Source organism: Cricetulus griseus, chromosome X (genome assembly GCF_003668045.3).
Source record: "Cricetulus griseus strain 17A/GY chromosome X, alternate assembly CriGri-PICRH-1.0, whole genome shotgun sequence".
In the NCBI taxonomy this organism is placed as follows: Eukaryota; Metazoa; Chordata; class Mammalia; order Rodentia; family Cricetidae; genus Cricetulus; species Cricetulus griseus.
The window spans coordinates 103,120,561-103,192,649 of NC_048604.1; positions in this window are offsets into that span (position 1 = coordinate 103,120,561).

A 72,089-nucleotide genomic window follows, 5' to 3' on the forward strand; every position below is an offset into this window, starting at 1 on the left:
CCTAATAGTGCCACTCCATATGGACCAACATTCAAACACATGAGTCTAATGGGGCCATGCCTATTCAAACCACCACATCAGCTGATGAGATGGTGCTGCTCACATTCAAACTTTCCACCTCAATTAAACCCATGCAGAAAGTCTCTCAGACATTCCCAGAAGTATGCCTCCTGTTTGATTCTAGATCCTGTTCAGTTGGCAATCAGTATTAATTACTACAAAGACCCACCCAGAATCTTCAGTTCCTCAAGAAGTCTCCCCAAGTCTCACCTCCACTACTTCCAACCCCTGTTGGCATTTCTGTTGAATACTGTGCAGTATTTACTTAGTTGTTATACAATCTGTGCTATAATCTTCTAATCCTACAGTGCAAACATCCTGATTGTAGGACTCCTTGGAACTTTTATTCCTTGTTACATACCCATTATGAAAAAAATAACCTATATAATGTTAATGAACAAAAGAGTCCTGGATCATGCTATCTCCTCTGACACTCACTTAGATCTTTTACAAGAAAACTTATTGTGAACTTTGTCCTCTATTGATTTGCTTGCAGTTTGGGTCTAGAAGTATTACATAAGAAGACATGGAGAATGGCATGCGTAATCAACACATTCACTATCTAGCTAATATACTCATTATCACTAATACACAGTTTTCTTTTAGGTACAGTCACATCTATTTTCCATCCTGGGAGATCAATTTGAAGGAAATTACAGGATTCACATCATTTACTTGTAAAAATACCCATATTAATTCTAATCAATAAGGACCATTATCACTCCTTATAAATTTAGACAACCCCATAATCACCAGAAACCCCAACCCAAATCAACCACTGATCTGAATTCTGTTACTCTAGTTCTGGCTGATCTTAGCTTTTCACAAAATAGGGCTGGGGACATGGGTCCATTCATAATGTGCTTGTCTTGGAATTACAATAACATGAGTTGAATCCCAAGAACTCACATTAAAAACAAAAACAAATTAACAACAAAAACCCAAACAGGCACATTGTGCATGGTTTTCAACCAAGTGCTATAAGGGCAGATACATGCAGCTTGCCAGAGCTTGCTTGTCAGACTGTCTAGCCTACTTGGTAATTTTCAGGTAAGTGGGATACTTTGTTTTAAAATAGAAGATGAATGACTCCTAAGGATTGATGCTTCAGGTTGACCTAGACATGATAAAATACATGCATGCATTCTAGAATATACATATGCACACACACATGGGAGAGAGAGAGGGGGGAGGGAGGGAGAGGGAGAGAGAAGCAAAATTTTACATAAATAGAATCATTCCTTATATGTTTTTGTGAGCCTGGCTGCCTGGCTTCTTTGGCTCAGCATAATGTTTTCAGAATTAACTTATGTTTCAGACCAGAATTGCAAAATTGAAATCTTGAATAGTAATTTTCCAGGTTTTCCAGGAAAGCAGGGTAAGCTGGTTTGAATGAGAATGGCTCAGGTGTAGTTCATTTGAAGACTTGGTTCCCAGTCAGTGGAACTCTTTGGGAAGGACTAGGGGGTGTGGTTTTGTTGGAGGTGTGTATCTGGAGGCGAGCGTTGAGGTTTCACAACCTGACACTGATCCCACTTAGCTGTCTCTGTCTCCTATTTGAAGATCAAGATGTAAGCTCTCAGCACACTGTATTAGAGTCATGCCTGCCTGTCTGCTGCCATGTCCTCACCATGATGATCATCGTTTCTGTATATATAAATAACATAAATGTGTGTTTCACAGTTTTGGAGTCTTAGGAATTCTAAGATAAAGGTGAGGATTCCAGTTTCTGGTTTAGGCAAAGCTCTCACCTGGTAGATAGCGCAAGGCTGGTCTCTGAGATGCCTTGTCTAAGGGCTCTAATCTCATGTATAAGCATCCAGCATCTGGACCTCACCACCTTCTCAAATCTCACCTTCTAATACCACTGGTGAATAGGTTTTCAATATCTGGATTTTGGAGGGACACAAACATTCAGAACATGGAAGCTTGATACCTTTGCAAATACTGGAGTTGGGTCAACAGGCAAAACGATAGGGAACCCCAAGGAGGAAGCGACTAATGGGGTCATGTTTGAATTCCCTTCTTTAGAATACTTCACTATGCCTTTCAGATTGAGGAAAGCTAATTGGATTTCCTGAAACTACAGCAGCCTGAAGAGCTTAAGGGTGTCTGTGCAATTACACAGGGGAAATCATTCAGAACTCATAGCTGGAAGCCTGAAATGGAGACGCCCCATGCAATAGCATTGGTATTGGGTCGTTTCTTTGAAAGAAAAGAATCTTTGCTCTCTCCTGTGTTCATCAAAACCCAAAATGGGTAACTTGATTAAGCAGGGTTAAAAGTAGGGGACAAAAGATTCGGGGGGTGGATAGCAAGTGCTAAAATGACTCTTCCTCTTAGAGTTTTAAGTAGCCCACATAACTCTGTCAGAGGTGTAAACACTGACCCAGCTGCTGGAAGTAAACAACTTCTGTGAGGTGGGGCTCTGCCTATTACACAGTTGACTGGTTCCTAGAACAAGGCACATAGGTCCTGGGTAGGCAGCTAATGGAAGACTAAAAGGCAGGGGACTCCCTGGGTCTTAACACAATGTAAAGGGAATGTGCACACTGCAAAATTCAAACTCCCTTTCCACCTCCGTGAGGCTCCTGTCAGCAAAGTAGCCCTGCTTCATCTCCTTTGGCAGAGAATACAGAGAGCTTTTGGCTGACTTTAATAAGCTTGTCACATTTGGATGACCCCACCATCTATTCTCATTTACTTTCTTTCCACTTTAATTTTGAAGTATATGTGTGTTTTGCCTGAATGTATGTACATGAACCACACATGTGCCTTGTGCTGGAGGTGGTCAGAACAGGGTCCCTACCCTGTCAGTGCTAGGAACTGAACCTAGGTCCTCGGCAAGAATATCCAAACCTCTTAACCGTTAAGCCAAGCCTGAAGCCCCTATTGCCCTCATGTCACTCTGCCTGTTAGCCATGCTCCTGTTCTCCAGAACAGAGACTACATCTGTTATTCACCCATCTGCCAGTCCACATGAATCATCTGTCTAGAACTCAGCACAACAGCCCTATGCTAACATGAAGCTTACTTTAGAGGTTCTCAATTGGAGACAATTTTGCCCCACCCAGGTACTACATGTGCTAGTACTCTACCACTGAGCTATAGCCAGGAGACACAGCAGAACAATACAATGATACACAGCCCTATAGCAATGGTAATGAAGATATGACAAATAAAATAAAAATAAATCTGTCTCTCTCTGTCTCTCTCTGTGTGTCTCTGTCTCTGTCTCTGTCTCTCTCTCTATCTCTCTCTATCTCTCTCTCTCTGAAGAAATCCCTAAACCCACCTAGCCCTTGATTATTTTTTAGATAATCTTGCTGTGTAGCTCAGGTTCAAGCCAGCCTTCAATCCTGTCCCCCAAATGCTGCTATTGTAAACAATTGTCACACCACCTGGCTTCTTTGTGTTTTCTCCAACTGTGAAAAGTCCCATGCCACCATCTCAAAACTCTATGAGAAAAAGGAATTCCACTTTCATTCAGCAGATTTTCATGCATAGATCCCTACTTCTTTCTGCTCATCCTGTCTTCCCTCTAACATATGTGAAAGTAAAGGAGCTACTGGCTGCCAAACCTCAAGGCCTTGAATGAACTAAGAAGGTAAGAATAGTAAGACTCTGCTCAACAATACTATTCCCTCCAGGTGTGGTGGAGCACACCTTTAATCCCAGCACTCAGGAGGCAGAGGCAGGTAGATCTCTGTGAGTTCGAGGCCAGCCTGGTCTACAAAGTGACACCTTGTCTCCAAAATAAATAAATAAATAAATAAATACATGCATTAAATTAAAAATTTAAGAATCTAGAAAGAAATACTGCTCCACCACTCAAGGAAGACTGTGAGATGATTGCCACAGTGCTCAATTTCATCACGAGCAACGGTAACTGCACTGGAGCAGATGTACTATACCTGGGCTAAAGAGAGGGTTCAGAGGTTAAGAGTAATTGCTGCTTTTGCAAAGGACCCAGGTTTGGTTCCCAACACCCATGATAACCATCCATAAGTCCAGTGGGATCCAAGTCCTTCTTCTGAACTCCTTGGGTTCCAGGCATACATACGGTTTATAACAAACATGCAGGCAGAACACAAATAAGCATAAAATAAAATAAATACATCTTTTAATTACAAAGAAAAAGGTTACACCATTTCACTTGGTAAAGACCTCAGATAACTACCCATGTTCCTCCTTTTCACTCTGAACATGGAGAGGATCTAGTTAGATAAACTTTAAAGTGGGATTTGGAAAGGAAAGACAAGAAGCTAGAAAAGAAGGGGGAGGGTCTAGAGGGAAATGAATTATCATTTATGACTAGCTAAGCAACCCTGAACAACTTTTGATTTTTTTCATTATCAAAGATTCATTTTATTTGTATTTATCTGGATGTCTATATGAATGCATGTGCATGTATACATATGTGCAAGTGTGTGTAGGTGCCTTCCAAACCTGAAGATGATATCTGAGACCCTGAAACTGGAGTTACAGGCACTTGGGAGTTACCTGATGTGGGCGATAGCAACAGAAATCATGTCTTTGGCAAGAGCAGCAAGCACCCCTAACTGCTGGGCCATCTGTTCAGCCCTTTGACCCAACTGTCTGACCTCCTGTGTACACACTTTCTACTTAAACTTAGACATTTGTACAAATTAACTAAGTGATCAACTCTCTACCCATCAATCCTCTGAAAAATCACAAGAAAAAAACAGAATGTAGAACTCATTTACTGACAGCCTCATTCATTCATTCCACTTGTTCACAAAATAATTGGGTACTACTATGTCCCAGGAACTGGTCGTGCAGAGGACAAGACCAGGATTCTAACTTCACAAAAGCTTTAACATCAGTAACTAATGTTGATCAAATATGTACTGAATGCTAGCATCAGGCTATGTAATCCCTTTGCATATATTATCCCATTTATTCCTCCAAGCAGTCCTATAAGGAGATAAAATTCCTTCCATTTTCCAGATGAGAACCCTAGGGCTTAGCAAGCCCTAGGCACTTACCCAAAGAAAGTGATAACCACAGGTTTAATCCATAGAGAGGAACAGCAGTACCTGAGCTGGCATTACTGCACACTCAGTGGAAGGTGCCAACTGTTCATGTCTACTGTGCTGGCTGAATGTGCTGATTGGACCAAAACAAACATAAACACTGCTTTATTTCATTCTGATGCAGAAGACTTTCTTGCTGGGCCCGCTATCCCCACAGCTTCTGGGTCTGGGAAGAGGAATGTCCTTGCCTTATACTTGGTCCTTGCTCCTCATTTCTTGCCCTGTCATCCCTGGACAGGAAACAACAAGGAGGAAATTGCCTTTCCAGCCCACACACAGCTGTCAGAAGGAAACCCTGGTGGGTGCTAAGCTCTCCCAAAAGAGGGGGTCTGGGAGGAGCCTCCCCTGCTCCTTCCTTTGGCTCCAGCATTTTTCAATAAGCTGTATGCATGTGGCACCTGTTATGAGCAGTTCAAGGGTTGGCACTGGCTCCCTACCACAGCACACACAGGGTTCTCTGGCCCAGGTGGAGACCTGAAGCAGAGGGAAGATTTTTGTCAAAGGGGAAGAGAGTAAAATGTTGGACTGAATTCTCTGAGCAATGGCCTTTGGAGACACCCCAAGAGGCAGCTGCCCAACTGGCAAGGCCTGTGTCAGGCAGCTGTGCACCCAGGAACAGGGAGCAGCACGCATACGGCAGAGTGGGGCTGTGCCATCTGTCACACACCCGTGCCAACCTCTTCACTTCAGGCAAGTTGGGAGTGGGAGGTTTCAGGAGGGAAGTGACAGCTCACCAATGCAGCCACATGCCACAGCTTCTTGCTAACAGTCTCTTCCTCTAAATGTTTAGAGTCTTTGACCAATGACAGTTGCCAATGGCTACCATATAGTAACTATAAGCATGGTTTGGAATTAGAAAACTCTAGGTCTCTCTGTACAAACATAGGCAACCCCGATAAATTATTTGACCTTTGTCGGAAAATCCATTTCCTATTTTGGAAACTGGAAAACATGATGACTCATGCATGGAATGTCAGCGTTCATGAGGCCAAAGCAGGAGGACTGTTGTACATTCAAGGTCAGACTTGAATACTGAGTGAGTTCTCAGCAAATCTGATGTGCAGCATAAGACCTACGATCTGCCTGGAAGTGGTAGCACACCCCTTTAACCCCACCACTTGGGAAGCAGAGGCAGGCAGATCTCTGTCCATTTGAGGCTAGTTTGGTCGACAGAGCTAGTTCCAGCACAGCCAGAGCTACACAAAAAAACCCTGTCTCAAGAGAGAGAGAGAGAGAGAGAGAGAGAGAGAGAGAGAGAGAGAGAGAGAGAGAGAGAGCTATTCTCCAAAAGGAAAAAGGGAAGGAAAAAAAAGACTAAGGAAACTCAGGGCAGGGCAGAGGATGTGGCTCAGTTAGCAATTGCTTACCCAGCATGCAGAAGGCTGGAGTTTTGAACTCCATCACTGCATGCAGTGGGCATGGTAGTACACACTACAATCCCAGCACTTGGGAGATGAGGCAGGAGGATCAGTAGATCAATGTCATCCATGGCTGTATGACAAGTATCAGGTGACCTAAGCTATCTCAAACAACAAAAAATATATAAAGAAAGAAAGAAGAAAGCCAAAAGTTTTTTTTTTTAATCAGGAGTACTCACATTTATTATGAAAGGTAAATTCAATAGCATTTGAAATGCTATTGTAATAAACAAATAAGGATTAATAAACAAATAAAATGTAATAAACAATAAGGAAAGTAAGGCCTTTTCCTTGCTAACTCAAGCCTCTGCATGCAGCATGACTTTTTTTGGTTGGCAGTAAGTTTTCTCCCATAGTTTTGGGAGTAAAAACAGCAAAGGGGCTTCTATGATACGTTAATGTGTATTCCGAGTCCCTGGAGATGTCAAGGAGGGCAGATTCTGATTCAGGAGTTCTTATAAATGAGATCCCAGTGGTGTGGATCTTGCTGGTCTGGGGACTGTGCAGATGGATGGGTTAGGAAACCAGCTGCTGAATACTGAGCAAGCCATTTCACTTCTCTAAGTTTCTGCTTTCTCTGAAGCAAGTTTTCAACTCATGTAAATCATTTTACATTCTCTTCATGCTGCCATGTTGTGATAGATTATCTGACAGAGAAAATGGTTGCTGATCCTTCCACTCCAGTGTCCTTGTGCAATGTGAAGCCGTAGCTCCTCCAGCCTAGAGAGGGGACAGCCCTCTGAGTTGTCCTATGGCTTGTTTGGATCAGGAAGCTGTGGCAGACATCCAGCTGTATGGCTTCCAGGCCTCGTACTTAGGAAGCCTGGCAGCTTTATGCAATTTTTTCCCTTCTTGGGATTCAGCTACCCTAGCCTACTTAAAGGAATAAAAAGACTGACCCAGTCAGGCTACAGCTCTGTCAGACACTGATGCTAACGAGCCAGACTTACAAGCATAGCCATCTTAGACACTGCAACCCAGGTACCACCTAGTTTTATGTAGCCACATACAAGAATTCAGCTAGGATCCCCTGGAGTAGATGAATCATCCTCCTGGGTCCAATCCACAGAATTATAAAAAGCAATAAATCACTGCTTTAAGTAATGGTGTTTGGTGATTTAAGTAATGGTGATTTTTATCATAATAATTGATAGTAGGTATACACACTAATAAAAGATAATTGTTGGGAGATAGGATAATGGGGGAGTTCTGTGTATATGTTTGTCTTATTGGTTGATAAATAAAGCACTGTTGGCCAATAGGGAAACAAGATAGGTAGGACTAAGAGTTGAGGAGGATTCTGGGAAATGTAATAAAGAGGGGAGTAGCCATGTGATCCCAAGAAGATAGGACACTAAGGCTGGTGTCCTTGGTAAGATAAGTCTTTATAAAATATATAGATTAGTAGTTATGGTTGATAATTAAGACTGAGCTAGCAAATAAGACATCCTAGTCATTGACCAGCAGCATTGTAACTAATATTAATCTCTGTGTGTTATTTGGGGGCCCTAACATGGCAGCAGAACTCAGGCAGCTGGCACAAAGAGTTATCATTACAGGGGAGTAGATATGATAAAATTATATAAGTATATGAAAATGTCATAATGAAACCTATTATTTTATATAATACATGGTATCTGAGTAGGGTAGTTTCTATTGCTGTGAAGAGACACCATGACCACAGCAACTCTTATAAAGAAAAACACTCAATTGGGGTTGGCTTACAGTTCCAGAGGTTTAGTGTAGCAGACTTTCTTTTGGGCCACCAACCAGCTCCCAAATCATGATACAGAGACTTATTGTTGGTTATGAATGCTCAGCCTTATCTTATACTTGTCCCACTAGCTCTTATAACTTATTTAAACCTGTTTCTCTTTATCTACATGTTGTCTTAGATCTTTTACATTTCTTTCATTCTGTATGTCCTATTTTCACTGTTTCTTCCATGTCTGTCTGGCTGGCAGCTGCCTGGCTGGCTGGCCCTGGGTGTCTCCCACTCTTTGTCCCTTGTTCTCTCCCCTCTCATTCTCTCATTCTCCTATTTATTTTCCCTGCCTGCCAACTCTGCCTATCCCTCTACTGCCTAGCTATATTGACTGTTCAGCTTTTTATTATACCAATCAGGTGCCTTAGGCAGGCAAGTTAAAATAGCAATACATCTTTACAGAACTTAACAAATAGCATAAACAAATATAATACATCTTTGCCTAGTTAAACAAAATACAACATAAGCAAATGCAACAGACCTTTACATAGTTAAAGTAATATTCTGCAACATAAACAAATATAGTACATCTTTACATAGTTAAAGTAATATTCCATAACATTTCCCCCATTTTGTCTAAATAAAGAGGAAGATGTTAATTTTAACATAGTAAGACTATATAAAATAAGGACAGTTATCAAGTAAGAATTACATTTACAATATCCCTTTGCAGTTGGCAAATTCAAAGAAATCATGCTATTATCTATCCAATCTTAATGAGTCCAAAGCTCTATACCTAATTTACCTCCTACCATAACTAAGGAAAACTGTAACTGTTACTATCTAGTCTTCAACTCCATCACAGACCCCAGAAGTATAGATTACCTGAGTAAATAGGAAGTGCAGAGCAAGCAACTTCCCAAACTACAGAAATGCCAGAGATATCTGGCTGCCTGACAGCCACCCTAGGTCTCTTTGCAATGTTGGAGCATCCATTGTAGGCCTAAAGGCCTAGAAGATCTGTAAGACTTCTATGAAGCAGGAATTTTGAAGGACTTCCTACCTTGTTTGATCAAAGTTCAGCAGTCTTTTTCCTTTGTGTCTTGCATGTCCAGTTTGTACAGCAAACCATCAGCAGTCAAGGCAAGGACAGTTTCTTGCCCAAATGGCTAGATTTGCCATAATGAAAGCAAACTCCATATGGAGGTTCTTTAATGTTCATCATCCTTTTATGAAGTAGATTGGTGCTGCCAGGAGTCTCAATGGTGCTGCATGTCTCAATGTCATGAAGAGCCTTAAGTTATTAAACATATTAAATGCCATATTCTGTAGGTCTTTGAAGTGTTTGAAGACCATCTGTCTATCTAAAATATATCTCTGCATGATCTTGAAAATATACCTAACAAAACTACAAGTTTGGCTGTTATAGATGACTAACTACTAACCTGTATTTCTTAATTAACCTGAATCGTTTAAAATAATGAACTTCAAGGACTAGATCTTTACCATACATTTTTTAAATAAACTGCATGTGTACAATACCTGAAACAAGAGTAGGAACATATTTACAGTACATTGTGAGAAAAATAACCTTAATGTAAAATATTTGAGATAAATAGTTGCCTTTTAGTTTAAAGTAGATTCAGTAACCTGCTTTTTTAGTATATTATTTAGTTCATTATCATCATGAAAGCATGGTGGCATGTAGGCAGTCATGGTGCTGGAGAGGGAGGTAAGAGACCTATATCTGGATCCACAGGCAGCAGGAAGAGACTGTGAGCCACTAGACCTGCCTCAAGCTTCTGAGACCTCAAAGTCCAGCCCTACTGGCCATCTTTTCCAGCAAGGCCACACCTACTCCAACAAGACCACACCTTCTAATAGCACCACTCCCTATGAGGCTATGGGGCCAATTTTACTCAAACTACCATACATGCTAATAAAAAATATAAAGAATAATAGAAAATATTAAAGTCAGAATACTTAGAGGATTTATTTAAAAATGTATCTATGGGAACTAGAAAGATGGGACAGTAGATAATAGAGGACCCTCGAATGATTACCTAAGCCCACATGGCAGCTCACAACTATCTGTAACTCTAGTGTCAGAGGGGCCAATGCCTTCTTCCAGGCTCTGCAGGCATTGAACCTGTGTGTTTTTTACAGTAATACCCATAAAACAAAATAAATACTTTTTAAAAAAATAAATGTATCACTGAGTGGTGGTGGCACACACTTTAATTCCAGCACTCAGGAGGCACAGGCAGGTGGATCTCTACTTGTTTAAAGAGAACCTGGTTGACAGAGAGTTCCAGTACAGTCAGAGCTACACAGATAAACCCTGTCTCAAAAAATGTATCTATCCTCTGGAGAGCTGTCTTTCTCATCTATAGATCTTTATTGAATAACTCTCATTAATATTTACTTCAATTTGATAAATATTTACTTAAGGCTAGTGGGAATGTGAAAACAATTGAGGCTTAATTCCAAGAAACTTGTAGTATATTTTAGAATGTTAGCTTGATCAAAAGAAAGTTTTCAGACAATACAAATCCAGTCATTCATGCTAGTGCACTAAACATATATTTGAGCCTCAAAATATTTTGGCATAAACAACAAAATTTTCTGAATACTTAAAAGGAAGACAGGTATGCCCATGTTACCAGAGACTATTTCAGTGAATTATATACAACTTAAATATATATTTGTGTCGTGCTAAAAAGAAGCATACATTCACTGAGTAATGGTGTTCATATTTTCTATGCAATAACAAAACAACCCTATTGACAAATACATTCTAAAAAGTCTCATGGTGCTTTACAGAGAGACCTTTAAAGTCATTGTTTACCATGGTACATGTTAATTTCACCAAATCAATAACTGAGGGAATGGAAATGTACTCTGAAATACATGCAACAGAAAAAAATAGAATTTCAGAAGTAATACAGGCAACATATTGGCAGTATAAAAGCAAAAGAAGACAGAGTGGGATTTGAAGATATAAAAATACACTTGTCATAGAATTGGGAAATAAATACAAAGGATTTGATATAGGCAGTGGTCATCGTTAGCTCTCTTGCATACATCTCAGCTTTAATGTGCTTCATTTGGAAAATATTCTCTATTATTGATTGTTCTTAGTGTTATGAAACATCAGAATTAACCATTTTCAATGATATCTCAATAAAATGTCTCAATAGTTAAGAATGAGATATAAAATATTGACAAAATTAGACTCGTTTTATTGCATTCTTTAGAAGCATGCTGTAAAAAGGAAACTGTGTACTAACAAATCATGTTTGAATTATAGTTTCTCAAAGGGTCTCCTGGGTAGAGAAAGTCAGAAGAATAGGACTTTCTAGCCTCTTTTCATTTCTTGTAGTTAAATCTTCCTCCAAACAGTCCTTCATTAATTCATTTAACAATGAAGCTACAACAACTTCCATTTGGAGTAAAATAATAGTCATGGGGGAAAAGAGACAATAAACAAATATATTCATAAGAACACTGGTGGGTTGAAAGTCTTTGAGAGCAATTGAGCCTTCCTGGGCTCCTGGTGAATTTAATCCACATGCCTGAGGAACAACAATCACCAAAGCTATGACAAGCCAGTGCTTTTCAGATGTGTTGCCTCCTGATGAAAAGCAAGGACCACAGACAAGGACTAAGCAAATGAAAATAGATTTTATTAAAGAAAGGGTGAGAAGGACTCCCACAGAGGAAACTTTTCAGGAAGCCTTTAAAGAATTTACAACTGAAACTAGATAGAGAGTGAGGTCATCTTTATTGAGATTATTTATTCTTGAAGTATATTCCATGACAAACCAATGAAGGGCCTAAACACAGTATGCAAACCCACCTCAGCCAAGCATGGGAGGTGATCATGATTTGCTTGTTCCATTGTGGGAGTGGACACTCATTGTAGTCATTCTGGAAGGTCCTGTCTATTAATTTGCTTTGCTCATTTGAAAGCTATTGCTCTAGTAATTACTATTTTTGTTCTCTAGCTAAGTGACTAGCTTATAATTTACCAAGGACCCTTGCCCTTACTTCTTCTAGGCATGAACTCCTGTCTCAACTAGATGATTAGGAGACTGAAGAGATACAGCTGTCACAAAAATAAATACACTAGGTATTTAGGAAATGTGATCAAGAAAGGTCCCTCCCAGAAAGAGACATTGCAGCAGATACTGAGTGAGGGAACATTCCAGGAAAAGATAACAGTTCACATAAAGTCTTATCCTTGGAAGCAGGGTTGGTATGAGATGTAATTACCAGATAAAAGCTAAATAATCCAATAAAGGAGAAAAAGGATGTATCATAAAATACAGCTAAATAAAATCAGGTTGTAGCTCAGTTGGCAGAATGCTTGCCTATAACACAGGAAGCCCTGAGTTCAATCCCCCCCCCAAAAAAAACACATAAGCCAGGAATGGAGGCTCATGACTGTAATCCCAGCACCTGAAGGGTGAAGACAAAACCAGAAGTTCAAAGTTATCTATAGATTGATTCATAGTGAGTTTGAGGCCAGTCTGGACACTCTCAGGCTCTGTCCCCAAAAATTTAATTTAATTTAATTTAATTTAAAATTGTGATAACCTGGATATAGATTTTCTGTATATGAATGTATATGCATATTCCTTGCACTGTGGCTTTGAATTCCAAAGTGGGGAAGAGAAGATGGTCTTCTACAGCAAATATATTTAAAACACAGAATTTCTAATCCATTAATTTCAGTCCCAAGGGAAGATTGTGTTTAGTCCCATCAGCAATTATCTCCAACACAAGATGCCACTCTTCATCTGGGAATGGTCTAGGACAGGACAAAGCCTGGTCACTGCCAAAGGAGTGACTTAAGGTGTTATCAATTTGCCTTGGGAAAGGTTTGTTGACACAGGTTTGCCTAGCTGAAGTACCACATTTGTTTGGGCTTTGAAACAAGAGAAAAAGTTCTGTCTATATGGACCTCAATCTACTCTCCAAATTCTGTTAAATTTCCCAGTTATCTCTCACAGAAATCTATTCCTTTTTTTAGAAGATTTTATGTGTGTGTGTGTGTGTGTGTGTGTGTGTGTGTGTGTGTGTGTGTGTGTGTGTGTGTGTGTGTGTGTGTGAGAGAGAGAGAGAGAGAGAGAGAGGGAGGAGAGAGGGGGGAGAGAGGGAGGAGAGAGAGAGAGAGAGGGAGGGAGGGAGGGAGGAGAGAGAGAGAGAGAGAGAGAGAGAGAGAGAGAGAGAGAGAGAGAGAGAGGTGCGCCCTCTAAGACCAGAAGAGGGGATTGAATCCCTCATGACTGGACTTACAGGCAGTTGTAAGGCAAGCAAAAACTGGGTGCTGAGAATCAAACATTAGTGCTCTGTTGTCAGAACACAGTCCAAGAATGGAGTGTGGAGGGAATTCTGGGCACTTGTGAGAACAAGAGTCTTGTGACCTCAGTTTCTTCAAAAACACAGAATTGTTCTTAGAATATGCTTCTATGCCCCTCCGAGGTTTAGTAAATAGGAATGGGTTTACTTTTACTTTAGACTATTCATTACAACTGGTTATTGTTATTTGTTTATATTCCTCTATGGAAAATATGATTTGGCATAGAGTATCCTTATGATTGTATACAGTTTTAACTTATGAGAACTTTACTCAGGTAGTTTTCTTAACCCTCATGGTATAAATCATTTGACGCTCTGAATAAAGTTGGCTATTGCATGAGACTTTAGTCTGCCTCATTTTGGGTCTCCATTCTCTCAGGTTCCAACCACCTTAACAGCAGTAATTATTCTACAAGTATTGCAAGTGCTCTTAACCACTGATCCATCTCTCCAGCCCCTGAAATATATTAAAACACAAGAAACTACTTCAATCACTGTGAGGAGCCGCACTCACATTCGCCATTACAAGATGGCGCTGACATCCGCTGCCGGATCAAGTAAACAACTTTGGTTCGCATGTGCCCAGTGTTTTTCCACTGCCTAGCCCCGCCTATCCCATGGCGTCATATAGAGTGACGAGTCATGCACCTATCGCAGCTGTACACGCATTGCTCAGAGTTTATGAGCCTTTATTAGGGGACGGGATTCTTGGCTCGGGGTCTCCGCTCTGGTAAGCTTATGCTCTCCTCTCAAGACGCATTAAAGCTTTACTGCAGAAGGATCCGAATGTCCTGTGTTGTTCTTGCCTGCAAGACAGTTGCGCGGGACAAATCACTACTATGGTGGTTTGAATATGAATGGCCCCCAAAGGCTCATACATTTGAATACTTAGTCACCAGGGACTGACACTATTTGAAAGGATCAGAAGGACTAGCAAGTGTGGACTTTTTGGAGTAGGTGTGGGTTTTTTTGTTTGTTTGTTTGTTTGTTTGTTTGTTTTTTGGAGGAAGCTTGCCACTGGGGGTGAGCTTTGAGGTTTTAAAAGCCCATGCCAGGTCCAGATTCTCTCTGTGTTTGAGGATCAGGATGCAGCTCTCAACTACTTCTCCAGCACCATGCCTGCCATGCCTGCTGCCATGCTCCCTACCATGATGATGGACTAAGCCTTTGAAACTGTAAGCAGATCCCAAATTAAACGATATCTTTAATAAGGGTTGATATGGTCATGGTGTCTCTTCACAGCAATAGAATGGTGACTGAGACAACTACCTTAAACTTCTTCTGAAAACTGGATTCTATATCACAGATAACTAATGAGTATCAGTGGTAAGTGGAGTTTGAAATATCAATCATCAATGGTACATCTTCTTAGCTTGTGTGGGAAAAGGTGAGAAAATAACAAATACTATTACTCTGGGGTTTTCATAGACCTACAGAATTAAGGCATAATCTAACATGGCCACCTCTCAAAGCTGCCTCACTTTTGAAAAGATTTTCCCATGAAATAATAACAGCTTCTGAAAATATAGATGGGATAATAGATAGCATTAATGAGCCTTAATAAGATTTTCCTTTATTTGGGTACACACTCAGCTCAAACCCTGGAAATAATAGCTTTTATGTGCATTTAATTTAATAAGGTCTATATGCACAGTTAATTTAATATGGTCTGCTGAATAGAAGCAATCTATTAGGCAATGCTTCTAAGCCTATTTTTATGGGGTCAGGGAAGAGGGATAACGTGATTCTTTGAGAAACTGAAGTGATGAGCTCTTTCCTCCAGAAAAAAAAATCCTTAAGTAGATAAGAATTTGTATTAAGGGAGCTGTAAAGATGACTCAAGGTTAGGAGCACTGACTGCTCTTATAGAGGACCCAGGGTTCTATACTTGGCACCCACAGGGCAGCTCACAACCATCTGTGAGTCCACTGCCAAGGGTTCCAATGCCTTCTTCTGGACTCTATGGGCATGCAGGCAAAAGACCTACACTCATAAAAAGTAAAGGAGAATTATTTTTTAAGAATTTCTATTGAGTTTTGTCTTAGTTAGGGTGTTACGATAAATCTTTCTGCCAAAAGCCGCTGAGCCCCACCGCCACGTGTAAGCTTTATGGCAGCCGCCTGCCCAAGTTAGGCCCAAATGAATACACAGAGAGACTTGTATTAGTTACAATGCTGCTTGGCCAATGACTAGGATTCTCATCTGTTAGCTCAGTATCAATCATCATACATCTATATATTTTATAAGACTTATCTTATCGGACGCCTTATTGGCGTCCCTCCTAGCTGGTGGATCACATCTTGCCGCTGGAGCAGGAGCCGAGGGGAAAGAGAGCAACACTTCCTTTTTCCTCTTCTTAAATATGAGTCTCCTTGCTATGTCACTTCCTGTCTGGAACATCACTTCTCTACTACATTTCCCAGAATCCTCTTTGACTCCTAGTCCAGCCTAACCTACTGTCTCATTGGCCAAGCAAGTACTTTATTTATAAACATACACAGAAGTATTTCCCCCATCATTAGGGTTTTATTGTTGTGAAGAGACCCCATGACCAAGGCAACTCTTATAAAGGGAAGCATTTAATTGGGGCTGGCTTGCAGGTTCGCAGGTTTAGTTCATAATCACCATGGCAGGACATGGTGACACTTAGGCAGACATGGTACTGGAGAAGGAGCTGAGAGTTCTACATCTGTATCCACAGGCATCTATAAAAGAGAAAGACTCGAGGCTTGGAATGGACTTTTGAAACCTCAAAGCCCACCCCCAATGACATACTTCCTCCCCAACGATATACCTCCTAATCCTCTAAAATAGTGACACTCCCTGATGATGAAGTATTCAAACTTATGAGCTTTGGGGTGCTGTTCTTATTCAAACCACCACAAGTATCAAGGAATTTATGGATCCCTTCAATCTACTGTTGAGCTCCCTGCCTTAGAGTATGCAAAGAATCTGACAATAGGAACAGCTCTGTTTTTTAATATACAATCACTGCATGTTAATACAAGGCTTTTTCTGAAAATATTTAAAATACATATTGTAGTAGAGGTGGGAGATACCGCTCAATGGTTAAGGGAACTTACTGTTCTTACAAAGGACCAGAGTTAGTTTCCCAACATCCACACTACAGCGGCTTACTGCCTGAAACTCCAGATCCAGGAGATCTGATGCCCTCTCCTGGACTCCCAGGACATGAGGCATATATGTGGTACATGTACATACATACATGCAAGCAAAACACACAGATAAAATGAAGGTATTTTAAAAGTATATTGTGGCCAAAACCAAAAGTAAAAATCCGCCATTTTCTCTAGTGAGAACTTCAATACTGTTAGAGTTATTTACATTGTTGTGCCACTGATCTCAATAACACTTTTATCATACAAAACTGAAATGTTACATTGAAATGAAAATTATAATGTGTAATTTCCCACCTTCCCTCCCACAGTCCCTGGCAACCACCATTATTTCTGTTTCTATTAAACTGACTACAATAAATACCTCATGTTCGTAGAATTATATAACAGCTGGTTTCATGTGATTGGTTTCTTTCACTTGTCATAATGCCCACAAGGTTGATCCATTGTGAGTATATAACTCATCATGTTTTCCCATCTACCTGTTGATGGGCACTTGGGTTACTTTCACCCTTGTCTACTTTGAATAATGCTGCTAAGTATATTCATGTATAAGTATCTTTTGAGATTCCCTTATCCAGGATCTCTCTTTCCGTTTCTTAGCAATTCTGAGTTATTTCCATTGTCAAAAGAGCTTCACAAATAAATGAAATTGGTGTCTTACTGCCAAAGCATCCATACATAAGACACCCTTGATCTTCATTCTATGCTTAACTTCTTAACTTCTCAATTATGCAGGTTTCACTTTCTCCTTGTCATTACAGCATTTTTTGAATTTTTACAAGTATGAATTAATTTTATAATAAAAAGAAATAAAAGTTCTTTTAATGTCTATTATAATGAAACCTCAAAGAGTATCTCAACTATATCTTAAAATCACCAATTCAAAGGCAATTTATATTATGAATATTGGTGAATGAATATTTTCTGGTGAAGAACTTATAGAGATTTATCTGAAGAATAGAATCCCTATGCAGTGTGCAGCTGAGAATAAGGACACAAAAATTCCTCTTCCCCTTTCACACCAGACTCTAATATAATTCTAACCAAAGAAACTGCGTGTAATGAATAAGCCTTCAAGACAGCAGAGATGGCTATAACCTCCATTGTCTCATGGAAAGGGACTAATGTTCTTAATCTCTTACTGTCCCTAATTCGTAACTTAAAACTCTACTATAACACACATGAACGTGTGTGCGTGCGCACGCGCGTGTGCACGTGTGCGTGCGCGCGCACACACACATACACACACACACACACACACACACACACACACAATGTCAATGAAATATATAGACCTTAACTCAAAGGAAATAAGAAATAGTTAATTCTGGAGCCAAATATGAGTGAGCACGGCTGAGACCCTATGGATTCCAATTTCCCCAAATATCATGCCCCATGATGGAAGAGTTACATGAGACTTAGTTACAGAACAAAGTGTTTGCCAAATACATGGGTGACAGCCACAGGTATTTGACTCACAGCAAAGCAGAGATAGCCCTGCTATAGGTTTTAGGTAATCTCTGATGGCAGCCTTGGCTTTTGGGTGGATGAAAGGTGGTGGTCTATTAAGAATGCACTGTAAGTTTTGATAGTCAGCAAAATGTCATAATAGATACAGGTGTGGCCAGTGGGTGGCCTTTAAAAGGATAAAGTTAGATAACACAATTTAGTTCTGGTTTGCAACATTCTAACCCTCCATAATGTTGAAGTTCAGTCACTTGGCCTTGTAGAATCTTTATCACGGGTGCACCCACCTCTCTCTCCCTCCTTTGGGAACATCAGATATACAAGTGAATACATACACACATATACACAGTACTTTTGATACTATCTAAGGCTTTGAACATTAAATATTTAAATAATATGTGTAATTCTTTACACTTACTATTAGTATAACCCATGGTAATATTAAAGGTGAAATTAATGGACATGATATGTATATCAATATGACATTGTACAGAATAAACAATTATTCAGCATAGAATAATCTTTGTGAGGGAAAGGAAATGGTTAGCATTTCATTCCCTGTCATGGGTAGTTGGCCTACTAGATACTTCCTGAATCCTACCCTGTACCAGCATTTCTCAATCTTACTTTATCTGAATTCCATTACAGAGAAGATGAGGCCTTAAGATGTATAAAACACACTAAATTTAAATTTTCTTATTATCAGAACTGGAATGTATTTTTATTTTTTTATTGTGTGTGTATGAATGTTACATATATATGAGTACACATGTGTGGAGGCAAAGATCAACTTTTGGGAGTCAATTCTCTTGTAGGGTTTCTCTTGTTTCTGATAACCATGTACTCCAGGCTATATGATCCTATGGCTTCCAGGTGAACCTCGTACATCTGCTTCCCCTCTCCCTGGAAGAATGTTATGGTTATTCAAGCATATGCTTTCAACCACAGCACTCCAGAAATAGAGACAGGTGACACTGAGACCAACTTGGTCTACATACCAAGTTCCAGGCCAGCTGTGGGTACATAGTGAGATCCTAGCTCAAACAAACAAACAAGAATAAAAAAGAAAGCTGGGAAAACAGATATATGCCATTACAGCTAGCATTTATTTATTTATTTATTTATATATTTATTTATTTATTTAAACCTGACAACTTGAGTTGTCAAGACAAGTGCTTTTACCCACAGGCCATTTTGCTGATCTTATTTGCTTGCTTGCTTGCTTGCTTGCTCATTCATAAACTTGCTTGCTCACAATGATGAGGACTAAATATGGGGCCTTGAGCCTGCTATGCAAGTGCTCTACCACTGAGCTACACTTCTAATTCAAAAGGCAGAAATGTTATGATCTGTGTTTTGGGTTACCTCAAAATGGTGACAACAATAGTTATTTATTGATGGTTTTGAGTGCTTAGCCCTAAACAAGACATTTATGCTACTCATTCACAAAAGAAGAAATTGGAAAGAATGTGAGAGCCAAAACAAAATGCTATCTTCTGGCCATGACCGGGCCAGTGTAATTATGCACTCACAGCAGCTAGGGTTCTCTGCAGTAGGCATGCATAAGATTGGGGAAGGAGTTCCATGGGCTCCTATCCCTTCCTACTGAACTACTAAGTACTGGTTGATTTCTAGGAGAAGGGAGAGTCATTGCCTTCAGTTGTGTAAACACTGATAAGCTCACCAGGCTCCATTGGATACTTCCAAACTCATGGTCACACAAATGGGCCTGGTTGAATTCAGTAGGTCACAAAACAGAACAAAGGAATGTGAATTTGGGAAAGGGATTTATAGGGACAAGAGAAGATTGACAGGGGTTTTAGGGAAATAAGAGAGAGTTGGGGGATAAGAGTAATTAGGATATATTATATACCTGTATGAATCAAAGAACAAATTTAATTAATAAAAATTCATACTTCAGTCACATTATCTCTAACTACATAGCTGTTCAAAATTTTTTCATTGAAAAAAACTCTTCAAAACATCATAGGTCCATCTATATTGTTCAAAGTCAAGCTCAAGACTTTATCATATGTCATTGGAAGCTGTTGTGGATTGACATCTTCCAAAACTGTTTCAGAACATTCTCCTCTGGAAAGTGTCCTTGTCCAGTGCTTTATCTACAACACGGCATGTGCATGCATACAGGAAGATGGTGTTTTCTAAAAAGCATAAAATTTCTGATAGTTTCCTTTTGGTTATTCCCAAGTACCACGGACATTCATAAAGTATTCAGAATTGACATTTTCTTGTAGATTCTGCAAATGATTTTTAGACTAGGGACCAGGTCTACCATATATTTTCCATTTGTACTAGAATTAAGGGAATGTGTAAATGGAGTTCTTAATTGGTCTAGATAATAAAAACCCAGAGTCAGATAAGGAAAATGCTGACAGATAAGAGACAAAGAATAAGCAACTACTACACCCTACCTTTTTGCATCTCGGCATACAAGATGAGCAAGCTCCTGTTTCTCCCTGCTTATATCCTGTTTCCGCCCAGCTAGCTCACTTCCTGTCTGTCTTTACAGACCTCCCCCAGACCTCTATAGTAAGCTATTGGCAATCTCCATTCTCTGACCTTCGGCAGGCTTTGTTTGTACAAGCAAGAAATCACCACGGGAATGGTCTGCTTATCAGATACATTTGTTAATTTCAAGACAGTCTCTGTTCAAAAAATAAAGATGCTAATTACCAGGATGTCATTTTATTAAAAGGGGGAAGGCCTGGAGAAATATCTCAGAGATTAAGAATGCTTACTATTCTTTCAGAGAAACTGGGTAAGGTTCTCAGCACCCTCAGCTCACAACCACCTATAACTCCAGTTCCAGGGGATCCAGGGCCAACTTTTGGCCTCCACAGCACCTGTGTGCACATGGTACACATAAAATCATGCAGACACACATAAACACACATACAAATAAATAAACAAATCAATTTTTAAGAAAAGAGGTGGATAGATAAGTACCCTTGACATTATTGCATCAACTTGATCCATCTCTCCTCTCACAGAAGAATCACCTCTGTTGGAAAATCACTTTTTGGAGATGGGATAGAGATTAACTTATTTAATCAACTTGTAAGGCTTAGATTTCTATCCCTGATCCAGAGTCTCCTAATCTGTATTTTCAGCACAGACTGCCACTCTTCCCAGTTGCCATCCACCAGGTGCTATTAACATGGATGTTTCAGTGACCAATCACACTCTACATTTCCCAAAGCCAAACTTCTCACTTAGTCCTGAAAATATTGGTGCTGAATCCTTGTCTTTGCTTACTATTAGTTTCCCATGTTAAGAGAATAGTGATCTTTTTATGAAAAATAATAGATAAATGAAAAGAGACTAGCAGAATCTTCCATTCATGTCACAAGTCGCTAAACAGTTGTGTAGCATTTGCTAGATATGGTGGCTTGAATAAGAATAACTCAAAGACTCATATATTTGAATGCTTAGTCATCAGGGAGTGGCACTACTTCAGAAGGAATAGGAGGTGTTACCTTGTTGGAGGAGATGTGTCACTTGGGGTTAGGGTCTCAAAAGCCCAAGCCAGGCCCAGTCTCTCTCTCTCTCTCTCTCTCTCTCTCTCTCTCTCTCTCTCTCTCTCTCTCTCTCTCTCTCTCTCTCTCTCCCTGCTGCTTGGGGATCCAGATATAGGTAAAACTCTCAGCTACTTCACCATGTCTGCCTGCTTGCCACCACGTTCCCCACCATGATGATAATGAACTAAACCCCTGAAACTGTGAGCCCAAATTAAATGTATTCCTTTATAAGAATTGTGTGGTCATGTTGTCTCTTTCTAGCAATAGAAACCCTAACTAAGGCACCAGAAAAGACAACATCTCATTATCTCTTCTCTTCATCATCCTCTCTCTTTGATGAAATGGCTGTCTCTGGTGCCTCATCTCCACCCACCTCTCAAACTGCTTGAAATCAGTTAACACACAATAAAATGTTCCTAGATCACCGTCATCTGGAAATCGATCCAAAATTCTACTTTGCACTATTGTAACTTATTTTTGTAGGCGGTTGGGTGTTTTTGTTTGTTTGCTTGCTTGCTTGTTTTCAGATAAATTTATTTGGAGTATATGGGAGAAAAAGAAAGGGAAAGAAATAGAGATAGAAACAGAGTCAGAGATGGAAGGAGAAGAGGGCAGGCAGGTTCTTGCCATGGTGAACTGTGGAGGCCCAAGGACAACTTCTTGGGAGTCAGCTGTCTCCATCCACCTTGTTTCAGAGACAGCATCTCTCTTCTTGTTTCTGTCACTGTGCTGAGGACGAACTTCCAGCAGATTATCCTGCCTCCACTTTCCATCTTGCTAAGATTACATATAGAGTCACCACATCCCACCTTTCATGTGAGCTCCATACTTGGGTACCATGCTGTAAATGTGTTTCTATACCTACTTAACCATCTCACTGCAAAGTTTTTTGCTTATTTTGATTTTGCTTTGTTGCTTTTTGTAGTGGGATCTAATATACTGTATACTGCTATTGAAATCTGTTATATAGCTGAGTCTGGCATTGGATTCTTGATCCTCCTGCCTCCAGTTTCTATGATCTTGAATAATCTAGAGTTTCCAATTTCTGTGCCACCCTTTTCTGCTTCTGTGCCTTTCTCAGGGGATGAGTTACTGAAATATGTTCCTGTTCCCTGGAGAAGACGTTTTTTAAAGGTTTGTTTATTTACTTAGTCACATACTCATGTATTTATTTGGGGTAACCCGAAGAAATGACTCAGCAGTTAAAGGCAATTACAGAAGGCATTTAATCCCAGCACCTGGGAGGCAGAGGCAGGAGGGTTTCTAAGAGTCTACATAGGTTATACCAGGCGATCAAGAGCTACACTGTGATAACCTGTCTCAAAAATGGACACAGGTATGTTACCAATACCTGCATACTGACTCACACCTATCCTAACTCCAGTTCCAGGGTTTCTAATGCCCTCCTCTTCTGGGCATTACATGTACTTCATGCACATACATACTTAAAAATAAATAAACAAAGCTTTTTAAAAATAGGTTTATTTTATATGTATGAGTCATTCACCTGCATGTAGGTGTACCACGTGCATGCATATCACCTATGGATGCCAAAAGAGGGTGTCTGATCCCCTGGAACTAGAATTGTAGGTGGGTGTGAGCTACCATGTGGTTCCTGGGACCGAATCATTGTTGCTTTGCAAGAGCAGCAAGTGCTCTTAACAGCTGAGCCATGTCTTCAGGCACTTGAGAAACTTTCTTTACTGTAGCTTCCTCCTTCACCTCCTCATCCTTTAACTTCTAAGATATGTGTTGCCTCCACAATGAACTCTTTCCTTGGTACCCTAGAAAACATTGCAGTGCATCTCCCTCAAATGAGAAACTGATGAATGAATGAAGAAAGTACTTAAGTGACTTCATTTCTTTTCCCAAACAGTCTTTGAAAACAGAAACAATTAAGTCAATTTTGATGAGAGTTGCCACAGCATTCTTGGCAGGGTTTTGTGATGGTTAATATTGTTAACTTGACATGATCTAGAATCACCCAAGAGACAAGTTTCCAGGTATGTCTGTGAGAAATTACCTAGATTGGATTCACTGAGCTGGAGTCACCCCTAACTGTGTTGCACCATTTCATGGGATGAGATCACCAACCAAGTAAAAGGGAGGAGAGCTGAGCACCAGCATCCATCTCTTCCCACTTCCTGACTGTGGTTACAATGTGACCAGTCACCTCAATATTCTGCTGCTATGACTTCCACCATGATGGAGACTGGGAACTGAAACAAACCTTTCTTTCCTTCATTTGCTTTAGTCCTGCATTTTGTCACTGCCATATGAAAATTAACTACTGTTACGTTTTATATTTACTCCAGTAGATTTCCAGAAGTGAAACCATGTGGATGTTTTTGTCTGTTTTTGTTTTGATTTGGTTTGGTTTTTGAGACAGCACATCACTATGTATCCCTGGCTGACCTAGAACTTACTATGTAGACCAGGCTAGACTCTGACCTTAAAAAGTTCTACCCGCTTCTGTATCCTTGGTGCTGGGATTAAAGGTGTGAGTGAGGCAGCACATACCAGCTAGGGATCACATTGATCTTACAGAAAATGTATGTTTAACATTATGAGAAATTGCCAAACAGCTTCAAAAGTGACTATACTATTGATACAAATTATCCTGGCACTCTATGAGAGTTTCTATGTTTCTACATCCCTGTCAGCACTTGACAGTGCCTATGTTTTTATTTTTGCCATTCCAATAGGTCTGTCACTGTGTCTTTTTATTTGTACCCCACTGCTTTTGTACAATGGTAGAGTCTCACTGAATATGTACTGAACTGAAATAAACTCATCTCATTTTTACTTCTGTCTTGTTCCGTTTTTATTTTTTATTTGTGGTGGCAGTACTGGGGATAGAAATTAGGTTTTCGCACATGCTAGGCAGATACTCTACCACTGTATGCGTCCCTGGCAACTACTTCTGCATCAGAATCCACTAGTAGTGGGCTCAGTTTTTCCTATTCTTTCAGTAAGGTTTGCACGTAAGAAAAAAAATACAATGAAACCACAAAGCACACAAGTGTGAGATTCCATCTTATGCTCTCATTTTAAAGGCATCACCCACCCTATTAGAATTGGAATATAGCAATACAACCTCTAAGTTTCATAAGAACAAACTGAACGAACTTGAAGGCTGTCAACAAAATTGTTTATGAAATCCTCTACTCTTACTGTTACTGGAATTACCAAGACACATGTAATCACAACATTGAGTGAGCTAGGCATTGTGTCAGGAGCTGTGCCTATAGCTCACACGTTCCTCCAAACTCACTATGCAAAGGCAAGCCTGACATTTAACGATGCTGGCACTCTTGCCCAAAGTCATATGGCAAATTCGGGAAGGCAGCAGGGTACACACCAAAGTCAGGGTGATCCCGGAACCTTGTTCCTAACCATTCCATGCAGCTGATTGACTAGGCAAAGGGGATAGCTGCTGCTTCAATCAAGAGCAAGTCTCAAATTGTTTTCATTCTCGGGAGGTACAAAGTTACAGGAAAGGAAGCCTCGTCTTTGGTGGGTGTTGGAGAGACTTCTTCAGATGACGGATGAGGGTGGGGACATTTGGTCTAGGAAACCTGAACTGCCTGATGGGCAGCCTGGCTAAGAATTTCAGATCTTATTCTCAAGAAGCCAGCAGCACAAGTGAGACTCAAATGAACAAGCTGGCATCCTTGAGAAAATCCTCCCTTGGAGCCTGAGCTGAAGTTATGCTACCGATAACTTCCCATGTTGCTTCATAACAATAGAGTAGCATTTTGCATGTAAAAGACAAAGCAAAGCACTGTGCTGCATACCTGTGATGTTGGCATGTAGGAGGTAGAGCTAGGAAGATCAGCTGATCAAGGTCATCCTTCCCTACTATATAAAGTTCAAGGCTAGTCTGGACTGCATGAGACACCCTCCCAGGCAAAAAAAAAAAAAAAAAAAAAAAAAAAAACCCTCAACCAATCAAACAACAATAACAAATATTAAAATAAAATTAATAATATACTAACATATCATCTAATGACTACAGAGCGATTAAACACATCCAGGGATAACAAAGAATGTCAACTTAAAAGACAAATACAATTCTAGTAAAACATAATGAAATAAGATATTTCACTAGACACATGCAGTAAACTGTGGCCAACAAAGAACTGCAATGGAATTCAGTGGTTTGGCCTTCATCGTTTTATTTCAAATAGTTCTATGGCTTTTGTTAACTACTTTCCTCCAAACCTATTAAAACTATGCTTCGGTGAGCTTAGAGCCCAATCTATTTTTTGAATATTATTGTCTGGGCAAGATAAGAAGTATATGTGCCAGGCTCCTGTGTCTTAGGTGATCACTTTCCAGAGCCCACATATCCAATTATTTCACCCTTCAACTGTGAAATTAGGAAGGGAACGAATACAGTAGAAAGGAAATTAGCCAATGAAATTATATCACAAGAAAATAGTCATTTTGGGGGATCACCCAAATAAGTTCCAAAATGTCAGATTCACATATTCTGGTCTCATAGAAAGACAACATCTGTTTCTAAATTTTATGTACACTGAACTGCATCACAGAAAAGGATTTTACTTCCTCTCATTTCAAAATGATTCTAAATGAATAATGCCACCATATAATTATTGTTGTGGGAAATTATGGCAACTCTGAAGGACATTTGGCTCAAACTGGCAAGTCTGAAAAGTCAAGGGAAATGACTTTGATGAACCTGAAGAGCTTCTCTTAGGTTGGGGAAGTCCCTGCACACTTAGACCTGTGCATGATGTTCTTATTACAATGTTTAAATACTCAACAGTCATAGAACACATTGAAGCAATCTCATTTAAACAAATTCATAAATGGCTTACAAGACACAGGGCCAGTGATTAATGAGAAAACATTAAGGAGCTGAGTGATTGGAAATCTTCCAGTCAGCATTCCCAAGTGGATACATTACTGATGAGTCTCTCACACTTGGAAGTTAGACAACTCTAAGGGAAAAAATACGTTTATAAAAATCAGAAGCAGCTCAGTCATCATCTGAACTTTCTATATAACTGTATATTTTTTTCTTCCAAAGGAGAAAAACTTATTTAACAAGCCCACGGAACAGAAAGAAGTAATTTAAATACACACCAGTTCACATAGCCAGCATCTTACTACTTGTTCAAGTATCAAAACTTTTCAATCTGACAGGTACATTTGTTCTTTAGAAGACACCTTTTTTAAAGCAAAATAAAGAGAGTGAGCCAATTTCCCCAGTAAAAAGTGTCATCAAAAGTTTACTGTGAATCATAGCCTATTATTATAGCATATATAAGAACAAGCAGCTAAATTTCTCTTCTCCCAGAAGTGCTTCTAGATATTTATGCTGAAGGAAATAAAATAGTCAAAACAGTTTGGGGGGCTTGTGATTTTGTTTTGCTTGCTATTTCTAGCGACATTTCCAAAATTTCTCTCAACCTGAGCCAAACTCTGAAGTACCCCAGCCCGGTTCTATCTAAGGCATCATTCTCACATAATTTAGAGACATAGCTTTCAACCCTCGAGCATATAAACTCATCCTACTGAAAAACATCTCAGGAAACAGAGCCGGGACTCCTGATAGTCCCACCTGAAGACTATTAACTCACCGGCACCCATGTTCTCCATTATCCTCTGCTGCCTTGCTGAACACCCAGGGAATGGAGAAGGTCGACCAATTTTCTCCTTCAAGGTCCTCCTCCATAGTAGGAAGCCAGAAAGCCCACTTTTCCTGAGAATGGAAAGAAAGAGTCCTCTTCTTTATTCTTTCATAAGAAGAATGTCTGTCTCATAAGAAGCAACTGCTATCCCAGAGAGGGGGTGGCAATCAATACTAGCTGGCCAATCACTTTTCATCACTTGGCTACTTGGAAACCAGATATGCATAAACAATCACATGTTCCAGGAGGGTTGAGGATACAAAAGAGGAACAGCTCTGCCTTTTGTAAATTATTAACAGGATTTTTTTTCCTCTGATCGTGATCAAAGATGCTTTCAGAAAAAAGTCATCAGAGTTAGCATGGACAAGCTCAAGAAGGGGGCTTTCTGATGGCTGCTCTGCCACTGACCTCTCTGAATCAGGACGACCCCATGCAGTTGAAATCCAAGCGATATAACACTCAGAGTGAAATAGCAGCTTCGGGAGGGCTGAAGAGGCCAATCAGCGATTTCAGCATGTGCCTCAGATGAAAATGAATACTTTCTCTTTCCCATGGGAGAATTCACTATGGGGTATTTGGCACTCCAAGATGGAACGAAGCCACCTGCACACATTTCTCACATCCTTCCTCGATTTTTAAGTGATGCTGCACATCTCCTCTGGCATTCTTGAGCTTCATCCGAATCTGAGATTTAACACATCTACCTTGGAGCAATTTGAAAGATGCCAATTTGAATGCTAGACCCTACTCAGTAATTCCATGGGAAAATGCTGATCCATCAAGTATTTAGAAGTACCAGCTTCCCACAAGAGGAAACATTTCAATTATACTCTGTTGGGTGATAGGCAATGGTTCTTTTTCTCTGAACCCAGACCTCTTACCCTTGGCAGTATTAGTAGTATAGGCTGGATACTGTGTGTGTGTGTGTGTGTGTGTGTGTGTGTGTGTGTGTGTGTGTGTGTGTGTGTGTGTGGTGAGAGGCTGACCTATGCAGTTGCTGTCCAGCAGTATCCCTGCCCACTCTTTAATACATAACAGTAGCATCTCCCTGACTGTGACACCAAAAATGCTGTAGGTATTGTCAAATCACTCCCCTGGCCCCTGAGCAAAAGGATCAACTCCAAATGAAGCTGCTGGCCCAGTCTGCTTTCTTTGGTTCAGTTTGTTCTAAGGAAGAAGAATGTCACTGTGAGAGCCTTATATCTGAGATAGGTTTGTGTCAAAGGCAGATGGTAGGCAAGTAGTCAAAGCTTGGGGTGAAACGCACGACTCATCTGTCCAAGTGCAGGTGGCTAATTAGACTTGTCAAAATAGAGACACATTTAACATGATGGGGAAAAATTCCATTCTCCAATGACATTTGCCAAACCCCTTACTATCCTAGTGTGCAGAACAGATCTGGAATGCGTTCACATCTCCTTAGTTCTATAGTCATTATTTTACCTTAGTGGCAGTCATTTCACTGCAAAGCTGGCTTGTTCCAGAGAATTCGTCCTAGCTGATCTTTGACAGCAAAGCAAATGACGGCACAGATAATGAGGAAATAAATCGTCTGCCTAGTTATGTAACCCTTAAGCAACCCCAGTTGGGATGTTTCCTTGAGCTCCTTAGATTCCTGCACATAGGGTTCAGGAGAAAAAAATCTTTTCAATTAAATATACTATCAGCAGTCTGTCTACACTGTGGAAATGAAGTGGATGGTGTCACAAGCAAAAGTACATTTCAGTGAGCACACACACTGTTGACACCTCATTAAAAAGAATGGCATGTCTCAGGGAGAACCAGTGTGGGCGGCGGGGGGGGGGGGCTTGCTTAAGGGTGGGGGTGATCAAATTCAAGGCAAGTTACTTGGGTGGACAGCTGTGTCAGCACTGCTTTCTGTTCACTTCAGAAGCCATTGTGGAGCTCAGTCATGACTTTACAACTCTAAATGTTTGTAGGTTTTCTTCCCCTCACCCACCTAGACGGCCATTTTCCTTCTGCCTAAATGAGAGTCCACTTCCTATGATGCCTTCTGTTTCCTCCCAAAGAACAAGTCATCTTTTTTCAGTACCCCTGAAGGACTTCCCACCTCAGTAAAAGCCACTGTCACACTCTGCCTCCCATCACAATTCTCTGTATTCACTATTTCTGAGAGAATACAAGCCAATGAGAATAACAAGTTTTAGCTATTGGGTTTTGTTTTGTTTGAGTTTGTTTTTGTTTTGTTTGAAGAGCATGGGTTGTTGGGGTTTTTTGTTGTTTTGTTTGTTATGGTTTTTCTGGTGTGGTTTTTGTTTTGTTTTGTTTTTCAAGACAGGATTTCTCTGTGAACAGCCCTGACTCTCCTGGCACTCTCTTTGTAGTCCAGACTGGTGTCAAACTCATAGAAATCTGCCTCCAGAGGTTTGGGATTAATGGCATGTACCACCCCCCCACAAGGGTTGTTGCTCTTTTTATCAGTATACAAGATATTAGGTTTCATTATGGCATTCTTCAAAATATTTACACTTGTTGATTCTCCTCTGTCTCTTCTCCCCCAACACCTGCTACTCCTTGTAACACCAGTAGCCTCCTTTTTACTTCCATGTCACAAGTGTCCTTTTCCCTCTCCCTTCACAGCCTATTCACAATTTCACACCAACTTATACATACACATAAACATTAAAAGTTAAGATCCAGATATGAGAGAGAATGAGCAATTTGGTTGCTCTGAGTCTGGGTCACTTTGCTTTCTATACTTTCTAACTATGTCCTGCAAATTACATAATTGCATTTTTCTTTATTGCTGAGTAAAATTCTATCTGGTATCTGTACCATATTTCTTTATGCCATCAGTTCTCAACCTGTGAGTCATGACCCCTTTGGAGGTAGAATGACCCTTTCAGAGGGGTCATCTAAGACCATCAGAAAACACAGCTATTAACATCATTGTTCATAAAAGCAGGAAAATTACAGTTATGAAGTAGCAATGAAAACAATTTTGTGGTTGGAGGTCATGACAATATGAGGAACTGTATAAGCATTAGGAAGCTTGAGAACCACTGATTTATACAGTCATCTGTTCATGGTTGCATTTACAAACACTAGTTGCATTTACTTACTATTTTTGTTTTTCTTACACTTTTTGGTGTTGTGATTTTGTTTAGTTATTTTATTTTTTAATTTGGGTGTTGTGAGTGATCTCATACATGTACATGGAGGCCACAGTTCAATCTTGGTGTCTTTTCTAACCACTCTCCACCTTATGTCTTTCAGAAAGAGTCTGTCACTGAGCCTAAGACTCATTGATTTGGCTAGACTGGCTGGCCAGAAAATCCCCAGGATCGTCCTGTGTGTATCTCCATAGTGCTAGGAGTATAGGCACATAACATCATACCCAGTGTTTTCCACACTTCTAGGGGTCCTAACTCAGAACCTCGTGCCTACACAGCAAGCACTTTACCAACTGAGCCATCTCTCCAGCACCCTCCTTGCTGTTATTGTCAACATTGCAGCAATAAGCACAGACACGCAACTATCTCCATGGTAGGATATACGGTCTTTGAAGTATGTGCCCAGGGAGGGTACCACTTTGTCTACTTCATTCATGCGTATAACCCAGAACATTGAACTTCTCCATTGCAAGCTTTCAACTATGAAATCCAAAAATAAGTAAATTGCTTTCTCTCTTGTTCAAGTATAGGGTCTTCAAAGACAAAGAAAAGAAACAACAAAACCTTTCACATCAGGCAGGGGAGATATCTCAGTCCATGAAGACCTGAGCTTGAGCCCTAGAACCCATGGAAAATCTGGGTGCAGTGGCATCCTTATAATCCTGGTACTGGGGAGATCCAGCACTTCTGGCTTATGCAGTGCTGGCTTCAGGAATGCTGGGCAATGACTACTAACTGAGCTGCATCCCCAGCCCCACTTATGGTTATTTTTTACTGAACTTGAACACACACACACACACACACACACACACACACACACACACACACACACACACGTACTGTTACCCTTCCCTAACAGAGAAAGCAATGAAGTGCATTTTCAGAGTTAAAACAGGAGCGATAGTTTACAGGCTCATCAGCTGTATGGCTAATGGTCATAAAACTGGAAAACATCCATCTCCAGCTCAAAGGCCAATTATGGTGACTTATGTCCCACAGGTTAATTTACCATGCCACTTGGGTTTTAGTCTCATTATTATAGGCAGTGTCTAACTCAAAAACACCAGACTTTGGAGCAGTGTTTCTCAGCCTTCCTAATGCTGAGGCCCTTTAAAATAGTTCTTCATGCTATAGTGACCCCTCAACAATAAAATTATTTTCTTTGCTACTTCATAACTGTATAATACTATTATGAATAGTAATGTAAATATTTTTGGAGATAGAGGTTTGCCAAAGGGGTTACAGCCCACAGGTTAAGAACTGCTGTTTTGGGGCATCCTTGCAATTTGTTCTTGTCCATAGCATACATGAATGCTCTGCTCTTTATCATACAACTTCTGTTATTTTTGTGGGTGGAATTGCTCTCCATAGATTTTTGTTCACAAAACATCATTTTTCCCATTGAGCTGTGCTCATGTTAACTGAATTATAAAAGTCCTTTATATAATCAAGATACAATTCTTTTGTTAAGTACATGTTTTGCAAATATTATCTTCCAATTGCTTTTTCATTTGTATAAGTGTCTTTTGAAGCGCCACTATAAAAATTTTGATCAAATCTGATTTCTCCTGGTTTTCTTCTTCAATAATTCCTTAGTAGCAAAAGAAATAAAAGCCCCAAACCGTAAGATTTTCTCTTATGTTTGCTTCTTTCCTTCTTTCTCCTCTTCCTTCCCCCTCCCTGAACTTGTATTTGGTGTGTGGGAGTGGGAGTGGTAGAGAAATAGATAGGAACTCCTTATGCAGACCTAGTTGGCATAAACTTGTTGTATAGAACAAACAGTCCTCAAACCTGCAGCCATCTTCCTCTGCCTCCCTAGTGTTGGGTTTAGAGGTATATGTCACTGTACCTAGTCTCTTCTACATTTTCTTTCAGAAATGTTATAGCTATATAAGACCCATGATTCAGTCTCTGTTTCTTTCTGGGTTTGCTTTTTTTGTGTGCATGGTGTACATGCACTGACAGAGATCCATTTCCTTCAATATGCCTATCCAGGTTTTTTCAGCCTCATTATTGAAGAGATTGTTCTTTACACACTGAATTTCCCTGGCCATCTTGGTGTCCAAAATTAATTAATCATATATATGTGAGTTTATGTTGAAATTTTATTTTATTCTGCTAACCTTATATGCCTACCTAGCCACCAGTCATAGTGTTACTAGGGAAACTCAGATCATTTCTTTGGATTCTTGATATTGTTAATAAAAGAATTTAAGATTGGACACATTTTGTTAAAATTTCAAAGAAAAAAAAAAAACACTGGATAGGCAACCTGCCAGGAGGAGAGAAATTAAAAAGAAGAGGCGGGAAAAGGTTGATGGGAGGTGTTGGGTTTTTTTGTTTGTTTTTGCTTTTATTTTGTTGTTGTTCTCTTGAGATAGAGCTTCTCAACGTAGTACTGGCTGTCCTAGAACTCACTATATTGAACAGGCTTGAACCCACAAAGATCTGCCTGCCTTTGCCTCCTGAGTGCCGGGATGAAAGGCATGTGCCACCATGCCCAACATGGCATTTTAAGTTAGGCATAGAGATTTGACAAGCAGCCACATAGCAAAAGAGAGGTGACTTCAGAGAAAGAGTGAAAGGGGCTAAAGAGAAAGCATACTTAAACTCTTGACAGCAACCAAAAGAAACAGAAGAAAAAGAAGAAAATGAATACCTTTCTGAAACTCAGAAGACCAAGCCTACCTAATAGAGCCACCTCATGGTAGTTGCATGGCACTTAAACACAGAGAAGGGATACTAGGAAGGAAAAGTACATTATTTCATTAAGGAGGTCATTACTCCCATCTCTTTAGCATGACATTAGGTCAATTTGCTTTTCTGAGGAGTAGTTGTATAGCCAGGTAAGTAACTGGTCTAACTGATGAACTTTTACATTTTAGGTAGCAACAGCTTTTCCTTAATAGGATTCAATAGCACCCAGATGGAGGCTACTGTAACAATGCAATACTCTGGTGATTATAGTCTAAAAATCAGTTGTGTTCTCTTAAAGTTGGTTTTGACTATTACACATTCTTTATTTTCCATAAAAAGTGTACAATTAGCTCATTAATTTCTGTAAAAGAGCCTGATGGATTATAACTGGGATTGTGCTGAGTCTATAACCAACTAAGGGTAATTGGCATCTAAACAATAATCTTTTGATTCATGGGTATAGGATATCTGCTGGTGTATGTAGGTCTTTAGTTCCCTTCAATAATATTTTGTAGGGTTCTGTGTAGAAATGTAGTACATTATTTTTTAAATTGATCCCTAAGTATTTTGTATTGTTTTGTTTTGGTTTTTGGTCAGGGTCTCACTGTGTAGCCTTGACTGTCTTGGAACTTGCTCTTAGACCAGGCTGGCCTTGAACTCACAGAGATCCTCCTGCTTCTGCCTTCCAAGTGATGGGATTAAAAGCATGTACCACCACTGCTGGCAGCATTTCATATTTCATGATAATACTGTTAGATGTAACTCTTTTAATGTGATTTCTGGCTGTTCATCACTATAGTAACCGTGTGTCTGTAATTTTGAGAAACTCACTTGTCTTTGACACGAGTCATCCTGTCAAGTCCAAATGAAATCTACATTGCTTTTTTTCATTCCAGCCCATTTTCTTTCTTGCCTTGATACAAGAATTAGAACTGAGGCAAGAGAGTAGAAAATGAGACCCATAAGCCTTACAAAAGGGCTATAAAATTAGCATATGAAAAAGAAACCACTGGCAAAGAGAAAAATAGGAAAGTCCCACCCTGGGCCATGTAACACAGAGAGACCACATTCCAAAATAATTTTATTCTTAACAATCAGCTTCCTCCTTCGAAATGTAGCCTTTTCTAATAAGCTGCCCCTGCTTCTGCTGCCATTCATATGCCTGTCCAGTTCTTTCTTTGGGAACACAAGATTCTTGGTGGGTGGCCACTGAAACCCAATATTTGCCAGTATCAAGAACCCTCCAGGATTGACATCTGAAGCAAGCTTGTTTCTAATTTGAACTAATAAAATAAAATAATAATAAAAAAAAGAACCCTCCAACCATGGCTGAGTACAAGTGTCAAAAGCTTAAATCCTTCATTTTAGGGGAGAATCATTCTTAAATAATCCAAAGGGTTGAGAACTAAATTTAAAAGAAAAGGTTCTAAGTGTGCAGTTTTGAGGCTGCTGTTAAGTGTATACCTACATGCAGAATACTGTTGCTGGGAATTTTAATAATTGGTATTTTGAGGAATCATCAAACTGCTCACAATTGTGGCTGCACACTTCTCCACAGCCTCACCAAGCCATAATGTTTTACTTTTTGTGCACTTCTGTGTTTTATTCAATTTGATAATCATACTTACTGAAGAACTGTAATGAAATATATATGTATAAGATTTGGACTGCATAACAAGACCCTGATACATTGTCATCCTTTTCAAGTAGTTAACAGACAGCATTAACCCATCTAAATGTGTGAACTCTACTGTCGTCTGATGAATAAGTAATCTTACCTTGAAACTACCCTTTAGGGAGCAGTATACTTGAAGTTTTGGAGATATTTTTCTCTAGTAACAATAAAATCTTGCATTAGCAAAAGTTGGGGATTGTGAACACTGTGGTTGTATCTCCATACTGTCATTTGCATTTCAATGTCCCTTTGTTTTTACTTTAAAGAAGTAAGGAAAATACCACCTAACTTGTTGAGAATAAAAACCAATCTTTTCAACTCTGAAGTTACAGTTAGAATTAATGAACATAATAGGATGAGATGTTATCCCTTTTACCCTTCTGGAAGAGAGAAAAGGACATGACATTAAAAATAGAAAATTGATTACAGTCTTCTGAAATTGAACAGGAAATTTTTCTACTGAACTCTTTCTATCTAAATGCTTCAGAATTTTTTTGTTCAAGGTGCAGATAACTTGGCTATTAAATAAATTAGCCGTGAACATACAAGTGGCATTCAAAAACCTGTCCAGCTCAAAAAGATTTAAGTTGTATTGCACCGGAAATGAAAAATGAAGAAATTATTAGAAAAGCTCATTGCTTAAAATTCATATACCAAATCATGCTTTCCATACATCTATAATTAGATGCAAGTTGTTTCTCAGAAAGGCCCCATGAGTTTTTAAGGGGCATGATTTTCCATAAAACCCACATGACATGATTTTGTGTCTCCATCGATCTTCCCTTCCTGTGGTTCACTTGGTGTTTACTGGAAACCAAAAACACATCAGGCACCATACTAGACATTAGAGCTAGGGAAGTGAATGATACCTGTTCGAGGTTTATAACTGCAGCATCTCCCTCATCACGTGTTCCCTAGAGTTGCATAGAGTTTGGGCACACCTGACGTTTGCCTCACAGACTGATCTCTTTGAATTGATGTGGATGGACATTGAGGTCAAAATGAGCATGGAGAAGAAACCAGAGTGGCAACTCTTGCCCACCAAAGTGAACGTGTAACAGAGCATGCACAGAAGTCCCCACTGTGCACATGTCCAAATCTTCTGGAGACTGGCTCCATTGAGCCTTTGGCCTTTCTCCATATCCACCTCCATAAATGGCTTTCTCCCTTAATAAAATTTCTATTTGCATACCTCTGTCCAAACCTTGTTCAGAGATACAGTAACCTGGAAATATCAGTGGGTACCCACTGAGCCCCAGTATCTACATATAACATAGACACTTCCTTATCTTCTAACCCATATCTTGAACTTGCTAGGAAGCATTGAATGACCTCAAACTCCTTATACTCCTGCCTCTATTCCTTGCAAATGCTGGGATTCCAGGTATTCACTACCATACCTGGTTATATAAGGTATAGGGCATTATGCATAGTAGGTTTAAGTATTCTATGGGCTAAGCTACATTCCTGCCTCTATTTGTTTCTTTGGGGTTTGTATGTTTAAAGTCTAGGGATGTTTTACCTTCATGTATGTATGTGCACCATGTACATGCCTGGTCGGAAGTCAGAGGAAGGTGAGTGATCCACTGAGGCTGGAGTTATTATTGGTGGTGAGCTACCATGTGGGTTCTGGAACCCTGATCCTCTGGAAAAGACTCTTAACCACTGGGCCATTTCTCTAGTACGTACCCTTTGGTTCTTGGTGCAGCTCTATTCTGGGACTTTGTGGTTTAGAAATGATTCACTTTGCCCACTGCACCGTCTAAGCCAGTCCCAGTTCATCCTCCATTCTCCCCATTGTGAAATTCAACCACACCGAAGTGCCTACTCTTTCTTCTCAAAAAGAGTTGGGATTACAAAATGACAAATGCAAAATGCTTATTATATTTGGTTTTGTTTTGATATTACCTGTTTTATTGTGAGACAGGCCCTAACTATATAACCCAGGCTTGACTCAACCTCTCAGTCCTCCTACCTGGGCCTCTAGTATTATAAAAATATGAGGGTGCCACCACATCCTTCCCATTACATTTTAAATTTCAAGTAATGAAATTTTAGTATATCTCACACAATTTGGGGGATGGGGCATGTTGAGAAGTTACTTAGAAACTAGTAGCTTGACTATCATTGCTGTATACCTCCTTCATAATTAACATCGGGCCTCCACCTCCTATATCCCTGTTAACACACACACACACTCCTTGTAAGGAGGGGGGGAAATGTCGAAACTAGCACTCCTTACAATTTTAAATACCAAGTAAAAAGGCATAAAGGACTACAATTGCCCATCCTTAGAATTTAAAACACTAGGGATGGGGATGCAGCTCAGTTAGTATAGTACCTGCCAAGCATGACGGAAGCCTGTGTTTGAATGTAATTGCCCCCCCCCCATAATCCCATAGGGAATGACACTATTAGGAGGTGTTGTTTTTTTTTTTTTTTTTCGAGTGGGTATGACCTTGTTGAAGGAACTGTATCACTCTGGGAGCAGGCTTTGAGGTTTCCTATGCTCAGGATACTGCTCAGTGTCTCAGTCAATTTCCTGTTGCATGAAAGATGTAGGACTCTCAGCTACATTTCCGGCACCACATCTACCTGCATGCTGCCATCCCCCTTGTCGTGATGATGATGGACTGGACATCTGAACTTTAAGCTGCCACTTCAATTACATGTTTTCCTTTATAAGAGTTGCTGTGGTCATGGTGTCTCTTTAGAGCAATAAAAACCCTAGCTAAGACACCCTGGGATCCTAGCACTTGAAAAGCATGTTATTTTTGGCAAGCTTCATGCCAACTTGACACACATGACATTTTGGCTGTAGCAGGTTGGGGTGGTGTGGGATGGGCATGTGTGTGTGGGTCTACCTGCAAGACATGGCTACAGATCACAACAAAGAAAGGTGCCTGTATCAGGATTTTGTTGAGGCTTATTAAGGGAAGACTATTTCTGCCTCCTAATACATAGATATTTTTATAGAATTATTTTCATTTTTCTTTTTTTAATTCTACTGTTTATCTTGTCTGTGTGTGCACCCAGTGTGTGTGTGTGTGTGTGTGTGTGTGTGTGTGTGTGTGTGTGTGTAAATGTATGTGTACATGTGTGTGACTGCAGATACAAGAGTGCCACAGTATATACGTAGATGTCAGTGGACAACTGTCTCAGTTACTGTTCTATTCTTTTCCCCTTTTTAATGTATTCTGTGTGTTTTTCTATCATGTATCTTGATCCCATTCATTCTATGTCCCTTTGCATCTACCCTCCATCCCTGAACCACACCCCATAAAACAAAATTCAAGAAAAAAATTGAAGAAAATAAAATGAGAAAAAAATTAAAAGGAAGGAATTAAAAATCTCATATGGAAGATGCAGTGTGACCGAACAAGTCACTTGTATACCACCCTGTCCATTCATCTCTACTTCCAAGTGTTCATTGCAAAGAGTCATTGGTCTGGTTTGAGGCTCCTGGTCTCCAGTACAGTTCAGTATTGGGCCCCCACTAGGACTCCTCCTGGACGTCCCACTGCCACCCTAAGTTTTGGAGATCCTGCAGCTTTGGGTCTGCAGTGCTGGTTTCTTCACATGCTCCAGCAGATTGTAGATGGGGTGGATGTTAGGGCAGGCCAAGTCACAACCCTGGGTCTCAGCCTGGGTAGCTGTAGAGTTTGTCTACCAGATAAGGATGGGGACAGCTCTCCCATGGTCACAATTTCAGGACCGGCCCACCTATATCTATGCTAACAATGTTAGATCTATTGTGCTGCCCTGGTAAGATACAGGACCTGCTCTCCCAAATGTTGTAGCTGGTATGGCTCTCCCACTCTTATGACCACAGGGCCATCTCCCACCTGCCTAAGGCATTGATGGGTGAGAGGTGGTAAGGGGTCACTTCTCCCCTGCCTCTGTCACTACATGACTTTTGTCTCATCCTTTAAGAGGTAATTCAAATGGGATCTGAAGAGATGGCTAAGGGATTGTTCTTCCAGAGAACCAGGATTCAATTGTCAGTACCAACCTAGTGGCTCACAACTGTCTGCAATTCCAATTCTGGGGATATGATGCTGTCTTCTGGCCATTATGAATGCTGTATGCATATGGTACACAGACACATATTCAGACAAAACACACACACACACACACACACACACACACACACACACACACATGGAGTTAATCCAAATCGGCCTTTAGTCACCTAAACAGGAAGAAAACAACCATTAGAACAGCTATTTCTTCTAATGATTTTAAGAAAAAACATAAAGCTTATTTTTAAATGTAGGTTGGGACAATAGCCCTTCTGGACATTGTCCTTTTTCACCCCTTGAGAATATTTTATTCCACAACAGTCCCTTTGCCTCTGCCCACCCCAAGAGTGTGCCCTATACAATGGTCCTTCTGGTAATTGTTAATTCTTATCCTCATGAAAGTGTTTTCTTCTGCAGTGGTTCCAGTGCCCACTCTTACCCACTTTGCTCTAGAATAAACTCCATGTGACACCTATGTATCTGTGTGTCTCATCTGAGATCACAGATAGGGCGCAGCTGTGGTTACCTGGCATAGAAATTTAGGGGAAATCAAAGCAAGACCCAGTACCAGAACATACACTAAACAAGGAAGAGCTTAGCTAGAGTCCTTTATTGTTATTGTTAAATCTGGCAGCCCTCCTAAGGACATACAAAACATGTTCCTAAAATCTGGCCACTGGGAGTTAATGTAAACCCTAGTAAATCTGAAGTAATTTGCTTGGGCCTGGTCTTCAATTGCACTTCCTGGGTATAAGCCTGAGATAGAGATGTGAGTGCAAATGGGTGATTTAGAAGCTGACATGAGGGGAGGAAGGAAAGGGAGCCAACAGACTGCAGAAACAAACAAGTTATTGGTGTGGGTGGGTGAGAAGCAGCTAAAGAAGTGTCTCCCAAAGGACAGCACATTGTGTATCGTTCATCCACTCATGTTGTGGTATTATTTAAGGGTTGCTCTCAGGGATTTGGACTCCCCTGCATTTCCAGCCAAGCATGTCTTGGAAACAGATGAAGGCTCCTGGCCCAGGCATGCACATTTGCAGTAAAGCCAGAAGAGATGGCAAGTGCCAGGGGGACAGAAGTAGACACTGCCATGCCAGCATCTGTAACCATGAAATCTCTAGAGCATGGGCCTTGCCTAAACTGATATCATCTGGGAGTCACATAAAAGTCCAAAACATGGAAAGGGAGAGATGAATTAAACTTCAAAGATATGGGGCTGGAGAGTTGCTTCAGCATTAAGAGCACTGGCTGCTCACCCCGAGGACCCTGGTTTGATTCTCCTCACTCCCATCATGCTCACAACTGTCTGAAACCCCCAGGACCAGGGGATCCAATGCTTTCTTCTGGCCTTCGGGGGCACCAGGCAAGCAAGTGGTGCACAGACCTATATGCAGACAAAACACCTACATAATAATTAAAATAAATAAATCTTAACAAAAAGACTTCAAAGATAATGTGATCCAATTGTCTCTTTTCATATATCAGGCCCATCTTATGGGTCAAGAGAATTTCTAGTCCAGACAAAGAGTCACCTGTAGCAAATCTAAGATTCTATTTTTTGCAACTGTCATGTCACAAGGGAACAGTGATGATTACTTTTAGTTGACCAATTATTGGACATGGCATCAACTACTGAGCGGGTCTATAGAGGTGTGTCCTAGAAGAATTAATTGAGGCATAAAGAGCAGGTTGTATCTTCTGGCAGTAAGCCAGATATAAGAAAGTCCAGGGGAAAGGCCATTGCTTTTTGCCTGCCTTTCTTCTCTCTTTGCTGGTGAGTATATCACCTCATTACTGCTACAGTGGCCATTCGTGGCTAACAACAGAACCCAGCTTTTTTGGGCTTCCAATATGGACAGAATACTTGCAACTCTCCAGGAATGTTCAGGCCTTCATCACTAGATTGGTACTGCTGAGGTAGTCAACCTTGTGGACTGAGCAGCTACCATGTTCACAGTCCCTCCAGGATACAGAAGGCCACTATTGGACTCCACAGTCAGAATCCCGTAAGTCACCCTAATAAATTCCCTCCGTGACATGTTTTTAATCTACCAATTCTGTTTCTCTAGACAACCCTGACTTGAACACACATGGTTTGCAAAGAATGTTCACATTTCATATGCTCATCTTTCTACCATATCATATGTAAAGCAAAGTACCTGTGAATTTGATTGTGAGTGAGGTATTGAACTAACAATGGGTTAAAGTGGCACTGAATTTATACACAAGAACCTCTTTGAGCCGGGCGGTGATGGCACACGCCTTTAATCCCAGCACTCAGGAGGCAGAGGCAGGTGTATCTCTGTGAGTTCGAGACCGGCCAGGTCTACAAGAACTAGTTCCAGGTCAGCCTCCAAAGCCACAGAGAAACCCTTTCTCGAAAAACAAAAAAAAAAAAAAGAACCTCTTTGATTGGGCAGAAAACCCAGTCTCCTGCTTGCATCTGAGATGGTCAAAGCAGTTTATGTACTAGAAACCCAGCCTCTAGCATTCAGAGGCTATTTGTCACAAGGTCATGTCAGCCTCATTCCCAGTCACTCTGTTCTCTGCCTCCTACTTGTGGATCAAGATGTGATCTCTCAGTAATTTCTGCAGCCATGCCTTTGCTTCACCATCATAGACTCTAACCCATTGAAACCATAAACCCAATTAAATGCATTCATTTTTCAGTTGCCTTGGTCATGGTATTTTGACACAGCAATAGAAAAGTAACTAAGATAACAGGGTACCTGACTTACAACTTAGTATTTAACCCCACATAAAATTTTAATGTATTTTTCCTCTTTTCATGCAGTTCCTGAACAACCTTTGACTACATGACTTGATGCAAATAATTCTGTGACCTGTGATACAAGGTCGGTCAATAGTAATATGGAAGAAAATGACAAGTAGAGAAAAAATAGCCAATACAAATTTTGTAAACCGAACAAAATGTTTGCAGATCTAATCATCTTTGAAAGGTATCCATGAGGATTTTAGTCACTTTAACATTTCTAACAGAAAATCAAAATAAGAAAACCAATCAACACTATTATTGATTGTTATTTAGTAGAGGTTTTCTACCACAAGCTAGTATTTCTCTGGATATTAACTACTATTTTTCTTATCTGGCCCACAAACAACCTCCCAGCAAATCAACAAAATTCATTTGGGATTTTACGGACATATTAACATTACTTTTCACTCAATATCCCTGCCCACACATAATGCATCGTAAGTTGTAAGAGAAGCCACTTATTAGATCCTCAGAGCTGCTTTACAATTAGCACGGCCCCTGAGGAACACAGGCAAAAGATGCTAAGCAATATAACAAGCCGATCACTCCCAAGCACTTAAATACCAAACCACAGAAATACACTCAATCTGGAGTGCCGTGTGTCTTTGAGATCTATGCCGTAAAATCTTTAGGGCCACTTTAATGAGAACATAATTTCTCCAAGTCGTGTTTTCTGAAAAGTGAAAATAACCTTATGCCAGTATCATCTTGAATTTGATTATGGACAGTGTCTCAGACTCTAGGGCACTGGTTCTCAACCTTCATAATGCTGCAACCCTTTAATACAATTCCTCAGGTTGTATGGTGACCCCCAACCATAAAATTATTTTCATCGCTACTTCATAACTGTGATTCTGCTACTGTTAGAAATCATAATATAAATACCTGATATGCAGGATATCTGGTATGTGACACCACCACCACCCCACCCCTGCACAGGTTAAGAACCACTCCTCTAGGGAGTCCAAATGAGATCTCTGGAAAGGATAGAAGGTACCACCATTAACTCCACTTAATTCATTTTACTAACGTTAAAATCAATGCCCAAAAAAAGTGGAGTAACTTTCTCTAGCACTGTAGCTAAGGCACTTTTCCTGTCAGGGCCAGAGTGGAAACATCTTGGGCTCTGTGGGTATTTATTCTCCAGTTCACCTATTCAGGCCTGCTGTTGTGCTGGGAAAGGTAATGTTCAGACAAATGAGCATGAGTGTGTTCCAAAAAGCTTCAGTAACCTGGACGGAAAACACTGCTAAGGCAACCCACTATCCTAGAAACACTACAAAGAAGTATAAAGCCTACTTAAAACGTGAGTTTGACTCAATAGTCTTTCTGCCCTTTATCCACTGTCAGTCCTTAAGTGTGTCTTCTGCCAAAATGGTCTGTCTAGCCATCGTCCACTCTCATCCTGTGAGTGTTTTCCTTCCCAGTGGTCCCTTTATCCATTCTCTTACTCATCTCTTGAGGGTATCTCAATTTTCTCTGTAATAACCTCTATTTTCTTCACCATGCACTGTGTGTTTCATGTGAATTTATTCTATGAGAATCGCAAGAACTAAGGAGCTAAATTGGGGATCAGAAAAAATTGAAAGAGATTAGGCCAGTCATGATGGTGCACACTTTTAATTAAGAGGCCAAGGCAGGCAGATCTCTGTAAATTTGAGACCAGCCTGAGTTACATATTGATACCCTGTCTCAAAAAAGATAAGTTTAGAATATGTGATGAAGGAGATAAATGGCAATCAATTCTGTGACAAGAATAAATAAACAAAAGAAAATAATGGAAGCCAGGAATGGTGCATAATACCTCAAGTCTCAGCAAGTGTAGGGTGGAAATCAGCTATGTAGCAAGTTTGAGGCCTGAGCTACATAAGAGCATGTCTCAAACCCAGATACTATTGACAGGGGCATTGCCTATTCTATATTATGAGAACACATTCACCCTTCATTCTGTAGGAAAGGCTCTAAAGGCACAGTGCTTCTATCCACACGTTACCAAATGATGGCCTCTGTAGCCTCGGTATTTGGGGACCTTCCTTCTGCTATACAGAGAGAGGGTTAATGTTAAGCAGAAAACCACCAACACAACAAATCTCTGGACAAGACTGACCACCTGACCAGAGAGGAGAGACTAAACATCCAAATGATTGACTGCCTTTGTTTCCCTTTCCCATATATCAGCAGGCTGAAGATAACAGACAGGTCTTTAGAATGCTAATCCATTGTTTTCTCAGACTGCTGACTCTCTATATAAAACAGCTTAAGCATTCAATTCCTGGTGTTGCCTGCATCACAGGCAGCATGGACTGCTTAACATGATGGCTTTACATAGCAATTCTAACCTGTGGGTTGCAAACCTTTGGGGGTCAAATGGCCCTTTCACAGGGGTCACCTAAGACCGTCAGAAAACACAGATATTTACATCATGATTCATAGCAGTAGCAAAATTGCAGTTATGAAGTAATAACAAAAATAATTTTATGGTTGGGGTCATCACAATATGAAGAACTGTATTAAAGGTCCACATCATCAGGAAGGTTGAGAACCACTGGCCTTACCGATCTGGCTACATCCCATGCAGCCTTTCTACTCTCTAACCTGCTGCATGGAACCGACTGCTATGCTCCTGCAGTCACAAAGGGTCACACCCATTCCCCTTCCCCTGCCACCCAACACCCAGACGCAAGTGTAGTAGGAGTGATTTGTGAAGACACCTGCAACTTAGTAGCATAAGATCTCCCCTTTCCCCAAGGTTCCACCTTGAAAGAGGAAACCTTGCTTTTTCTGGTGGGGGCACAGACTGAGCTTTGTTGTTTCAGAACCCCACCATAATGTATGCTGTGTTCATAACAACCTCTGATAGGTCCAGTGAGATGGTTCAGGGTTAAGGGCATGTATCATTAAACCTGAGTTTGATCACCAGAACCAATATGGTTGAAGGAAGAGAAACAACTCCCAGGAGCATAAACACACACTAAATAAATGTAAAAGGGAAAATGTAAAAACAAAAGAAGAAGAAGAAGAAGAAGAAGAAGAAGAAGAAGAAGAAGAAGAAGAAGAAGAAGAAGAAGAAGAAGAAGAATTCCCCTAGTAAAAGCTTAAAGACAATTCATTATAAGTACCTCACTTTGGACCACCTCTTATCCTTTCCCAATTTATTTACCCAAAAAAACAACAAAGAGAATAATGTGTTGGAATAAATATTTCGGAGCTATAGACAGAAGGAGTTAGGTAGAAAAAGAGTAATCAGGGAAGCATGCTCTAAAGGAGTGTATTTTGGGGACAGTCATGATTGGCTGTTAGCACCTGGACAGAAGAGTGGGAACGGGGGCTCCAGGCTACCTGTGGGTAGGTAAGTGCAAGAATACATCAAGTGGAAGGGGAGTCATTGAAGTATCAGGGAAAACACATTTTCATAAGGCAAAAGGACAATCTTATATCTCAGGTTCAGGAGTTTGGTAAGGCAAATGGGTGGACATATATCATGAGGTCACAAGTTCAGCTTAGGTTGAAAAATGTGGTTTGTGTGATACATTTGACTTAAGAAACAGAAATTTATTCTTGTAAGGTATAGAGATTCAATAAGAGTGTATGACAATGTGGCCCCTTAACAACAATGGGGCACCTGTTTTGGTTTCACAATAGCCTTATCTCTGTAACATAATGCCGTTAGAGATTGAGAGAAAAACGACAAATCAAGAAAACTACCAATCTCAACAGCTCAGAATAGGGAGATGGGTAGAAGGAAGAAAGAAAGCCAGGCCTTTTGCAATGGAGGTGGCAAATGGAGCTGTCATAGAAGATGGGTTGGGTAGAGTGTCTCCAAAGCAGGTGATATGTTCTCCAGACCCTGCCCAAGATGACCCACTGAAGGGAAAGATGAAAATGCAGTTTGTCTAACAAAGAAAGGAAAGAGACAACAAAGAAAGAAATTCAGTGTTCCTAGTGAGGCCATAGAAAGGCTGCCACCGGCATGCTTTGGTAGGATATCTAAAGATCATGAAACAGGTGTGTTATGGGAAGTATGTGGAGGGAATACTGCAAAAGTTTGGTTCTGTCATAGGTATGTGTCTTGGTTAATGAGTGTTGAGATTGTATTTTCTAGGTTTAACTAAATGATCACTCATACAAAAGTCATATGATTTAAAAAGCTCTGTGAAGGCTGTGGAGAAAGCTCAGTCAAGTATAATGACCTGAGTCTGGGTTTTCAGAACCCACAGAAAAGATAGGCATACCTCAAAATATATATAGGAAAGCAACAGGTCCCTCTGGCCTCCATCCTCCAGGTAATACAAACCATGTGAGCATATGCTGCAAGTACACACACACACACACACACACACACACACACACACACACACACACACACACACCAGCTCTGTACAAAGAAATCAAAGACTGAAAGTAATGCTAATTAATGCCAAGTACAAAGAAAACAGCATGTTTCTATTTCTCCTCCTAGCATCAACAACTACAGGTACCGAGGAAAAGGCAAAAAGAAAAGAAAAACCTACTTTACAATTTCCAAAGGGTTGTTTTGGTAGTGGTATTGGTGGTTTTATTTCGAGTCAGGGCCTTGCTATACAGCTTTGACTAGCCTGGAACTCACTATGCAAAACAGGATGGCCTCAAACTTATAAAGATCTTCTTGTCTCTGCTTCCTGCATGCTAACCTTACAGATGTGTGCCACCACACCTAGCTCTTTCCAGTGCTCTTAACATTTCACAATATGATTCAATATACAGAGATAAAGGTCTGGAACTGAAATAAGAGCTTCTCGAAGTAGTATTCATTAGGAATATACTAAAGCATTTGAACTTTTACTTTATTTATAAATATTAATTATTAATACTATCATCCACTAAAAGATCACTGTGGTTTGCAGTTGGAAAAACACGAAGGAGAAACCAGACACATACATACATACACAAAAAAATTAAGATGGTAAAATGGTTTAATATCCATTACTGCCAACCACTAATTTAACCACAAAAATGTATTTCTCACTTAGAACTTGGCTAATGGTAGTATGAAGTCACTACAATTTGAAATAAATTTTAAAAACTAAACATCCAAACTATGGAAATAAACCACTACAGTACTTCTCAGTAATATTTAAAAAGTAATAATGTAACATCCATTTCTTCCCTTTACACAATTTCACAAAGCTTGAAACTTGTTGGCTTATTTCAAAAGCTTTTTCCTAACCCCTGTGCTCCCCAAAGCAAACTTTTCTCAGATATTGTAATGTATTAAAATATATATAGTTTATAAAGCTTTATAATTGCAGATACACAAGGGAATCCTGTTTGTATCATTTTGTTCTTGTTTTTTTCTATCTTTGTTTATTTGCAAGGCTAGCAATAGAAGAATCCAGGGCTTTATGCATGCTTGGCAAAACTTGACAACTGACCTATCCCCATAACTCACTATGCCCCTTTTCTTACTGAGCTGATATGTAAACAAGTATCTGGAAGGTCACTACTACTGCTCATAAAGCATACCCTGGATTCCTAGTGCTTACAGATTTCTAGGACTCTACATAAAGGAATTCTGCTGCTTCTCCAAGTTTTTTATACTCGCATTGAAATGCACTGTTCTCGGTGTTTTCTCACCTGAAGTCTACTAAATAAAAGACATAGGAGTCCATTGATTTGGACTGAGCTACAATAAGGGGCCTCAAGAGACCAACTTCAAATGCAGTCACTCACAGGAAAGTTCCACATCCCTAAACTAAAACCTGGGAAGATCTGACATTTCAAGAAGTGATGAGAAAGAAAATAGCCAAACCACATTACGCCAGCAAGAGGTTAATTAGTTTTTAAACAACTGATTGGTACTGGAGATGTGGTTCAGTTGGTGCTTGTATAGCATGAAGGAAGTCCTGGGTTCTATAATAAAGCCACAAAAAAAGGTTGTGGTGATACACACCTGTAAGTCTAGTACTTGGGAGATGGAGACAGGCACAGATTTAAGGTTGGGTGCAGGGGTGAAGCCCCATTGGGTAAGAACACTTACTATACAAGCTTGATGATATGAATTCAATACCTGGAAGTCATATAAAAAGCCAGATGTGATTAATCACATCTGTAATCCCAGTTCTTGTATGGTGAGATGGGAGGCAGAGATAGAAGAATCTGCCAGAAACTTGTGGATGAGCTAGTGAAAAACCAGCCTACCTCCCATCTTAGGCTTAAAAGTCAGCTAGCTTATAATAAAGACAAACTGGGTTCATTCTTGTTTATGATTTAACCTCTGTTTCTCAAAGATTAGGCTGTGACTCACCTGTAACCTTAACTGGAAATGGTCCTTTACTGCCTGTCCACAAATGGCAATCATGTCTTTCAAAAAGTTGTTCATAAACATCTTGAAACCCTACCTTTGGTCCAAAAGGTTATATGACCACCTATGACTGACTGTTTTGTTATGATTAGGACTACTTTGTTATGCCCATGTCTTTGTTTCAGGAGGTCATTAGGAATAACTTGTGCTTATTTCCTGCTCCTATAACTCCACCAAATCCCCCATTTGGAAATCCCCTACTCCTGAGCTATAAAAGCCTTGTCTTCCTCACATCCAATGCTGACCTCTGGAACCATGCCTTAGAGGGAGGCAGCCTGTGTACAGGAATATAAAAAGACTGATTTAATTAATTGCTTGCTTTAATTAATTTGGCCATGAAGATTTGTGTCAGTGGTGCTTTTCCTCTCTTCTTTGGGATAAATGTTAGCCTACTGTCAGGTCCAAAGGAACCTCTATTTTTCCAAATGCCAAAAAACAGAGGGGACAAATGACTATCTATTGTGCCTATTAGCAAAACAAAGCATATGCTGGTCTCCATCCCTTAGTATCACACGTACGTACCTGTTACATGTTCCAAAGTCCTTCAAGCTTTTCTTGCCTCATCCTCTACACTGAACTTCCCCAGTTCACAGGCTTCCCTTTGCCCCAGCTACTCATTTTCACTGCTATTTTGGCTGCTCTCTCTCTCTCTCTCTCTCTCTCTCTCTCTCTCTCTCTCTCTCTCTCTCCCCATGACCCTCTATCTCTCTACTCTGTTCCTGCTTCTTTCCTAGCTATGCACAGTCTACTTCTTCTCTCTCTGCTCTGGACTCTTCCAGGTGCTTCCAGCAATTCTCTCCCTCATATCTGCAATAAAAACCTTCCCCTTAACCATAACATGGAGTGGTCACATCAACAGTTGGAATATGTTGAGCAGCAGAAGGAACAAGAGAGACTTCCCCCCCAACAAGGTGGAAAGCAAAAAAAAAAAAAAAAAAAAAAAAAAAAAAAGGAAAAAGACTGGTCTATGTCACACACACTGGTATACTTAAACAAAGCCATAGGATTTTTTTATGAAAAAAATGGATACATGTTGGGTTGGAGCCTATTGAGACAAATCTACTTTCTCCAGGTAAAAAGAATGGAATCTGGTGGTGGTGGCACAGGCCTTTTTACACAGAACCCAGGAGGCAGAGGCAGGTGGATCTCTGTGAATTCAAAGTTAGCCTGGTCTGCAGCAGGACAGCCTCCAAAGCTACAGAAAAAAAAAAACCCTTGTCACCAAAAACAAAAACAAAAACAAAAACAAAAACAAAAAAAAATGGAATACTGGTTCTACTTTTATTCTTGGGTGGAGACCTGACATTTTAAACTACCCAAAATATTACATATCATTGTCTTTGCATTTTGAGTTAATCAAGCTAACTCAGAGACCCCCTAGTTAGGGAGCTCACTGGAGCTTTCTTCTGTAAGACCCACTTGGTCAAAGGGACTGGAGACCATTTACTGGCTACAAAACCCACTTGAACAACCAAAGGCTCCGAGAGCCTTTCACTGGCCCTGTGGTTGCTTAACCATGGGATTGGAACAGTTGGGGATGCCCCATCACTCCCCAGGTGCATATGGTCATTCCCAACAGAATACAATAAGCAACTGGGTATTGACTTCTGCTTTTTGCCTTTGTCCCTCCTCCATTCCAAATTGTTTCCCTTTGTCCCTCCTCAACTCCAAATTGTTTCCCTTTGTCCCTCCATCATTCCAAATTTTCAGAGATACTTGATCCATTGAAGATTCAAAGAGCTTTCCGCTGGCTGAGACTGGCCAAGAATTCCTGGAATTCTCCACTGGCCCATAGCCCAAATCTGAGGGAACCTTTCACGGGTCCTGTGATCATAGGTCTGGGATTCACTGAAACTCCATAATTGAAATGGCTACTGCTGACCCAAATTCAAAACTTTTGACTTTTTAATATCTAGACTGATTTAAATAACTCCTTAAAACATAATCGAAGCATAGTCCAAAGCCTCCCCCCACCCACAAAACTCTCAGCAAACTTAAACCTTTCTCAAGGCTCTGGCTTGTAACCATGCCTAGACCCAGAATGTCTACCTGTTTCTGCTGGGCCTCCAAACTTGTATCTGTTCCTACATAACATAACATAGAACTCTTTCACTCTATACTTTTGTCCTACCTGTGCTTCTTGCCTCTTGGGCCTGAAAAAATCCTGCTTGTATCTTTTATTGCTAAGAAGTAAGTGCATTTCAGGTTGTCTGCTCCCACCTGCAAACACACACACACACACACACACACACACACACACACACACACACACACACACACACACATTGGTTATTGGTATCTTGATCTTAGAGATTCAAATGTCTTTTGGCTACCAATCATATTGAAAAATAAGTTGCATGCTGTTCTGCTCTACTGAGAAGGTTGGCTCTGGAGTTAAAATTTGGCCCATCTGCTCCAGACCCAAGTATGTTTGTTTTAAAGTTTCCACTAAAGTCTCTGTCCTGAATCAGACTGGCCACATGACCATGTGACAGGGAACAAAACAGGAAAAGATAGTTTGAGGTTTAGAATAACTGAAAATTAAACTGTTTCCCATAGAGGTTACACATAGCATGGTGTTTAACTCTCTAAATCCCCCATGTTTTTTTCTAAGTTTTGTTTTTTTATTTTCAAAGCTTTTGTAAGATTTGTAAGTTCATTGAGTGTGATGTAATAGAATTCTAATGTCTGTAACAAGAAGTTAGCTTAAAACTTCTAACAGAAAGGGTTGACAGTTAAAAATAATCTATACATAGGCAATCTTAATTTTCTATATAGCATGCTTGCATGCAACTTGAATTCAAGTCTTGTTTAGGAAAAGGGTATGCCTGATAGGTTCATCTTGGAGTACCTTGTGGCTTGCCACCATCTTGACTGGTGTCCTAGGCACACCTTGGAGTAAATAACAACCATGTGACTTGCCACCATCTTGATTGGTGACCTCAACAGGATGGAAGCATGCCACATGACTTTACTATGATCTTAGTCAAGGTGATCACATGGTATCTCTACTTCTCATTGTATTCCCTGTTTGAAACTAAAAGGAAGATCAGGCTTCCAAGACCGTTTGTTTTAAAACTGGGTCATACACAAACCTGTCATATTTTTCCTATCTTAGTTTAGCTTTAGCAATTTGAATGAACCAAGTCATATAAAAAAATGTCATTTTGTAAAACACCAAAAAAGGCTAAAATATGCAGTCTCTCCATGCACTATATTTATGGTTTAAAGTTTTTTTTAATGCTAAAGTATGTTGAGCCAAAGAATCAAAATTTGTAAGGCTCAAACTAAACAGGGATAAAACTATAAAATCCTAATCTCATCAAATAGTTTACTAATTGCAAACTGTTAAAGATAATTACAATATACAAGTTAATGGTCAGTCGTGCTAAGTACAAATGTAATTTATTTACAGAGAAAAGCTTGGAGGGAAAGACCAATTCTTATCACCCATCATAGAGTCTTCTCTTATTTCCCAACATATGATATTTCATTAATGTTGCCAAAGTTAAGCCTGAAACAAGTAAGTCAAAATAAATTTAAAGTAAACTTAAAGTTTGTTTGATGTAAAATAATATTCAAAATCACGTAAATAAAGATCTGCTATAAAAGATTGAATGCTTCAGTGAATAGGTTAAATTTACAATATGTTTGCATGGCAGGAAATCCCCAGGCTCAAATAGTTCCCTTGGATGCAGAACAAATTCCGCTTGGTGGAGTACCATCCCACCAGAGTAAGTTGGATTAAGTCTCATTACAGGACAAGTACACATGGGAAATAAAACCCACCAGAAGTCTTCTGCTACTGCCTCTGTCTGTGTGGGCCTGACCAGCTTCAGGCATGTAGACCAAACCTGAAAAAAAAATCCTTACATACAGAAAAGATTAATCACTCCTTATGTCTCTCATAATGGGGAGATGGATTCTCTTGCCCAATGAAGGAGCTCAGAGACTACAACCACATCCCACATGTCTCAAATAACAGAGAGACAAATAGCTATTACTCTGCTCTTGGTGTTTTCCAAACTAATTTATGAGGAGGCTGTGAACAGAAGAACCTTGTACATAAGCTTACTATCAAACATGCTACTTCAATTGGTCATGCCCTTTATCTTGACATTCAGTTTTTACTCTTAGCAAAAGCTAATTTCAGGGTGTATACCTTAACCATCCATGTTTCCTCATTAAAGGAGGATGCTAGATACTCTGACATCAAATTCACAGCTTTGGAAAATTATTCAGAATATGTAAGTGGTATCTTTGACAGTTGGTTTTGTATCTGTAGAGTCAACAAATGATTCTGTTAAGGAATACCCCAAGACCTAAATTCTTCATTGGGAGATAACTTAGATAAAAGGGACTCTCTTCAACCCCAGCTTGCCTGTGGTGGTTTAAGAATATAATCTAGTCTCTACCAAGATATAGTGGCAAGGGCTATGCCTGTGCTCTCACCTTGAAGCCTACAAGGAGCACAAAGGCTTTGAGAGTGATACTTGTGTGTGTTGTCTAAGAAATTCCCAAAGCCATTAGTTTTTGAAATTTGGTTATCTCGTTTTACAAATTATTCCTCTAAATAACCAATCTATTTTTTTAAATAAAATGATATCAAGTAACATGCTTACTACTATTGGTATATAGTGACCTAGAAATTTGTCCATTGGCAGAAGGAGTAAAGAGTTGGCTTTAGCTCTCTTTGTCAATTCAGTCTATGTTACATGTCAGTTTTTTATTACAGATTTGACATGACCAACTGCTTTCATCCTTCAGCTGTTGGTTAAGTGTATGGAATTCAAATGTAGAAGCTTTTAAAATATTTTATTAGAAGGGTTAATTAAAAAAACCTTCTGGTTGTTTGGTGTCAACCTTGTAAAATGAATCTTTTCCTCTTGACAAAGCAGCCAGTGTCTCTGGGAATATATTTCTTTGTAATTGAAAATCATTTATTTTTCAGAAATATAAATCAGAGTTAAATATTCTCTTAGAATATAGGTATAACAATTTGACACTAAGAAACATATGTATTGTCATGTCTTCAAATACTAGAAATGGTCATTTAAGGTACCAATTTTAAAATTTTTGCCTTATCAAATTGTTTCTAACCAAAAGATATATTTTACTTGAGATATTCTGTTTTTTCATTGGATATATAGCTGGCATTAATATTTGAAACAAATATACAAAGTTCATCATATGTAGAAGCAAGGAATATCACTTAGACACTTTCTGTTCAGATTCATTCCTTAATGTTTACTTTAACTGACTGACTTCTTTTACAGAGCTTCTAGCTGCACGTTCCTTATGCAGAAATCTGATGTAAACAAACGGCTAATTATAGTCACCTTATCCTTTTTCAGAGCTCTGGTGCATGCTCCAGCCAGTTGAACAATGGCATTTAACCGTATGTTATACTGACTGATGCTAATCTTGATGTAACAGTTTTCCTTGTACATCATCTTTTAATGTTCCCAATCAAGTTGTAGATATTACCTCTGACTTATGTTCTGGCTCTTTGCCAGTTGTTAAGTTTTATCATGGCCGCTTGACTGGAACCTCTTCTGAGGCACTCTAACTGCTGCTCACCTCATGGCCTTTTGCTCAGCCATGAAGTTACACTAAAGATTGGTGCCTGAAATTCCAAAAGGCAATTCAGGTGACCTCTGAAAGTGGGAAGGTCATGGGCCATCCAATTCCTCCTACTTCTTGCCACTCTAGATATTGTTTGGGGGACTCAGAAGTAGAACAGCTGGACTGAAACTTTTCCTGTCATCAATTAACATCTCTGTCTCATGAGCTCAGATCAGTATAACTTCCTCCAGGACCAGCTCAACTTCAGTACTCTAAAGTTTGAAAGGACTAGCTCTGACTGCTACTAAGGGTGGAATTCATGCCCTACTCAAACAGTGCTGCTTCCATGCCAACAAATCCTAGCTGGTTTGAAATGGGGCCTAAAGATGCAAATACCAGACAAAAATTCCTTCTGGTTTCCTCCCACTCTGGCTCCTCCCTTTTATCATCATCACACTTGTGATTTTATTCTGTCTTTTAAATGTTTTACTTACAGAACTTCACCCTGTACCCAAACAAAATGATGCACGCAAGCTCTCCCAATAGCTCTCACTCTACAACAGCTTCCTTTGTTCCCAAGATATCTGCAAAAGGGCCTTTAGATATAGTGGAGAAAATGGCTAAAAGTGACCTCTTCCCTTTCACCCTGAACCAGCTACAATTCTTCACATTAGTCCCCTATTTTCCTCTCTTCCCTTCCTTTGATGTTCTATAGCACTCTGCTACTTTTGCTAGCTCATTTTGGTGCAACAATTTTGGCAATAGCACCAGTCACTATCACCCCCAAATAAACTCTCTACCTCTTCTTTTCACTGCCCTACTCCATTTCTCCTGCCTCTGCTCCTCTCTATTCCTCAACATTCCCAGAAAAGTCTCTGTTTTACTCTGCAACCAAATCATCTGATTATAACCCACTAATAATTATTTTCCAAGCCTCTTCAGTAATACAGAATGGCAATGGCCTAATTCATCAGAGCCCATCAATTTAAGACTCTCTGCCTGCTACATGACTTGGGAACCCACCCCCTTTCAGTGGACCCATAACTAGCTCCTCTGACAAAGACCCTCCTCAGCAGAAAACTGCTCTAACTCCCGCGCGGTGCATTTGTTTATATCCTCTCAGAGTTAGGAACGCAAGTTTCTGACTGAAAGACTACACTTCCCAGCTTCCCCTGTGTACTCATTTCTGCCCCTGTCTTAAGCCATAGCTCATTTATTTCTGTAGGCATTCTCGAGATCCACACACATGGGTAAGAAAGATGGCCCCTCACAGTGAATAAGCATGCTCCACCTAAAGCCAGACCAATCATCTCTTTCTTTCTGCCTTCAGTCTCTATAGCTGCCCTTAAATAATCTAACAGAAACAAAGCAAGTAGTATGGTTTTTCTTGTTTCTGCTTCCCTCAGCCTTTTTGGCCATCAAAACCTACAGTCCTCTCAGCTCAAAGAGTTCCTGGTTATTCTGCTGAATGGAGGGTGTTCAGTTCATAAACCGTTAAAAATGTAATATTTAAATCTCAATGTCTTGGCATTTTACTTATTTTTTAAAAAGATTTGTTTTTATGTGCTGGAGAGTTGGCTCAGCAGTTGAGTGTAATTACTGCTCTAGCAGAAGACCCAGGTTGGGGTCCTAGCTCTCAGCTTGTGACTCCCTGTAACTCTAGGTTCATGGGACTCGATGCCTTCTTCTGACCTCTGAGGGCTCCTGCCTGGACATGCTCCATATACATACACTCACACTCACACACACACACACTAAAATTAAATAAACAAATATATATTTTGAAATGATTTATTTTTATTTTTAATTATATGTATGTGTGTTTCGTATATGTGTGCTGCACATTCTTACGGAGGTCAAATGAGTAGGATCACTAGGGTATGGGGTTATTGGTGGCTGGGAGCCACTAAATGTGGGTGCCAGAAACTGAACTCAGGCCCTATTTATTTTTTGAGACAATGTTTCAGGTAGTCCACCCAGCTTTTCCTTAAGCTCATTATATAGCTGAGGACGTCCTTGAGCTTCTAATCCTCCCAACTCCACCTTCATTACAGGCATGTACCACCACATCTAGTTTATATAATGCCTGGAATTAAAGGGACCAACTCCCCATTTCAGCAGCCATAACAGCCGAACACGTGCTTGCCCTGACCTTGCCTTGATCACTAGGAGGTCAGATGCCTGCCTCGTGGCAAGGAACCAATCAGAAGTTAGCTGGTGGTGCTATGCTTTATGGCTCTGGGTGTGCTTTCCAGACAAGCGCACAGCAATGACATGCAGAGCATAGCAACCACCCTGGGATTGCCTATGGGTCATAACAACCAGTTGACCAATCAACACAGGGCAAAACCTCCAAGCCTGGAGGCACACCAATCCTGAGCCTGTGCATACCCCTAGACACTCCCCTTACGCTGCCCTATAAGATCTCTATGCAGATGCTTCGAGCTGTCTTTCCTAGTCATCTGCCATGGTGGATGGATGGAAGGCCTGAGCTAACATGGGGTTAGCTCGTTAAACAACTATAATAAAGCCTCATGCTGTTTGCATCAAGCATTCAACTCCACCTGGTGATTGGGGTGACCAAGGTCCTGGGCTGAGATTCTGGAGGCCTGAGCTTCCAGGGGTCTTACAGAATCAACACCAGGGTTTTGTGTATGATAGGCAAGCACCAACTGATCTAGACATTCACTATACATGCTTTAACTCATCAGTTCACACATGTGTTCGGGAATAAGAAAGTAATGTAAATTTACTTACACTTGTGAGACAACTCCCATCAATTTTTAAGTCAAAGTGGCTCTGCTACCTTGGCCATTATCTGTTTCATAGTCAGTAGGTCAACTTGCAAAATGAATAATAGCACTCACCTGTATTTCCAAAAATGCTGATGAAATAGAAGGTCAGAGTTTCGAATTTTGTATTTGATTTCACTCTGTAACTTATATCCAGGTCATTAGATTATTGCTTTTTTTCCTCTTCATTTCTTTCCCATATGCCTATAAAACAAACAATACTTAGTTTTCATGATCTCTGAACAAAATGTTACATATTTTGAAATAACATTATCATTTATTTACTAATTGCAGATTTATTCCACAAGAATAACATGGATGTTCTTCTGATATTTCTTTTTTTTTTTTGCATTTTTACATGAGTTTTATTTCTCTTCTGATATTTCTATCTCTACTACCCACCATTTAAATAATGACTAACTTTATGAAACTCCTGCTGAAAAGGAGTTATATGAGCTTTTCTTCCACATTTACTAGAGAAAAGCCTATTTTTGTTGCAGAGGAAAACACATTTTACCATAATCAGAAGTCAAAAATTGCCAACAAATCGAAGAGTTAAAAGGTCAATGGAGTGTGTCCATTACACTTCGATTTTAGAATGCATCTTTGCTCTTAGTAGAAAAGCAACTGAGTGGAAGTCATCCTGCAAAAACAGAACCCCAGTTCTCTAAAACATTTCCAGAACACCTGGCAGGCTAGTTTTGCACATAAGGACCTGACTACCCATTCATTTGCTAAATGCTTTCAGCCTCTCAGGAGGGAGCAAAGAATTCCCTCCACCCTTCCATTCATTGCATTCATTCTCCATTTTCTCTCCTGGGCTCTGGTGCCCCTCAGTTGTCTTCTTCTGACTTTGTCCTTCCCTGTGTCTAAGCACACTCCTTTAACATTGGCAACACAATGCCTCTCCGTGTCCTCCAACTGCAACAAGGTTCTAATATGCTTGCATCCTAATTCCTTTGCTCCTGCTGACATATAGTATCTTTTTTTTTTTTTGCACTTATTTCCATAGACGATGTTTTCATAGATCTATGCAATGAATGTCACTTGCCAAGACCACAGCCTTTTTGGAAATCCATCTTCCCCTTCCTCGGCCTGGCAGCCTATTGTCTCCTGTTCACAGCTGCAGCAAAGTCATAGCTCAAGGCTTTGACATTGCCCTGATATCCAAGGCAACCAATTGCAAGGCCCTACAAACAGATTGACCTCAACAGAAGCCACAAAAGCTTAGTAAAAGGCTAATTAAGGTGTGTGTTTCAGCAAACATCTTTATTCATGGTGAACTGAGTCAAAGACAGGGCTGGCTGTCAAGAGTTGTCACACAAATTAGGGTGAGTTCTTTCATAATTAGTTCACATAAAAAGGAGTATTGTAAGCTAAATTGTAAGTCCTTGCCATAATTCCTGATAAAATATAGTCAAAGGGTACTGAGAGGGGACAAAAATGAAGACAAGAATCCTCTTAGGAAAAAAATAATCACAGGGCAAAGTGTAAACCAGTGGTTCGGTTCTCAGCCTTCCTAATGTTGCAACAGTTTAATACAGTTCCTCATGTTATGGTGACTCCCTAAACCATAAAATTATTTTCATTGTTAATTCCTAACTGTAATTTTGCTACTATTATGAATTATAATGTAAATATCTGTGTTTTCTGATGGTCTTAGGTGACCCACCCCTGCTACCCCACCCCCTCAGTGAAAAGGTTTAGAACCACCACCAGGGTTAGAAAGAACTACCAATATAAATACTTGAATCAGCAGGGAGGAGAGAGATGGGAGTGGGGAGCTTTTGAGCTAGGGTCAGCAGTGGAGGTTTGGTAGGGATGGAGAGACCTTCGGAATAAAAACAATGAGAACGCTAAGTGTTGAGGAAACATGCTTATGCTTAGAAAAGATAGAAAAGAGAAATGGAAAAGTTATGCTACTGAATTAGAACTAAACTCAGAAAAGCAAGCCACTGCTGTGTTCAGGATCTTTTTTACATATTCCCAGCTGGCCTGGTACTCAGTATGTAGCCTAAGTTGATCTTGAACTCAACAGCAGTCCCCTTGTCTCGACCTCCTGAACACTGCTGGAATCCATTCTCTCAGCTGCCATCTAGAATTAAGCTAAGCAGTTCTAATCTAAGCAGTTCTGAGCTAAGCACACACTGCTGTGTTGGTAGAGTGCCTGCTTAGCAATCATAAAGCCCGGGGTTTTATTCCCCAGCAACACATGAACTGGGTAATCCTAATATGCATGTGATGGAATCAGGGGGCTCAGAATTTCAAGATCACCCTTGGCTACATAGCCAGCATTGTCTACAGAAGACCCTGTGTAAAAAAAATTTTTTTAAAAAGGAAAAAAGCAGCAGTTAGTTGTGGTAGTTTGAATGAAAATGGCCCACAGGCTCATAGGGAATGGCATTATTTTGAAAGATGTTGAAGTAGGTGTGGACTTGTTGGAGGAATTGTGTCACTGTGAAGGCAGGCTTTGAGGTCTCATATGCTCAAGCCAGGCCTAGTGCTACAGTCGCCTTCTGCTGCCTGTGGATCAAGATATAAGAACTCTCAACTCCTTCTCCAGCACCATGTCTGCCTGTATGGCACCATCTTTCTCACCATGATAATAATGGACTAAACCTCTGAAACTGCATGCAAGCCCCAATTGAATGCTTTCTATCCCCAATTAAATGATTTCCTTTATAAGGGTTGCTGTGGTCATGGTGTCTCTCTACAACAATAGAATATTGACTAAGACACCAGTTCTTCCAAAACCAGAAGTGCTAAGCTAAAAACAGAAATTATTTCAAGTTAACTTCTGAATTAACAGTGCTGAAATTACCTGTTTTCTGTAGTCTTATACAATATATCTTTTGCAGACTGATTCTTGTAAGTCATAAACTAAAATGGCTTCCTGTTGGGTAGTAGCCTCGGGTCATGAGGAACTAGGTCAAGCTGTACAGGGAAATAGCCCTTAGCCATAAAGAATGGCTTAGCCCTAACCCGACTGACCTGCTCCACTTGCAGAAACAATATGCCTGGGTGTTAAAAACAACCTGCCATGTTCCAGTCTAATCACAAAAATAATTGTAACTTCCTGGTAGCTAACTGTGTATGTTCCCCAGTTTCTAAATGTGCTTAACCTTTATCCAGAGAAGAGGTTGGAGCTCTGCTGTTCAGATAAACAGTCTCAGCCTATTGAGGTTGTCTGTTTGTTTCTCTGCCTTACACTTCCCACAGCTAGCACCCAGCACCCAGAGTAACCTAAAGGGTTTTATAGCCCTCTAAAACCTCTACCAGCACTGCTCACCCCTTCAGCTCTTCTCCAGCATCGATGTGATCCAAATGAAAGCAGTGTGTCTAGCTTTCCCATAGGCCCATGCCTAAAACACTGTATGCAGCACCTTTATAACCAGGGTAATTGTACAGCACTTCCCTACACTGTGCCTCCAGCCAAATTGCTACCTGTAGTATTTAGTGATGATTACTGTTAGTATTCAGGCATCTCTACTGGCCTATCCTAGGGGTTTTGACAGGATATGCCCTCAGCTGCAGCCACTAAGAGCACCACCTGTGCCTATTCACTATGTTCCCTTTTAAAAGGGCCCTGCCCACCTCCTCCCCTCTCCTCCTCTCCCCCTCTCCCCCTCTCCCTCCCACCTCCTTTCCTTGTCCCCTTCTCCCTCTCCCCTTCTCTCTCTCCCTCCCCTACTGCTTCTGTCCCCAGAGGCTGGTCTTCCCTCTCCCCTCCCCTCTTTCCCCATTCCCTTTCTCCTAATAAAAAGCCCTTCCACATGAGCTCTGTTGAATGGCATCTTTCTCTCTCTAGCCACTTTTTAAAATTAACAACTACCAACTTGAGTCACCTAAGAAACAAACCTCTGGGTATGTCTATGAGGGAGTTTCTAGACTGAATTAAATGAGGTACAAGATCTGCCCTAAATGCTGGTGATACTATTCCACAGGCGGAGGCACTGAACTGGATTTTTAAAAAGAGAAAGTGAGCTGAGCACCATCATTCATTCCAATCTGCTTCCTGACTGCAAAAGCAATGTGGCCAGCTGCAGGACCCCACTACCAGGACTCCTGCTGCCAAGATCAACTGTGCCTTCAAACTGTAAGCCAAAATCAAGCCTTCCTCTCTTAAGGTGCTGATTCTCAGAAATTTGCTCTCACCATGAGAAAAGAAAGAAATGCACTCATTAAAACTGCTTGCTGAGTCCCGGTCCACTAAGACACAAAAGTCATAATGAGAGTACATGTAAAAGGAACAAGGATGGAGGAGGCAAAGCTAAGTGAGCTGAAAGCCAAGCCCCACTTTCCCTTGTGTGGCAGCATCCTAGATTAACTTACTGTTTAAGGGATGTACTAAAAAGCTCTGGAATCAAGGTAAACCAGTAAGAGAGTCTGTCTCCTGGTAAGCAGCACCTTGGCATCATCACTACACTGAGTCATTGGTGGCTGAGGTTTAGGGGTATCCCTTGTATTTCTACCTGGCTCCTTATTGGTAATTTCCCACATTATCTGGTTGTCAGGAGTTGGATATTGTAAACCTAGCCTCCATTTGGGACAGCCTACGGGTCCCAGGGTCCCACCGAGACTGCAGCCTAGGCCGGAAAAGCACCCTCTCTCCACAGGTGCTCCCGGCTCACAGCCGACCTGCTGCACCACACAAGCTTGTTCTGGCCGCTGTTGAGCTGCTCAGAACCGACGGCCCAGCTGGGAGACATCCACAGACCTCTCCTTGGTTACTGTCGCAGTTTCTAGCTGCAGGCACCAGACTGGCTCCGACTGCGGCCTACCCACACCGGGAGGCCTCCTGCCTCCAGAAGGTAGCAGCTAGTGCTCTGGGACAATTGCTGTTTACCTTAGAAAGTCTGTTTGGAGCATTTCTGGAGCTAAAATACCGATGATGTGTAGTGAAGCAGGAGTTATTAGTACAATGTGATTGATTGTGGGCTTCGTAGGTCAGTTCAATCTTAAAATACAGACTGGATTTATATATTAAGTTTATGTGTATTAGTGTTTGCCTGCATGTTTGCATGTGTACAATGTGCATGTACCTCTCCAGGAAGCCAGAAGAGGGTGTCAGATCCTCTATAAGTAAATTTAAAAGATGGTTGCAAGCTGCCACATGGATGCTGGGAACAAAACCCAGATCTGCAAGAGTAGCAAGTGCTCTTAACCACCGAGCCATCTCTCCAGGACTGGAGGTATACTCTGCTTTGCTTTACTCTAACAACTTCTGCTTGTTGAGTTAGTGTGTGTCTTGCTTCAATGTCCTCTGTGTGAATACAATAAAAGTTTATCTCCATCGCAAACCCAGACCAAGGCCTGGAGCACACTATGTACCCAGAACTAAAAGTAAAGCCTTACTTCTTATATATATTTTTATTTTGTGCTGATTATTTTTTCATGAGATAAACACGAAGTATCAAATCCAAAGTAATATAGAACTTAATGAATAGTTTCTACACCTCGATAAGCCTCTCTGCCAATGCAGCAATCCAAATCAGAACAAATCAAACCAAATTAGAAAAAGCCCAAGTTTAATGGATACAATGCTCCCGGGTGGCCTTTCAGTCCCTGAGAGAGTACTGTTTTCTGGGGGTGCATTTTAAATACCCTGTGGGAGTGGTCTTGAGCATCTCTGGGGGGAGGGGGTCATCATTTGGCAGGCTTTCTGAGATGCAGCAGGGTTTGGAGGGAGATAGCAGAGGGGGTGCTTGGGTGGAACTTCCACCATAATGTCCCAGACTCTTCGGGTATATGGATGCCAGGAGCTGGAGTGAAGCTTCCACCTTAACATTGCAGTCAAAGAGAATGTCACATAGTATAATTAGCTGACACAGCAAACTGACCCAATAAATGCCTATATTTAGAGGGATTTAAACATTAAGTTCTAATAATAACTCTTTGGCTCTCTATTTGCTTTTTCTCCGATATCACTTATCTCAGATCTCAGGGGGAACTTCTTATGAGAGCATTTGACTCTTGGTCACCCTTGACCAATGTATTGGATATAAAGAAAGACACATACAAAATGCCTTTAAGTTATTTGAGTACCATTACAGAGAGTAACTTTTTTATTTTTATATAGGATTTATTTTTATATTCTGTACATTGGGGGGTGGAGTTACAGGCAGTTGTGACCTGCCTAACATAAGTTCTGGGAATTGAACTTGGATTCTGCAAGAGTAGTACATGCTCTTAACCACTAAGCCATCTCTCCAGAATACACACACACACACACACACACACACACACACACACACACACATATGTATGTGTGTATATATATATATATATATATATATATATATATATAGAGAGAGAGAGAGAGAGAGAGAGAGAGTGTGTGTGTGTGTTTGGGCTCTATCCACCAGCCTCTGCCTCTCAAGTGGTGGGATTAAAGGCATGCATCACTATTGCCCAGCTAAGCCCATTGATTTAAATAAATATTTCACAAACAAATTTCAACTAAATTTAAGAGGGTACACTAAAAAGCAAGTCGCAAAATCAATTCTATTCTTAGGTGAACAGAAAAATCTTGTCAACTTTTCAATAAAAGAGCTGCCAGTGGTAAATGAAAAGTAAGCAAGCTTTATATCCCACCATAGACAGAATTTGGATCTTATAGAAAGCCCTTAAAACACACCTTCCATCAATTTCAGTACTAAAGCAACCATCTAGTCCTACCTTCCTGTAGGAAAAATTCAAACTGGCTTCTAAAACTTTTGTCTCATTCCTGAGTTCATTTGCAACCAGGTTTCAAGAACTTCATAAATTGCTTCCAAGGCAGAAACATTTTTCCTCAAGACAATTCATTCTCTTCAAATATCATTAAAGTGTGATTGGCACAGGGCCCTGTGCCAGAGGAGCTGACACCCAGGGAGAGAAGCACACAACACTAATAGGGAAAAACAGGTGCCAACTGGCTCTAAGTTGGCAACTCCATTGCCTAGAACAACAGTCTATCTAGGCAAACGGAATGTTGATGAGAACCAATAGAAATTCTTCAGCAGCACCATTCTTCTTGGCAAGGCATAAATCAGGACTGCAAATGTCACCTGAGTCATCACATAGCACAGATGCACCCTAGAAGCAGCGAAACTTAAGGCCAGCATTTCACAGAAATTCCCCAAACGAGCTGCTACTAAGCTTTTGCATCACTCACAAAGGTGAGGACTCCCTCCCAGGGATTGGAACTATATGTAACTAATATGTTTGGACCAAGATAAGCAGGAAACACAGTAAACCATTTGGAGAAAACAATCTCTGGAGAAAATTTTCTTTACTAAATTTACACTTCATATCATCTAGTACAACCATTCTAGCAAATGTGTCACAAATTGGGGATATTGTCCCGAGGGGGTACCCTCATGGGTACTTATCTTATTGCTGGGATAATTGCCATAACCAAAAATGTCTTGGGGAGAAAAGGGTTTATTTGGCTTACACTTATACATTGTAGCCCATCATTGAAGGAAGTCAGAGCAGGAGCTAAAACAGGGCAGGAACCTGGAGGCAGGAACTGACACAGAGGTCATGGAGGGGTGCTGATGAATGCTTTCCACTTCCCCAGGGATGGCATCACCCTCAGTAGTCTGGAGCCTCTTACATCAATCAGTAATCAACAAAATGCCCTACAGCACAATCTTGTAGAGGCATTTTCATGTTTTGGGGTTCTTCTTGGCAAACAATGCTAGTTTCTTTCAAGTTGAGAAAAAACAAACAAAACAAAAGCAGCTAGCATAATACTTCATTTGGGTCAACAACCATGCTTGAGAATTTGAAGCACACAGGGGAAAGTTGAAATCACAAAGCAAAAAGGGGAGGACAGGTGTATCCAATAACAGGAAGATTGTTACATCCAAAGGAAACTCCAATTTCCCAAACCCCAAATGTCAGTCCAAATATCCAGAAATGAGCTTGACCTGAACTATAGAAGGATTTCTGGCAGTTAGATTAAAGCCAGCATTTCTCAGAAACTTTGTGAAGCCAGTTCTCATCTACCAAAACGTCATTTCCCTTACCTTGGGAAGAAGGGACATATGGCTACATATTGTGGTGATGTATTATTTATGATTTATTAAAGCTTGCCTGAGGATTCAGAAAGCAAAGTCAGCCACAAGCCATAGAAGCCAGGAACACACCTTTAATCCCAGCAGACAGAAGCTAGGAGGTGGTGGTACACACCTTTAATCCTAGGACTCCTGATTAAGAGGTAGACGGATCTCTGGGAGTCCAAGCCCATACAGATCTACATAAGATGGATCCAGTCCTAAAGAGAGCTCATACAAAGATGATCTCAGAACCTGGGATCACATGCCTTCAATCCAGACATTAGGAAAGAATACAAGACAGGAAAAAGTCAATATCAGCATTCATTCTCCAGCCACGCTAAGAATAGGATCGCCCCAGCCAATTTAGAGGTAAGAGCTCTCTGGTAGCTTGCTTGATTGCTTTGCTTCCCTGATCTTCAGGTTGAACTCCAATATCAGTCTCTGGGTTTTTATTCATTACAACATGTGGCGCCAGGCTCTTTTAGTATCACAAGTACCTGTTACACATTTCAAAGTCCATCCATGTGTTCTAATTCCTCTCACCTCCTCCTATACCCTAGACTCCTTCCAGTTCACAGGCTTCCCTCCCTGCTTATAACCTTTACCTTCCATATAATCTTTGATATGACCCCCCTTTCCCCTCTGCTCTGCTCCTGCTTCTCTTGTTAAGTTTTTTCTACTCTCTATCCCCTGCTATTCTCCCCCCTGGTCAAGTCCAGTCTGCTGACCGTATTCAGGCTACTTCTTTCTGTCTCTGCTCTGTGCTCTTTCAGATACCTCTGGGCTGCTCACTCTCTCACATCTACAATAAAAACCTTCCCCTTTTCCATACCATGGGGCTGTCACATCACCAGTTTGCACAAATATAACCTCAAAGAGAGAGAATGACACAAGTGGGGAAGATAAAGAAAGTGCCCATGAAGCGGCAATAGCAGCCAGTATGGAGTGGGGGCAAGTAAGGGGAAGCTAAGGGCAAGTAAAGGGTCTTTCAGGTCAATCTTATGGGAAATCAATCAGTGTAACTGGAGAGACAGAAGGATTGTACAGATAATCCAAACAGCAAATGCCTACAATGTGTGTGTGTGGGGGGGGGGGACGTTCAGCAATTTCTTCCTTGAACTCCAGTGATTTTTTTTGTTTTGTTTTGTTTTGTTGTTTTGATAGGCTTTCTGTATGAATCTCTGGCTGTCCTGGAACTCACTGTGTAGACCAGACTTATCTTGAATTGACAGAGGTAGCCTTGCCTCTGAGTCTTGAGTGCTGGGATTCAAGTCGTGTACCTTCAAGCTGATACTGATTTTTTTTTAAGTCAGTAAAAATGACTGGGCCAGTTAGATGTCTCAGTGGATAAAGATACTTGCCACTAAGCCTGATGACTTGAGTTTGAGCTCCATGAAACCCAACTCTCATGAGTTGTCCTCTTGTGTCTACATTTGTGCTGTGAGGCACATGCCCCTGCCCCATGTCCCAAAAAAGTTTGATTTTATTTAAAAGAGGAGAATGAAAAAATGCCAGACAAAACAATCATAATTATCTAATTTCTATAACATGAAAGGTAAGAACAACACATTTAGGGGAAAGGCTTTCTTTACTTTTTGTACTAATGGAGGAATTCTATTGCTCTAGCATAGTTCTTGTATTTGTTTTTTAATTATCCTAGAAAATGTTCCTTGGATCTAAAGAGTCTATACCCAAATAATCAATTTGAAACTGAACTACAAAGGTATGGGGTGGGATTACAACTCAGTTGGTAGAGTATTTGCCTACCATTCAGGAAGCCCTGCATTCAATGCTCAGCACCAGATAAACCAAGCATGTAAAACATACCTGTAATCCTAGTACTCAAGAGGTAGAGGAAAGAGAACAAAGGATTCAAAGTCATCATCATCTACACAGTGAGTTTCAAGGCCATCCTGAACACCCAATGCTCTCTTTCACTCTCCCTCCCTCCCTTCCTCTCTGTCTCTCTGTCTCTCTCTCTCTACCTCTCTCTCTTCCTTTCTCTCTTCCTCTCTCTCACACACATACAAATAAATGACTGTAATAATTTTTAAATAAATAAAGGTAAGAAGCTGTGGAGATAGTTTAGTGGCTAAGACAGCTTTGTATGCAAGCAAGAGGATCTGAGTTCAAATCTTAGCACTCACATTTCATGTATCAGGGCACTGTGAATCAGGAGGTGAAGATAGGCGGATTCCAGCAGCTCACTGGACAGCCAATCTAGCTGAAATATCAAGTTCCAATTTAAGTAAGAGACCATCCCACAAAATAAGGTGAAGTCCAATAATGGAAGGATCTGACTATTCCATCCTCTGCATTCTCATAGATGGGCACATATACAGGAACACATACATGCATACATAGCACACACACACACACACACACACACACACACACACACACCACAAACTATTAGAACTAGTAAATAAGTTTAGCAATTTTGTAAAGCACGAGGTCAATTTAGAAAAATCAACTATATTACTGTATGACTGTCAGTGGCAAAGATGGTGACACAATTGCATGCTATCATTCCAGCATCCTAAATCTTTTAGGGACAATGACACAGGTAAAACAAGATCCTTGACTTCAAAGCAGAAAAACAAGCATACAAAACAAAACAACAACAACAAAAAAACTTCAGGACCAGGAAGTGCAAAGCAGCGTTGGAATTTCTTCAAGCTATTTTAGTATGGACTTTAAGTATGAGAATTGAGAAAAAGAGAGGCTCTCTGGAAATAAGACCTACACAAGCACATGGGTGTGGGCTTCCTGATAGAGTTACAGTTGATACAGTAAACATAAAATCACAGGGATACAATGAGCTATTGTATCTTCACTGCAAACAAAATTAGTAGTCTTGACTGGGACTCTGAGAGAATATCCTGGATAAGATGAGGCCATATGCATTTAGCCCTTAAGGATGGCTTGTTACTACTTTAATATAAAATATCTACATATGAAGGGAGTGTTATTAATTCAGTGTCTTCAGTCTTCACAGCAAATATTAATTGTGCTGGGATTCTTGCTTTTCAACTTCTTTCCCTTCTCCATAACCTCCACTGTCTTCTATGATGCGACATCGCTAGTGAGAGAGGATGAGAGCAATGAGTTGGGTGGTTGACATTGATTGTCAAATTAACAGGGTTTAGAATCAACCATGGAAACAAATCTCTGGGCATGTCATAAAGGAATCTCTAGATTAGATTAATTGGGGTAGGAAGATCCACCATGAACGTGGCTAGCACCATCCCATGGGCTGAAACTAAAAAAAAAAAGTAGAAAGGGAGCTGAGTAGCGGCATTCTTCACTCTCTGCTTCCTGACTATGGCTGCCATGTGATCAGCTGCCTCCTGCACTTACCTTCAGGCCCTATCTGCAATGATCAACTGTGTGTTCCAACTGTGAGCCAAAATCAACCCTTTCCTTAAGTGGATTTTGTCACATATTTTGTCACAATAAGGAGACAAGTTTAGCTAACACACATTTGTACCTCATATTGTTGAAAGGAACTGCATGCATATATTGCATATATTGTAAATAAACCCTCGCATACCCAATGCTAATGGTTTGTTATTTCAGAGTTCATCTTTACCCGAGGTGTAATCCAAATGGTGATTTGGGAGAAATGTGATCCTCAGCATTCTTGGCATGTGAGGCCATGTCCCACACACATGGCAAGATAGTAAGGAATGACCACCTAACCAGAGAGGCACCACTAAACTTTGAAATAACTGGCTGTCTTTTGTTCCCACTTCTGATTTTATCTGCTGGCTGAAAATGAGATGTAAAACAGAATATCAGGATGTTATCTTCTGAGATTGCTGGCTCTCTGTATAAATTGAAATTTGAAGATCAACTCCCATCCCTACATATTGAGTTCGTAGTGACAGGCAGCATGCTCTAGTTTTACTATGTATTAAAAATAATTCATTGTTATACTATCTATAATACATTGTTATACTATCTGTTAACAATAAACAAATTGAAAAGTACAATTAAAATCTATCTCCTATGTAACCTAAATAATATATTGTTCAGGAATAAATTTAACAAAAAAGTCTAATATATATTGAAAACTATAAAATATTGCTGTGAAAAAGGGGGAGTGGTGCAGAAATCTGCCAGGAAAGGAACATTCCAGAACCATGAACTGTAAAAGACTCAGTATTATTAAAGTGACATTTATCTGCCAAACTGATCTATATACATTAGTATCATCTCTATAAAAATCTAAGCAGGATATTTTGCACAAATTGATAAATTGACTTTAAAATTTGTACAGGAATGAAAAAGACATGGAAAAGGTTTTTAAAAGTACTTTCCGTCTCATCAGATCCAAACTCGTCAGTGGGATCCACACACCTAGACACTGCCAAGGTCCCTGGCCTCCATCCACAGGCCCAGCCCTGCCTCCATCCACCAGCCCAGGTAGGCCAGAGGCTGTTTCTGGTTCTGGTTCTGTGGCCCTGCTCTGAGACACCTGACACCAGGGGTCTGCTCACTGGATCTGAACTCTGCAGCCGGATCCAACACGCCCAGGCACTGCCAAAGCCCCCATAACAGTCCTACCTACATCCTCGAGAAGAGGACAGACATCAGAGTATTGGAACTGTTTGCATCTACCAGAAGTGAACCTTGGTCCCATACCCACCAAGACAGGAAGAGACTCCTGCTACACCCACCAGAAGAAAGGATGAGAAGAGGACAATGTAGAAGCACATTCAACAACAGAAAACCCAATATGACACCACCGGAGACTAGGAACCATACACCAGCAAGACCTGAACATCACAATGCAGATGAACGAGAAGAGAATGACCTTAAAAACATCTTCATGAAAATGATAGAGGACATGAGAAAATTCCTTAAAGGAATGGAAGAAAAAACAAACCAAAAAATACAAGATATCAAAAAATTTCTCAAGGAAACAGTTCAAGACCTAAAAACTGGAAATAGAGACAATAAAGAAAGCACAATCTCAGGGAATGCTGGAAATAGAAAAGCTTTGTAAATGATCAGGTACTACAGATGCAAGCATAACCAACAGAATACAAGAGCTGGAAGAGAGAATCTCAGGAGTTGAAGATACACTAGAAGAAATCAACTCATCAACCAAAGAAAATCTTAAGTGCAACAAATTCCTAACACAAAATATCCAGGAAACATGGGATACCATGAAAAGACCAAACCTAAGAATAATAGGTATAGAAGGTGAAAAAAATCCAACTCAAAGGTGCAGAAAACATATTCAACAAAATCATAGGAGAAAACTTCCCCTACCTAAAGAAAGACATGCCAATGAAAGTACAAGAAACCTACAGAACATCAAATAGACTGAACCAACAAAAAGGTCTCCTCAACACATAATAATCAAAACAGCAAACAGAGAGAATAAAGAGAAAATATTAAGAGCAGCAAAGGAAAAAGGTCAAGTAACATATAAAGGCAAACCTATCAGAATTACACCTGATTTTTCTTGGAACCTCTGAAAGCCAGTAGGTCCTGGATAAATATTCTACCTATACTAAGAGACCACGGATGCCAGCCCAGCCTACTATACCCAGAAAAGCTTTCAATCAACATAGATGGAGAAAACAAGATATTCCATGACAAAACCAGATTCAAACAATACATATCCACCAATCTAGCCCTACAGAAATTTCTGGAAGGAAAACTGCAACCCAAGGAATTTAACTACAACCGGAAAAATATAGGCAATAGATAATCCCACTTTACCAACAGCCAAAAGGAAAAAGGGATAGAATCCCACACATAATTTCACAACCACCACCAAATCCAAAACAAACAAGAATGAACAATCAATGGTCATTAATATCCATCAACATTAATGGTCTTAACTCGCTTATAAAAAGACACAGATTAGCAGAATGGATAAGAAGACAGAATCCATCCTTCTGCTGCATACATGAAACACACCTCAACTTCAAAGATAGACAGTACCTAAGAATTAAAGGTTGGGAAAAGATTTTCCAATCAAATGGACCCAAAAAACAGGTGGGGGTATCAATCCTAATATCCAACAAATTGGACCTTAAACTAAAATCAATCAAAAGAGCTCATTTCCTACTTATCACATGAGAAATCCATCAGGATGAAGTCTCAATTCTGAACACTTATGCCCCAAATACAAAGGCATCCACGTTTGTAAAAGAAACATTACTAAAACTCGAATCACAAATAAAACCTCATACACTTATAGTGGGAGACTTCAACAACCCACTCTCACCCCTAGACAGGAACACCAGACAGAAACTTAACAAAGAAACAAAGGAACTAATAGAAGTTATGGCGCAATTTGGCTTTACAGATATCTATAGAACATTCCATCCAAATACAAAACAATATACCTTCTTCTCAGTGCCACATGGAACCTTCTCCAAAATCAACCACATACTTGGCAACATAGCAAACATCAACAGGTACAAAATAATTGAAATAACCCCCTGTATCTTATCAGACCACCAGGCTTAGAATTCAACAACATGACTTGCAGAAAACCTACAAACTGATGGAAATTAAGTAACACCCAATTTCACAATTCCTGGGTTGAGGAAGAAATAAAAATGAAATTAAAGATTTCCTAGAATTCAATGAGAATGCGGACACAGCATATCCAAACCTATGGGATACTTTGATAGAGGTGCTAAGAGGAAAGTTCATAGTGCTAAGTGCCCACATGAAGAAACAGGAGAATAATCACACTAGAGAATTAACAGCGCAACTGAAAGCTTTAGAACACAAAGAAGCCAATATATCCCTGAGGAGCAGATACCAGGAAATAATCAAATTGAGGGATGAAACCAATAAAATGGAAACTAGGAAAATACAAAGATTCAATATAACGAGGTTCTTCGAGATAATCAACAAGATAGACAAACCTTTATCCAAACTTATCAAACAGCAGAGAGTGAACATGCAAATCAATAAAATCAGGAATGAAAAGGGGGACATAACAACAGACACAGAGGAAATCCAGAGAATCATCAGGTCATACTTCGAAAACCTATATTCCTCAAAATTCGAAAATCTAAAGGAAATAGACAATTTTCTGGACAGATTTCACTTACCAAAATTAAATCAAGAACAGATAAGCAACTTAAAAAGACCTATAACCCCTAAAGAAATAGAAGCAGTCATCAGAAGTCTCCAACGAAAAAAAAGCCCAGGGCCAGATGGCTTCAGTGCAGAATTCTACCAGAAATTCAAGGAACAGCTAATACCAATTCTCCTCAAAGTATTCCACATAATAGAAGCAGAAGGGTAATTACCAAACTCTTTTTACGAGACTTCAATAACCTTGATAGCCAAGCCACACAAAGACACAACTAAGAAAGAGAACTACAGACCAATATCCCTCATGAACATTGACGCAAAAATCCTCAAGAAAACACTGGCGAAGGGGGTCTGTACCAGGTTGGAGAAACCCACAGAAACAGTTGGCCTGAAAAAGGGAAAGCATATCGACCCCAGACGCTCTTTGGGAGGCCAGTATGGGACTAATCCAGCCCCCTGATCATGGATGCCAATGGGGAGGCCCCTGCACTCCTGGGAGCCTCCAGAGGTGGACTGGCGTTTTGCCCTGGTGTGTGTGGGGGACTTCGAGCGCCCATCC